At 41.0% G+C, this 72,089-nt stretch overlaps 2 long non-coding RNA genes across 3 annotated transcripts; one reads left to right on the forward strand and one right to left on the reverse strand.

Moving 5' to 3' along the window:
* The first annotated feature begins 5,345 nt into the window (after positions 1-5,345).
* Positions 5,346-26,718, forward strand: LOC103004920 (uncharacterized). 2 transcript variants are annotated; one of them, XR_449770.2, is made up of 4 exons: positions 5,346-5,452; positions 17,407-17,500; positions 22,698-22,800; positions 25,681-26,718. It is a non-coding gene; the product is annotated as an uncharacterized LOC103004920 (long non-coding RNA). The 2 variants fall into 2 exon arrangements; XR_449771.2 differs by lacking the exon at positions 17,407-17,500.
* LOC130707481 (uncharacterized) lies at positions 24,737-35,420 on the reverse strand. Its single transcript, XR_009007364.1, has 3 exons — positions 35,058-35,420; positions 33,697-33,870; positions 24,737-25,383 (listed from the first exon to the last, which is right to left on the reverse strand). It is a non-coding gene; the product is annotated as an uncharacterized LOC130707481 (long non-coding RNA).
* Positions 35,421-72,089: the final 36,669 nt, after the last annotated feature.

Below are 72,089 nucleotides of genomic sequence, written 5' to 3' on the forward strand. Positions count from 1 at the left end.
GAAAATCCACATCGGCATAGATGTGTTTCACAAAGCACAGGAAAATTTAAATGACTGTTATCAGCTTCTGCTGCCTGGAGATGAAGAAGGCTAGAGAAACGCCACAAGACTCTCCATTAAAATTCTAGACCCTTACAACTTTTTAAAACCTACGGCAAATCAAGCAAACTGCCACGCGGTTCATCAGTACAGGACCAACTGCATGGCGTATTAGCAGCTTTAGAATCATCTTGCCTCCAACAGTTTCCAAATGTGCATTTTTTGTGGTTTAAAGCAAATGCATACTTCACTGGCTCACTGATTCAGCCAGTTTTTCATCCTCGGTGCCTTCCTCTGTGTCAGGCACTAGATTCCGACTGATGGAAATAATAAAGGACACGCTCTCTGAGGGGTCAGACTCCAGCCAGGGTGACAGGAAAGGCCACATGGACAACACCCTGTCAGAATAAGTGCCTGGAGAACTAAGTGCGGCAAAATCACGTGGACGTGGGGCCTGGAGGTGGGAAGGGGAGGGGCAGTCCTAGCCCTGGGCAGACATCTGAGCCTGGTCATCAAAGAATGACATGCGAGGCCAGGAAACGGATAATAGCTGGGAACCTTATGGGAGGACTGACCGCATTCATAGTTAGCGTTTATTAAAATACACTCTTATTGGGTAATTTGCCCAGCGTCACTTTTTTAACTCATTGAGCACACTCTGGAGTGTAATACCCTGAATTTGTGACGGTGATTGCAGTTCATTGTGAACCTAGCTACTTGGTTACCTTTTCTAGTTGGGAGACGGAAAAACAAAGCCATACACAGTCTTTCACCTCAGTTACGCCCAAAAGTAGGAAAAGCAGCAGAGAGAGAAAGATAGAGAGAGAATGAATGATAGGAAGGTAAGAAATGAGATAAAACACATAATAGAGAAATGAGTCAACAGTCCAGAGAGAGTGATTTGCATTGAAAGAGTTGAACAATAGCTAACAAACATCCCCCACTGGACACCATCCCAGGCCGTTTAATTTCACTTCCACTTGTCTTTAGAATGTCAGGGGGCAACAGCAAATTGTGTAACTTATATTTCCCTTTTAGAATTTTCTGTCCTAGTTGATAATTCTGAACATAGTTTCAATGGTGAACAAGAGCCTAAAGACCATTTTTCCTTTTAACAAAAATGCTATTTTTGTCTAATTCACTGCCATTGTAATAACTCCCTGCCAGTGAACAACTTCTCATTTAGTCTAGACCTGAATATGTGCAAATGACCTACAGCTGACTCTTCCCTACATTTTCAAATCATTTTATGGTAATTCCTTACACAAGTTGAATTTTTAGAGACAGTGAAGTCCCCATAGAAAGCCAGTGGGCCGAGGCTGGAGGCTGGGCACTTGCTTGGCCACTTTCAAGGAGAGGGTCAAGCAAAGAGTTGATTCCTGAGGTGGAAACACTTTCAGTTGCTGAGAGCACAATGAGATGAGATTCAGTGAAACCCAGTATTTTCCAGGCAAGAAAGGATTCTCACCAAAACCTTATTTCTCTTTGAAATATTGAGATAGAAATCAAAAAGAAGATTCAAATGGATGACCTGTTCTCTTCTGAAGGATAATTAGTTGGTATGAATTCAGTTTTCAGGAAGATGTATGCCAGCATTGATGAAGCTACCCCATTTCTATGATTCTATTCAAAACCATTGTCCTGAAATGAATCAGGTCACAAATTGGGAGGGGGGGCCACACAAATCACTTTTTCTCCTTCATTGCAAATGAATTTTGCAAAATAAATTTTTAAAATATTTGAAAGTCATCCATATATGTATATATTCTATTCTAGAGAAATCCTTTTAAAAGCCTTTAGAGGATTGCCATTCATGGAGTATTCCAGACAGTCGTCTTCACGGGGACGTGATAATCCCTGGAGAGAGCAGGAACTGGGCGAAAGCACACCTTTTGTTCACTACGGTAACAAAAATGACAATGTCAGTTAACGTATCAAGTGGCATCTCTGAAATGCCAAAAGGAAGTAGAAAAGCCTTCGCCACCAGCAATTGAGGAAAAACACAGCAGAGCAGAGAGCTGGGTAGGAAACCGTCCAGGAGGAGGCTGCAGAGCCCTCGGAATATGGGAGGTCCAAAGCTGCTGGATGATTTTAGCACATCATACCTGCTCCAACAGGCTGCATGGCGGACCAGGTGATGCTGGAGGGAGGTGATGCCAGAGGGAGGAACTAAGCTGGCAAGGGGCTTCAGGCTGGTGGCCTCACCGGCATCGGAGCCTTGGAACACAGGGCTGTTGACAGCAAAGTAACAGAGCTGCCTTCCCTTGGAAACCTTCAGCCTTTATGCAGAGGTAAGGATCTGGATGACCAAACAGGTCTCGAATAAACACAAACAGGGATTCCGCACAACAACAACTAGTTCTTCTGCTTTAAGCTGGCTCAAGAGAGCCAATAACAATGAAATCAGTTTATTTTCACTACCTGTTAGCAACCAAGTAGAGCAATCCAGAAAAAGACATGTAGACGGCAGCTTCTATTGCTCATTCCAAACCTGAAAACTGGAAGGTAACCATCTCACACCATCAGATAATGATTTGCCAGTCAAAATACACAGGATCACATACTGGAGACAGTGGGATGAGTGTCATAGAGGTAATATTAAAATTCAATCAGTCCTTTGAAAAATCATAAGAGTTTCCAAACCCAGAAACCACTCACAATAGTCCTTTTTCTCTTTGCCTTGTTTGTTTATTTATTTATTTATTTATTTATTTATTTATTTATTTTTGGCTGGGTTGGGTCTTCGTTGCTGCACGCAGGCTTTCTCTAGTTGTGGGGAGCAGGAGCTACTCTTCATTGCAGTGTGCAGGCTTCTCATTGTGGTGGCTTCTCTTGTTGCGGAGCACGGGCTATATGTGCACAAGCTTCAGTAGTTGTGGCACGCGGGCTCAGTAGTTGTGGTACACGGGCTTAGTTGCTCCATGGCATGTGGGATCTTCCTGGACCAGGGCTCAAACCCGTGTCCCCTGCATTGGCAGGTGGATTCTTAACCACTGCGCCACCAGGGAAGTCTCTCTTTGCCTTGTTTTAAAATTCACTGTCTTTGTCTTTTCCAGCTGTAAAGACATCCAGCTGGAAAACTCTAGTGCTCCTTTGACAATAATTAAAGATTTCAAACTGTAAAGCTCAGAACTTACCAAGGCAGCAGTATCTTCCTGTGAAGGTGGGAGATTGCAAGGCTGGAACCCTGGACTGCCTTGGGGTCCATCACTGACCAAACGTGTGGTCTTGGGCAGGCTCTTACCCCACGTAAATTTTCCATCTGTAAGGTAGAGATGATAAAATCTCCCCTTCAGAGTTGTCCTGAGATTTAAGTGAGGTCATACGCGTGAAAAGTGCATTGTAAAGCAGGAAGTCCCATGTAAGTGTCACCTGCCTGACTTTGAGAGAATGACTTCTGTAAACAGGAACCTCTGTTGGGTGAGAAGCAATACCAACTTGTTCTTGGGAGTAGATGGAGAGGAATCCCATGTGGCAGTGACAGGGACTAAGGGAAATCAATGCTATTAATAATACTCTATTAGCCATTCAATTGGATTACCTACCAAAACTCCCAAAGCTAAGATGTTATACATAAAATACTATGTGGAGTAGAGGTTGCAAATCCAAATATCTACACGGGCCAAGAAATCACATAGAGAGAAATGCAGGCTGGGATCAAGAAAGCACCATACTGATTGGCAGGAAGCACGTGGCCTCAGCAGAGTGCAACTGTAGGGAATGCTGGAGACTGTGGAAAAATGAAGAGAGCAGTTCCCCTAAAAAAGGCAGTGGATACTCATCTCTGGCCAATTTTGGCATCGGAGGATGTGGCTCTCATCTTGCTAGATTTCCATCATTTTCAGAAGATGGGAATCTAGGTGTGTAAATAAAATCTTCCCATTTTTTAATGTTGGCTCATATTCTCCCCCCTAAAAACACCATGTAGATCAAAACTGGGACGAGGGAACACAGGTGTCATTGGGTCTACTTGCCAGTTTGTACCCTCTGAAGGGAGAAGGCAAGAGGCAGAGAGTGGAGAGGTTGGAGGTTGAGTAGATAGCTTACTGATGTCAAGATTCACTGAAACTCACTATTACCTAATGTGGAATGTGGATGCTATCAAAAGCAGCAGTCATAAGAAAAGTGAAAGCTGAGTCATGGCCAGGTCATTTGTGGGAAATGACCGCTGAGATCACTGGCCTCAAGTGAAACTGACCTTTTTAATTTTTTTCCCTCCTGCCAAACATTCCAGAGACCAACATATGTGAAGATGAAACCAAAACATCCCCTCTGGCCAAAGAGCCCTTGATAACAGAAGAGGTGGGCCTGGCGGATGGCCCAGGGACCAGGTGGGTGGGTGGTGAAGCTCATCCCAGCCAGATCAGCTGAGCCCAGGAAATTGCACCTGGTCCTTCAGAACAGACTTCCAGAAAAACGTGAGGCCAAAAGGGTTCGACTCAGTGCCGAAGTTTTGACAGCACTATTTTCATGACATCTTAGATAACAAACCAAAAGGACAATGTGTACAAAAATAAATACCACCATTTAAAAAAAAAAAGCAACCTCCTGGAAACAAAGATGTGCTTTGATCTTGGAAAGAAATCTTCATTAGTCTGTCTATTTGATGAGAATCTTAATTCCTCAAGCTAGTAGCTTCCAAATAACCCGGCGATCTAGAGCTGAATAAAATCACAGAAGATGAATGTATCGACCTGTTTTAGTTTAAAAGTGAGCATAGGACCTGGGTGTGTGCTATGTGTGCATTGGCGGGGAGGGGAGGTGGTGCCAACAATTAATTAGGAGCTGTTATTTCCAGCTTTGTATTAGTTACAGACGTCTTGGGGTGTTTTTTGTATCATGATAAAAAGTATGTTTTGATTGGAACAAAATAACTGATTCAACTGAGATTACTAGTCATGTGGTGATTTTCTTCTTACACAGCTTTAATGAGATCAGCTATGGATGCAGCAGTAAAAAGGAAATTTGGATATTTATTCAAAAGAAACTCAGTATTTCAGATTCCAAATATACACTGCAATTGCAAAAATAAATGTAAAGATATAATTTGAGGGGAAATTTACATCTCTCTATATTTTTTTCCACCCACATTTTCCTATACCCCGTCCCTTTGTCCATCCATAAAATCACTGACCACTGCGCTGCTTGGTTTTTCAACATCCTAGCGCCCGCTAAGCAGATCTCATTAGCTTTGGTCCCGTATCAGGGTAACCATGCCAGGAGATAAGTGCCTGGAAAATAGCTCCCTATCTTGGTTCTCCAATTCATTACTTATTTAAGTCACACGTATTTACAGAGGTCAATGTGCCAGGCACGAGGATAAGCACAGAGGCTGCAAAGCTGGCCGGTCATGACCTTGCCCGCAGGGACCCATCCCCTCAACCCACCCCCCACCCAGCCTGGACCTCTGACTGTAAGTAGCTGCTTATTTTGTTAATTCCTTGAGGATTGGCCCTGAAGTCAAGGATGATGATTTTCATCTCCTTAGTGACCGTTCATGAAGCATATTTGATGCATAAATGAATTAGTAGCATCGGGAGCAGAATGGAGGAGGGCAGGGAAGCCTGGGGAGACACGTTTGTGTCTGGGGCAACCTGAGGCTTGGAGGGTCATCCAACCCAACCCCGGAACTGCCTTGATAGTAACTGACCCCAGACAGTGATGTGTGAGGCTCAATTTAGCCAGGGAATTCTCCTTCGGGGAAGGATGGATTTGTTCTCATTTACTACTTTCCCCACCTGCCTCGAATTCACAGGAGTCTCAGGAAATGTCTAGAAATTTGAGACAATGGGTAAAATAAAGTGGGAAACTCAGTAAACTCCTTTGAGCATGCTAATCGTCTGGTAAGAATGGCTACTCAGCCTGTAACAGGAGGTGTTTCAATAAATCAACCATACTCCAGTATAAAATAAAATTTTTTTAATTAAATTAAGTTTTTTTAAAAATGGATTTAAAGTGGGAAAAAAAAAAGGTGTTTCACACTCTGTCTGGCTCAACCAGGACAGGACGAGAAATCCCCCAGGATGAGGTAAGGCTTCATGGAATTTACTGATAAGCAGAGTGGGGTCAGTCCTCCCACCCCCGTAAGGATCATTATTCATTAACTTGTAAAATACGAGTCCTTTTATTCCCTAGTTCTGTGGCTCAAGGAGGAACTTTCATCATCTCTCCTTATTCCTCATCTGTTGCTGGAATTTGTCATTAACAGGAGCTCACCCTACTTACGGTTTTAATCACACTGTCTCTATCTTGGGTTTCAAGCTCTGCACAGTTCATGTGGCTTGGAGTTCCCTGTGACGTCAGTAATAACTGACCTATTTATCACTGCTCCCGGCTGCTGATCTGAAAGTAGGGGTTTGAAAGAAAGGACATCAGAAATCATTACCAAATGTAAAATAGATAGCTAGTGGGAAGCAGCCACATAGCACAGGGAGATCAGCTCTCTGCTTTGTGACCACCTAGAGGGGTGGGATAGGGAGGGTGGGAGGGAGACGCAAGAGGGAGGAGTTATGGGGATATATGTATATTATAGCTGATTCACTTTGTTATAAAGCAGAAACTAACACACCATTGTAAAGTAATTATACTCCAATAAAGATGTTAAAAATAAAATGAACACAGAATCCAAAAAAAAAGAAAAAAAGAAATCATTACCTTCCTGCGTGCACAATTAGTAATAGGAAAACCCAGAGAAAGTGTGAGAGAGAGAGAGAGAGAGAGAGAGAGAGAGGGAGAGAGATGAGGGAAAGTCTTCTGTGAACCCTAAGGATGTGGAGAAATCCCTAGGACAGTTAGAAAATGCTTCCTTGAAGGCCAGATCAGTACCTCTGCTTGTTATCAGGAATCCTCTTCAGCTGACGTAGACTTTGGTTAAAAACCTCCCCAGTCAGCTAGTTAGGGTAACAAAGTTCTGTTCCTTCCACGTAGAAGTTAACCAAAACACTTCCTCATCTGAAAAGAACTCCCATTAACCATTTAGACCCCAAGGTCCAATCCTTTTTCTGGGTCTCTGGAAGTTTCTTGCTTTCAGAACAATTCTGAATGTGACCCCCTCAGTCTCCTGAGGGCAGATAGCTTAAGGGGGCACCTTCTTGATCAATAAGAGAAAGGAACCTCAGCTCATGGAAATTTCTGCAAAGTGAGAGGAACTATCATTTTAGAAAAATACCAGCACTGAATTATGTGAGATAAATATGAAAGAAAAAAAATCAGCAAGTATTTCAGGAAAGAAAAAAAAAAAAAGCCTAAGAAGACTTTTCCTCAAAGAGTTGATGTTTAAAAGAATGAAAACAGTTCAGCATCCATCTCTAAAACAAGCTGCCTGGGGATTCCTCGGGTGGTGGGTGAGGCTTCCAGGTAACCCAGAAGCACAATCTCCTACCTGGTCACCATCTTTTCCTTCTTTCCATGCAGTAAAGCAGCGCTCACACTTCCAACTTACAGAGAAAAATTAATGCTAGACAAGTAAGGTTCAATGTCAGCCAGGGAGAAAAAATCAGGCTCTGCTCTTGGTGGTGGGGCGGGGGGTGAAAATCCCCAACAGGGCTCCCGAGGGGATTGCTGCCCCAAAAGGAATCAGTCCTGTAGGTAACACAGAACACGAATGTGTGGGCGCCCTGACTCAGGCAGTGTGGGCAAGATGGGTTTAGGAAAGGAAGCAGAAAGCGACTGACAATGCAACCCATGTGGATAGCCTCACTGTAGGACTTGGTTTCTCAGTGGCGTTGGGACAAGGCAGAGGCAAGTGAAGACAGGAACAGTCAGGAGTAAGGACTGACTCTGAGCTGCATTTGACCCCAATGGAAGCAAGTTATTCTGACTTCCCATCATCAGCCGGCTTGGTCCAGCTCATAGATGTTCCAGAGAATGAAATGTACAGCTCCTGCGGGCAGCAGGACCCAGCCTCAGAGCAGGGCGTTTCCTTTCATAGAATCACAAGGGCCGGTGTCACGCTGAGTCTGCATGGGAGGAAGTGTTTACTAACCCTTAAAAACCTAAAAGACTTGTATAGTCCAGAAAGCTCGACTGCAAATATCCTTAATAAAGATAAGTGGTGGGGGTGGTGGGATGAATTGGGAGATTGGGATTGACATATATACACTAATATGTATAAAATGGAAAACTAATAAGAACCTGCTGGATAAAAAATAAATAAAATAAAATTCAAAAAAAAATAAAAAATAAAGATAACTCGGTAAGTCGGGCCGTGTGAACTTGAAAGAGAACTAAATAGTAAGAAATCCTTCTTTTTAAGACCTTTTGGATCATCCATATGAAATTATCATCATGGTTTTTTTTTGGTTTTTTTAAAAATTTAATTTAATTTAATTTTTTATACAGCAGGTTCTTATTAGTTATCTATTTTATACATATTATTGTATATGTGTCAATCCCAATCTCCCAATTCATCCCACCACCCCCACCACCAGCACCGCCCCCCTTTCCCCCCTTGGTGTCCATACGTTTTTTTCTCTATTTCTGCCTTGTGCACACAGGTTCATCTGTACCATTTTTCTAGATTCCACATATATTGATATCATGTTTCTAAGTCAAGGGGATTCAAGGTACTTCCCGTGAAAACCTAATACACATGTGACGTGTTGAGTTTTCAAGACTATAACCACAGGGGATTGGTGTTTCCTTGTGATATTTTTTACTCACTAACTCAGTACTGTAACTTTGTCAATCTGTATTTACACGTCTTTAAGCATGATTCATTGTCTTCTCCTGCCTTCTTTCCTTTAAATTAGAACCAGTGTTATCTTGGAGCCTGAGGACTTCACGGTACCTGCTGTGTACCCCCACTACTACCTTACCTGTCTCCTCCCTAAAGCTGAGCAGTTTGCTTTTGTCATTGTTATAAATGCTCAATCACTCCCATTTCCAGCACAATGCGATCCCACAGTTTCTGCTCCAAGTGGCCTTGGAAACCACCTTATCAATGGTCATGAGCAACATCCCAACCCCTCCCAGAGTTTAAGACATATTTACTATCCAAGCTAGGCACACCTTGCTTTATTGCACTTCACTTTACTGTGCTTTGTGGATACACTTTTTTTTTTTTTTTAATACATGGAAGGTGTGTGACAACCCTGCATGGAGCAAGTCTATTGGTACCACTTTTCCAACAGCAATTGCTTACTTTGTGTTTCTGTGTCACATTTTGGTAATTCTCGAAATACTGCAATCTTTTTCATTATTATTACACTTGGTATGGTGATCCGTGATCATTCATCTTTGATGTTACTATTGTAATTGTTTTGGCATTTTTAGCAATAGAGTATTTTTAAGGTATGTACATTTTTTTTAAGACATAAGGTTACTGCACACTTAATCGACTATGGTATAGTATAAACATAATTTTTATATGCACTGCGAAACCAAAAAACTGTGGCTTGCTTCATTGTGATATTCATTTTATTTCAGTGGTTTGGAAATGAATCCAAAATATCTTCGAGGTGTGCCTATATCTGGAATTTCCCCACATTAGAATACCCTCTGATCTTTACCTGATTTGCATGCATATTAGAACTACATTTCAAAATTTCAGCAATTTTTATTAAGAAATATCAGTAATTTCTTTGCAAGACAATCATAAAATCAAAGTCCACTTGAGGACACAGCAAGAGGACAGCCATCCACAAGCCAGGAAGTGGGTCCTCACCAGATACTGAATCTGCCGGCACCTTAATCTTGGACTTGCAGCCTCCAGAACTGTGAGAAAATAAATTTGTTGTTCAAGCCACCTACTCTGTGGTATTTTGTTATGGCAGCCAGAGCTGACAAAAACAATTGGTTAAATGGTTACTACTGGAATTATGTTGACATAGTTAAACCCAGAGTTTAAGAATTATTTAATATCCAAGCCATGTGGATTTTATCTAAAATTCCTGATCTTCACAGCCCTTTCTGCTGGTACCTGACCGATTACTAAATTCTCTCTAGAATCTGAGACCTTAACCTGACTTAGAAGCTTCAGAGTGGCTACACATTTGCCAAGATTACAGAATTCAAAGCGTAATAAGTTTGTAATCAGCTTTAGTCCAATGGGAAGCAACTCATAAAAATATACTATATGACTAATGATCTCCATGGCAGTTACAGGAAACATTATTCATTTTCTAATCACCACTAACATTTCTTGGTCACTATGCCTAAGGCACTGCTCTAATGGCTCTGTGTATGTGATTGTTCTCCTTCTTACAATGGCCTTTGTGATCAGGTATTGAGATCCCTATTACCAAGGGGAGCACAGAATCTGAGGCACAGAGAGGTGAGGGAGCTTCTCAAAGTCAAGCAGTTCAGGAAGGGTTGAGCCAGAGTTTGAGCCCAGGGTGTCTGACTGGAGTCCGTGGGCTAAATCATTTTCCTGGGATGCTGCATCTGGCGGCTGCTCTATCCAGTGAGTCACCCCAGCTTATTCTGCCACTGCTTTTGGGCATCTTCGGCAAACCTGATATCCACTGTGATGTGGTTTTATATAGGGAAAATCCTATGAGCTTCACCTTGCATAAATAAACTGCAGAAAAGCCCCTCAAAATCATGTAGAATTTCCTTGTGCATCCCCCTTCATGTTGGCACAAAACAAACATAAAAGAATGGCTTCATGGTCTCGGCAAGTGAAAACTATCCATCCGACTGAATGTTTGGCCTTGGTGATTTGGAATGGTAGATTGACTTCATTAAACCAACTATTTGCTAAGTTTCCCTTTTTCTTTGTTCTGTGCAAACACCACTTCAGTGTTAGTGCTTTACAGTGCAACCAGTGATGCAACAGGACAAGATGAATTTTTAATCAATACAACCAGAAGAAAAACATACATGCATTTCTCATGGAAATATATATGTTCATGTGTGTTTCATAGGCTCGGGGCTTTTCCCCCATTGAGATACTCTGCTCTTTTATTTGGAAAATAGTTTCTTTCTAAATCATAATCCTCTACATGACATTCTATGAACAGAGAACCCTGAGAATGGTCATCTGTTTGGATTGAACATTCAAATTATAGTCATTATAGACTGTCAGAGAATATTTGCATTATTTCTTTCTGGACTGTGTCAGATTTTTCTACAAACATTTGAAACCATCATTTATAAAAGGGTCCCCTCAAATATATACATATATACACATATCACTTAATTCATGAATAGAAAGCTAGGGAGAGGTTATGATACTGCAGTCTAACTTGCTACAAAAAATGAGATGAGAGTCAGGAATAATATCAATACATAATATTTATTGAACCCTTGGCATGTGCCAGGTATTGTTCTAAGAGCTTAATTTTCATGAGCTCATGTGCTCCTTACCGTGTAAGGATGATACTATTTTCATCCACATTTTTTATATACTTATGTGAATTTATCATTGACAGTTGGGGAATTTTCCATGGCAAGCAAGCACTATTGGAAAACTGGCTGCCTCATTTTCCAGAGGGATTTGATTTTGTTACAATTTTATTGTTATTTTTGAGGAGGGTAAATAGACTCATCATGATTCATTATGAGGTCCATGCCAGTTGAGTGAATATATTTAGCATATGAATAAAAATGAAAATAATTGTGTTTGCATATACTTTTTAGAAACCACTATCCCTTTGATTCTTAGAAGCTTATACAATCCTCGACAATGAGATCATAAGTAAAGAAAACCCAAGTGACAAAATCCCCTAGAATGCCCTGGAATTTTTTTTTTTTAGACCATTCAAATACAATTTCTTTTTGAAATAGCTTAGAAAAGAGCAAGTCGCCATTCAAAGGTTTCCATGAAAGAAACATTGCTATTAAGATATAACAATTAAAATGCCAACAAGGTTCAGAAGTACAAGAGAACAGAAAACCAAACACAGTTTTGTCTGAGAAAACCTAACTGGATTTGTTATACTGTCTCCATAACAAAAGGAAATGAGAACACATTTTCTTAGGGAATTCTGAAACACTAAGCATATTGTATTTTTTGATGATTACGTGATACAGCCAGCTTCTAATCTTGTTCGTAGATGAATCTCTGAATTTCTGATTGGGATATTAAACTATTTCTGATCATCAGTTCAAATACTGTTATACATTTTTCCTAGTACAACTGAACCATTCTAATCCTTAGACCCAGAGGAGAGTCAAATCAGCTGATTTGAATAGAGGCAATTCTGCATCTTTCCTGATTTGTCTGGTGTCCAAAAGAAGAAGGAGTACCGCATTTGATCTTTGAAAAGGACCCAAGAGATTTCAGCCAGCCCAATCTCTCCAGCTCACAAGGAAGCCAAGTTCAATGAGACTGGATGGTCTGGATCTTGTACTAGAACAAGAACCCCAAATACACCCAGGCCAAAGAGTTTGGGGACACAATGTTACAGGAACTGGCTCTTAATTGGAGTCTTAATAAATTTGAGAAAAATCTCTGATTTGGGGAGTTTAGATCCGTCGCAAACAAGATGAGGTCCCTGGACCAGCGCCTTTGGTATTGCCTGAGAACTTGTCAGCCGCGCAGAAACGTGGTCCCGACCTAGACCTGCTGAACCCAAATCTGCATTTCAGCGAGGTCCTGGGATGACTGCTCTGCATACGACAGGTTGAGAAACACCGGTGAAGCTTCACTGCAGGGATGGAGGTGAGGAAAGGACCTCTTCTCAGGGGCTTTCCACATCATGAGGCTGCTGCCCATTGAGGAAACCCACATGAAGAGGCAGCTTTGGGAAGTCTGAATGCTTGCCTCCCCTGAACTGAAACATAAAAGCTGCCTGCTGCAAGGGGGCGGGAGACAGGCCAGTGATGGTGGGAAAGCTGAAGAATCTCGGCCCGTGCAGAGTCTCCATGGACACACCTCTTTGAAGCACTACAGAGGAATCAGGCTCTTTCTGACCCCAAACTTCAAATTATCAAAGAAAAGAAGGAACAATCAGTAAATCACAACAATGACTACCTCTTAGCAAGTGTTACCCTGCTGCTTATTTGTGTCTCTAATCTCCAACAATGCTTGCTGCACATTGGGTGCTATTTTCCTAATCTTATAGATGAGGAAACTGAGGCTCAGTGGGGTTGAAATCCCAGGCTCCAAATCCCACAGCTCAGACACCGGAGCTGGGATGGGCTGGCCTGGTGTCTGGCTGGCCCCAGCTCCCCAGCCGGGGCATGGTGAGTCCAAAGTTTGACATCAGCTTCCGTCATTATTGACTCTTTTCCCCACAAGAGAGCAAACCAATTCACCTTTGCAAATTAGTATATTATACCCCTGTCTCAATGCTCTTCCTGCTAAAATTGAGATGGGAAACTCATTTAAATGTATTCTTCAAGGAAGACATATTCAAAAGGAGAATGAAAGAGCAGGTTTCTGAAAAGCCACGTTACATGAGGCAGCGCGCAGAGCACAGAGGTCCAGATGCGCACAGCCCAGCCAGCCTTTTACAAACATCTGACAGGATATGGTAATGCTATGGACTGTTAATACAGCTCCTGTCGCTTCGGTTAAATAAAAGTAATATTCCCATTTCCTTTACCCTCCATGTTGGCCATCTTCTCCCCCATGTGCCCTGAGGCCCTCCTGGAGGAGGCGAATGTAAACTATCCAATTAAGGCAAACTGGATAGCCAGACGTCTGGGAGCTAGGGGTAGGCCAAGTCCCATTTCTGAAAGAGGCCAAAAGATTTGCTCCTTAGAGAAGAAATTAAGGGTAATGATGAGCAAATGTTAAGACAAAGACACAAAAACCTACTAATTTTTCTCTTTGTTTCAATCAAAGAAAACGGAAACCATAAATTTCCCTTGAAGTCTGTTTCATAGTTGTTCCTGTGGGGCTGTAAAATAAAAGGCAAAACAGGTAGAAATTACTTAAAATGCAAAAATGGCAAAGGGAAATATTGCTGTGGGTAGCTTATAAATGACTTTAGAGACTTGGGGAAGCAAATTATCCAGGCCAGCTGAAAAACAGTCATTTTAATCTGAAGATGGTAAACTTCTCCCTGTATGTTGTTCGTATATTGAAACACTCTCTTATTAAATTATAGTGTTTTATAACTAGTGAATAAAATTGGTATCATGTTTACTGTACAAAATTCCCACTATTTTTCAAAGGGATACATATTTTAATATGAAATTGAAATTTAATATCGAAAGCACCAAACAATAAAACCAACCCACCTAGCTTCAAACTCTGCTTAAATTATTTTTTGAATTTTTGTATCTAATAACATAGTACAATAACATTGAAACAAGATTAACACTGTGATACTATTTGTTTAGGAAACCAAGAGTGTTGCTATGGAAACGGGCTTTCTGCATAACTATGGAAACACTGACAGTGTTGTAAATAATGATACTGAAAGGCAACCATGTAAACTTAACGTAAGAATTCTAAGAAAAAGAATAGAGAATGAGGAGGTGGAGGGAGGAGGAATTATATTTTTTTGAAAAAGAAGCATAGTTATATCTATTTTTGTGTCCTGCTAGGACTTTTAAGCTAAGTTTTCAAAAGCTTGATTTGACATCTCTCATCCGTTAGTTTCTCTCTTATTAACTGACACAATCTTAGCCTATTTATTTTTTTAATTTTATTTTTTGTAACCTATTTACACTTCATAAGAAAATTCACTAAAAACTGTTTCTGATTCAACTTTACTTTGATAGCACTTTAGAGGCCAAGTTATTTTTCCTAAAAATACTAAAATGGAAAGAATATCACAGAAAGCATATATTTAATTTATTACATTTTGAGATTCTAAAATAATGTTTTTTTAAAGCCTTGCACATAATATTTACCAAATACAATTTTTAATTGGGCTATGAAAAGAAAATTGCTTTTTTTAAGCATATAACCGTTTGAAACCACAGTTGGAAAATACATTATTCTTTGTTGATTTGCAACTCTGATTCCCTGGCTATATCATGTCCCACTAGAAGGAAATGCTTATGTCTTACCCATCTTTGCAATTCCCCACATCAACTAGACAGCTATGTGACCAGGAAATATTCACACATTGTGGAATGAATGAATGCATAAAGTTATAGAAGCAATAGAATATAGTAAAACAATATAATGCCTTAAAACAACAAAAGGCAGTGTGATGCCAACTCCCTGGGAATGATTCCATGAGTTTGCCCAGTTATGAAGATGAGAAGCTGGCCTGATTCACTGAAAAGGCAAGTGATGGTGGTAACTCAAAGGCTGTAAAACAAGTGAAGCAACTTCAAGAAAGGGAAGGAAGTTGGGGCTTGGCCATAAAAAGCAGGTGAAAGGTACAGGGCCTATTTTCACCCAGCAAAACCCAAGAATCACAAGGTGTCCTGAGATTTCATTATCTCGTGTGTTTTCCACCACCATTAAAGGTCAGACAGAGATGGACACAGCTGCCCCTTTGGAGCTGAGAGCCACGTTTACTGCTAAACGGTTGGTCCTCAATTCTTACGAGAATTTGTTAAGTTCATGTTCAAACACTCCTATGTACCCTGGCATTTTTTAAAAACTCTAAAATAATGCTTTTTTAAAAAAAAAATTAGAATTCTGTGATTTTTGAAGATCCCTAGAGGGCAACCCATAAATAAATATTTTAAATGAGGAGGTGGGATGAGATCATTGGTTTTCAAATTATGTTTCAGGGAGGGTGTCGGGCTGACAACCCCGCCCCAATCAAAGCAGCGCTAGGCCCCCACTTAACAAACCTCCTTCTTCAAAAGTTTTCCTTGAAGGACTGGCTCCACTGCCTACAAAAAATTAAAAAACAAAAACAACCCTGAACACTACCAGACAGGAAATTCCTTCCAGCTTTATATTTCTGTGATTCTCTGGTTGTTTTTCAGTAAACAGAGGATTATAAAATAACCACTAAAAAAATGTTCCTAATCAGAGGACCCATGGAACCTCCTTAACATAGATCTGAGAGTCGGTTACATATCACAAAACATCAAACCAACAGGAGACTCTGTTGAGTATCTATAGCCATGGGATGGATACTGGTGAGCGAGGCCCACGTGTTCACACCAAGAACACCCCAGAAAGTCAGGGCTGGTCCTGTGGGCACATGGCCTGTGAAATCTCAAAGGGTCCACGCTCAGGAGGGCCCAGCTTGGTTTAATGTTCTGCTGTTGCCATCTTGAATTCTTAGATATCTTATCATTGAACTTGTGCTTTAAATCTGATGGGCTATTGAAGCACATACATGAGCAGATGCAGGTGGGGCATTCAGAGGGAGCTTTATGAAAGAGATACTGGATCAGTCACCTCCGTTGCTGTAACAGAATACCCCAGACTGGGGTCTTAAACAGCCAACATTAATTCCTCACAGTTCTGGAGGCTGGAAGTCCCAGATCGAGGGGCCAGCAGATTCTGTGTCCGGGGAGAGCTCTCTTCTTGGCTTGCAGATGGCCACTTTCCCACTGTGTGCTCACATGAGAGAGAGACAGAGACAGAGACAGAGAGAAGAGAAAAAGCTCTCTGCTACCCCTCTTGAGGATTCTAATCCTATCAGATCAGGGCTCTACTCTTATAACCCCATTTAACCTAAATTACTTCCTTACTCCAAATACAGACACAATGTTGGTTAGGACTTCAATCTATGAATTCGGGGGATGGGGCAAGAATGAGCCTGTAGCAATATTAACCCTGCTTTGTTTTTTATGGTTAAAAAAAAAAATGGAAACAGCAATAAAAAAGTAATTGTTAGTTAAGCACTGGTATAATCACTTTTTTTTTTTTTTTTTTTTTTGGCCGTCCCTCATGGCTTGTGGGATCTTAGTTCCCTGACCAGGGATTGAACCTGGGTCCTCTGCAGTTAGCGTGCAGAGTCCTAACCACTGGACCGCCAGAGAATTCCCTGGTATAACCACTTAATGGAAGGTTGCATACTCATTCAATATTATATTTTTCAAGGTTCTTCCATAACACAGAAAAGGCCTTGGATATATGATAAGCGAAAAAAGTCACATATAATACTCTTCCCAGAAAAAAAGGTAGCTGGTATATTTGACTATATTTTTTCTCCCTGCTCTTCTGTATTTTCCAATATTCCTTCATGCATATTAGTTAATTTTTAAATAAAAAAGCAGCTTGTGTTATCTTATTAAATTCAACACCGTAATTTTTTAAGGATAAAATAAACATAAAACCAAATGCTTTCCAAACTACTAAGTGGGTGAGTTAACCTTTTCTCTGTGCTTATAAATTCAAATTGGGCCAAATTATTGAAATTCAAACTTGCAAATCATAGATTGAAGTTATTTTCCTAACATCAGTTCTCAAATGTATCTTGAACATGTTGAAATACATCGGTAGCAACAAAAATATCCATTACAAATGAAGTAAGAGAGTGTTTGCAAGCTTGTTTTAGCAAATAATCTTTTTCAAAATGGAATCTTATATGGTATCCAATATACTAACCGTAGGAGTGAAGTTCCTCTGGTAGATGCAGAGTTGGTTCCATGCACCACAAATGCTCTTGGACGGGTCACAGGACCAGTGCCAGTCTCAGCTCTGCAGGTAAATGTTTGAACAATTTTGGGGGAGGTGGAACATGATGTTCATGGAGTCCCTGATTTCTAGGGTCTTCTCCAATTCTGTGAATCTTCACCTCTGTTTGCCTTGGGTATACCACACTAGTATGTGTTTTTTACATTATCAAATACAAATCAGAAATATTGCAGTGGAGTTAAGAAAAATCATCCCCTTTAATTCAGAAATTTCTCCAAAAGAGGAACTCTTAATGATAAGTATAGGCTACACTTTGGTGCCCCTCAGCCCAATGCTTTTTTTTGTTGTTTAATTTTCAGCTCTTGAAATTAAAGAAAGCAGCCATCACTCCACTGTGATTGCTAACGTTATGTGTCAACTCGGCTGGGCCACGTTGGTGCCCAGATATGTGGTCAAACATTACTCTGGATGTGTCTGTGAGGGTGATTTGGATGAGATTAACATTTAAATTGGCAAGGTTTGAGTAAATCAGATTGTCCTCCCCCATGGAGGTGGGCCTCATCCAATCAGTTGAAGGCCTGAATAGGACAAAAGATTCACTTCCCCAGAGCAAGAGGGAATTCTTCAGCAGATGGCCTTCAAGTTTCATCTGCAACATTGGCTCTTCCTGGTTCTCCAGTCCGACCACTTTTGGCCTCAAACTGCAACTTTACTGAGTCTCCAGCCTGCCAACCTTCCCCATCAGATTTTGGACTCACCAAGCCTCCACAGTCAGTTGAGCCAACTCCTTATATATTCTATTTGTTTCTCTGGAGGACCCTGCCCAATACAACCACCTTTACCATGAACTTTTGTGTGCATGTGTATAATATTATATAAGTTACAGGTGTATGATACAGTGGATAGGGACAAATAAACCGTATCTACCATAACTGTCCATATGATGTGACAAAACCAATAGGGGTGGCCCAGGGCTCTGGGATTCTTCATGAGCATTCTGACATGAGCAAAATTATACAGCGATAAAAGTAAAAAAAAAAAAAAAGCAACAAAGAAAGAAGAAAAGAAAAAAACCCTGAAAATTTAGCTATAGAATCAGAAAGACTTCTCTCATCTTTTACTAAGTGTGACCAAGGCCAAGTTGTAAAACCTCTCTGATCCTTAAGTGGCTTACAATGTAAGGTGAAAACCATGAGGATATTGATTCCTAGCTACCTGGATAATTTTGATGATTACACAAGAAACATAATAATAGCATTTGTTATGGCCCAAACATTAGGTAAAGGCTTTGGAGTCATGATGTCTTTGAACATATTTCAGCATCTATAAGTGTGCCTGGCACATGGGAGGTAAGCCATAAACCTCCATGCCCATCTTCTCCCAGCCTAGCAGATTTATGTGTGATCAGGGGTCCATGATCTCAGTCTTTGTGCCCTAGGATAGAGCCCATCACCTCCCCTCTCTATGATTATGGCAAACATCTTGTAGCTGTGCTTTACCCAGAAGAAAGTAATTCGTCATTTGTGATTACAAAGCAATAAACACTAAGATGAATCATGCTAATGAATATTTAAAAGTTACTGTCATCCATCTTGGTTTTACTCTGGTGATAGGAAACGTCCTCACCTAGCCAGGGTCACAAAGAGGGGAAAGACCACTCCATTCCCTACTTGAGCACTTCACTGCCGCCCTCTGGTCTCACTTAGCTCAGGCCGGGGGGGGTCTCAAAAGTGGGGTGCACACCTCCCAAAGGCTGCATGAAATGATGAACTGGTACACGAGGAATAACTATTAGAACTTCTACTGACATGCATTCTTTTTCTTTTTTTAAAGTAAATCATCACCTTTTTTTTTTTTTTGACCAGGATTCTTTATTTATTTGTTTATTTATTTATTTATTTATGGCTGTGTTGGGTCTTCGTTTCTGTGCGAGGGCTTTCTCTAGTTGCGGCAAGTGGGGGCCACTCTTCATTGCGGTGCGCAGGCCTCTCATTATCGCGGCCTCTCGTGTTGCAGAGCACAGGCTCCAGACGCTCAGGCTCAGTAGTTGTGGCTCACGGGCTAGCTGCTCCGCGGCATGTAGGATCTTCCCAGACCAGGGCTCAAACCCATGTCCCCTGCATTGGCAGGCAGATTCTCAACCACTGCGCCACCAGGGAAGCCCGACATGTATTCTTATCTGATTCAGTTTTTCTAATTTACATTTCTGTGTATCTTTTATAATGCTCAAGATATAACAGAAGACTTCCATATCTATAATTAACAAATCAACGCATATTGATGTCTTTGGATATCATGACTGAAAACTTTTTACTGAGGAGGTGTGATGCCCAAAATGTTTAGAAACATCTGCTTAGGTTGTCTTTAAAATTACAGTGGCAATGGACACCTGTTATTTATGTGAACTGAGGCTAATTGTGTTACCAAATTTATAACAAACTTGTTTCACAAAAACACAAGTAAGAAAGTGGCTGGATATGAAGACTATTTCTGAATCAGAGGAAAGGGCACTGCTTGCTTCCTTTCAGAGAAGATAATTCTATGTAAATCATCATGAGGTGTGAGGGGCAGGGAGCCATAACCAAGTGAAAACTGTTCCTGAACCAAAGGAAATACTCAGAGCATTATTTGCTCTATGGTTTGGAATGTTTCCTATCTTTGCTATTCATTGAGAAGGGTTCTCTGACAGAGCTCTGGAAAAGCCAAGGGTTGCTTATCCTTAGTCTTTAAAATATGTCTTGATCTGACACCAGAAGCACAGGCAACAAAAGCAAAATCAAACAAGTGGAAGTACATCAAACTAAAAAGCTTTTGCCCAGCAAAGGAAACAATCAACACAGTGAAAAGGCAACCTATGGAATGGGAGAAAATATTTGCAAATTATACATTTGATAAAGCATTACTATCCAAAGCATACAAGGAACTCTTATAACTCAATAACCAAAAACAAACAAACAAACTCTATGTAAAAATAGGCAAAGGACCTGAATAAACATTTTTTCCAAAGAAGACCTACAACGGGTAATGGCCAATGGATACATGAAAAAGTGCTCAACATCAGTAATCATTAAGGAAATGCAAATCAAAACTACAATATAATACCACCTCATACCTGTTATGATGGCTATTATCAAAAAGACAAGAGACAACAAGTACTGGCAAGGGGGTGAAACAAAGGGAATACTCTGTTTATGGGCATAAAAACTGGTTCAGCCATTTCTGAAAACAGTATGGAATTTCCTCAAAAAATTAAAAATAGAACTACCATATGATCCAGCAATCCCCTTTCTGGGTATATATCCAAAAGAAATAAAATCGCTATCTGGAAAAGATATATGTACTCCCATGTTTATTGTAGCATTATTCACAATAGTCAAGACTTGGAAGCAACCTAAGTACTCACTGAGGGATGAACGTTTAAAGAAGGTGTGGCATGTACATACAATGGAATATTACTCGGCATAAAAAAGAAAGAAATCTTGCTCTTTGTGACAACATGGATGAACCTAGAGGGCATCATGCTAAATGAAATAAGCCAAACAGAGAAAGACAAATATTGCATGATTCCACTTACATGTAGAATCTAAAAGTCAAACTCAGAGAAGTAGAGAGTAGGATGGTGGGTATCAGGGTGGGGGAAATGGCGAGATGTTGGTCAAAGGGAATAAACTTTCAGTTTTAAGATGAATAAGTTCTGGGGATCTAATCTACAGCATGGTGACTATAGTTAAAAACGCTGTATTGTGTACTTGAATTTTTCTAAGAGCATAGATGTTGTGTTCTCACCACACACACACACACACACACACAAATAATAACTATGTGAGGATGGATGTGTTCATCAGCTTGATTGTTGTGATCATTTCACAATGTATATGTAAATCAAACCAACACATTGTACACCTTAAATACATAGTTTTTAATTTGTCAATTATACTTCAATAAAGCTGAAAAAAGTGTCACTTATTTCTGAGACAAATGGTGAGCGGCACCACAGTATGCACCATGAGAAATGGTGTCCCTCCTCCATTTGTTCCAAGACCCATATTTCTACTGAGCTGCAGACAAGTATTGAGAGGTTGAGTGTATATTACCTAAATGGTGAGCTACGTTTTGGGGAAAAACAATGATAATTTGCTGCTGGCCTTCCAAACAGTACAGGATGTATGTTGTACGTTGGTTTTTATTAATTTGAAGAGCTACATGCAAATTAAGCAGATTGTTATTTTATCAGCTCTCTATCCAATTACTCCAATGCTCATTTTTATATGTGAAGGTTTATATATATCAACCAAAGGTTTCTATATATCAACCTTTCTATCTATATATTAATTACTGCAATCACATCATAGAATTACTTTTAATTTTTAATTCAATGAGTGAACGTATAAAATGGATATTCTTAATAAGCACACACGGCCTAGATAAATCTCCTCTGTTCTTATTGGTGCAGAGAAAGATGTGTAAGGGAGTGTTGCAAGGTGGTTAATGCCAACGCAGGTATCAACTGTTCACGGCAAACCAAGGAGTTGAAAGAAGGTTGAATTATTCGCAGTGCATTTCACAATTACAGAATATCCAAGAAGAAATCTTGCCAAGCGGTAGGGATGACTAATTATTTTTAGTAGTGCATTGCAATTTTGAAGTTCAGAGTGAGTCAGATTTCCATTGTGGTTTTCCATTATTGCCTTTGTCTCACTGTCTCTAATATTTGAACTTACATATTGGGAATTTCCTCAGAGGAAAATAAAATTATGGTGGTGTTGTATTCTGCACTGTAAAAGCAGAGTTTGCAGAAGCTGCTGAGAGGATGGTACCAACCATGACATGTCACAGCAAATATGAGCAAGGGGTTATGCCCACTAATAGAAAATTAAAGAAAAAGCTCACAAAAACAGGCCAAAGCTATATATAAAGGCAACCTAAGTCAATTATTAAACAAAGTATTTTTCACATTTACTTGTGATTGAAAACTGAAAATGAAGTTTTCAACAAGCTCTACAAATGGCAAGAAATGTTTCCATCTTTAAGAATCAAATCCAATTTTCTTTAATGATTTTAAATGATAAAGTCGTTCCCTAGCATAAGGACCTTCCCATGGGTATGTCCTAAATGTTACTTTGACATTTTTACACTAATTCTAAGGTTATATGGAAGTAGCAAAATAAAATTTTGCAGTTTTGCTTTTCTATTGTTGCTTGAATTGGTACATAAACATACATCCTCCTGGAAATTTTGAGCCTAATGGATGACTTTCTCCTCCCAGACAACACCTGAGCCCCTTACATGGAGGGGGTCATTTCTGCCCTTGCGACTGAGTCTCTTTCGATGGCCAGTGAGAACACAGGACGTGCTTTGCCAGAGAAGAGGTAAGGTCTTGCCTTTTGTTCCCAACTTCCATCCCCAAAACCATGGGCTTTGCTTTCTTCCTCTGGACTCATATGCACCCTTCCTTTGCCCTTTCACGCTAGGCTGTGGGAACCTTTGGAGGTTTCTGTCTCTATTTCTCTCCTGTCCTCTGAATTCTAATAGCATTTACTGTTTGAATTACTCTAGTGGCCTTCTGTCTATGATTTGCCTATGATTGCTCCGTGTTTCATGGAGATCACTCCATGATTCATTGTAATTTATTTGTCAGCTTTTTCAGAATCACTCTATGATTCATTGTGGATTCATTGTAAGCTCCTGATGGGCCTGGATTACATTGGACATGGTTTTGACTCCCTGGATGTCTAGTGTATTCGCTTGTTGGGACTGCCTTAACAAAGAAACACAAATTGGGTGGCATAAACAGCCAACATCTATTGTCTCACAGTTCTGGAGCCAGAAGTCTGAGATCAAGGTGTTGGCAGAGTGATTCCTTCTGAAGGTTGTGAGGGAGGGTCTATTCTAGGCCTCTCTCCTGCTACTGGTGCTTTCCTGGCAACATTTGGTGCTCCTTGGCTTATACACACATCCCCCAATCTCTGACTGCATCGCCACGCGGCCTTCTTCCTCTGTGTGTGCCTGAGTCCTAAACTCCCCTTTTTAGAAGGACACCTGTCTTATTGGATTAGGACCGCCCCTCCCTCCAATGACCTCATTAACTTAATTCCCGCTGTGGAGACCCTGTCTCCAAATCAGGTCACATTCTCAGGTAGTGGGATTATGACTTCAACATATGAATTTGACACAGTTCAACCCATTACACCTAGTGAAGCCTGCAAATGACTGAAGTCACCCCCACAGAGCCCTCAGCATGACCAAAACACTGACATTTTAGACAGAAGAGCAGGATAGGAAACTTGTTCTGATAAGGCTTATGGTTTGAAAATCCTGGCTTGTTTGTATGTTTTGTTTGTAAGGTTTGGTAACCCTCTTTCTTGTTTCCCCTCAACCCACTCTCTCCAGATGACAAAAGCAGAAATCACCACCTTTGCTTTCACATTCATCTACTTGACTCAGAGATAAGAGGGATGTTTCTTTCTCTGTTTTCATTTTTAAATGAAACAGCCTATCTTAACTGGTCATCCTAGCAAACCCAACACTAGATTTGAAGTCAGGAGAATTCACTTCTACTTCTTATTCTTCCTCAGTCATCACAGGAGGCAGAATAAAATCAAGTCTTTTCTTTTAATTCCAATTTCTTTTATCTAAGAGTTAATGAGTTCACCTGGGTTTAAGGAGATTTGTAATGGATTTTCAAATCCTTGCTATTATTATTTTTATTATAATGTTGGATTATTAACACCAAGCTAAAAATGTCATTCAATATGCAAAATGAAGTGATAAGTACCATTTGGCTTTTAAGAAGTACATTATAGAAGCTGTCCATTAGGAAAATAATCTCAGGTTATAGTGAGCTCTCAAAAGGCCTGGGAAATAAGGTTTTAAAATCAAGGCACTTCATGAAGAACCTAGTGGCAAGACGGGAATAAAGACACAGACCTACTAGAGAATGGACTTGAGGATATGGGGAGGGGCTGGGGTGAGATGTGACAGGGTAAGAGAGTGTCATGGACATATATACACTACCAAATGTAAAATAGATAACTAGTGGGAAGCAGCCGCATAGCACAGGGAGATCAGCTCGGTGCTTTGTGACCACCTAGAGGGGTGGGATGGGGAGGGTGGGAGGGAAGGAGATGCAAGAGGGAAGAGAAATGGGAACATATTGTATATGTATAACTGATTCACTTTGTTATAAAGCAGAAGCTAACACACCATTGTAAGGCAATTATACTTCAATAAAGATGTTAAAAAAAATAATTAAAAAAAAATAAAATAAAATAAAATAAAATAAAATCAAGGCACTTGCAGGCCATTATGACAACTAAATTGGTAAAACATACTAAAATCCCAGCATAATAAGTGCTCCTTAGAGAATAGTGACAAATTGTATTAATAGTGCATTTCCCAAAAAGTGAAAAACTGAAAGACTCGGCGGAGGCTGAAATGACTCCTGTCCAATGACATTAATGCAGATGGACACAGCATCTGTGCACGCTGCTCTAAATTGTCAGGCTGGAGGGGATGCTTGGTCCTAAAGCGAGGGTCACCACTCGCTGAAATTCTGAACACGGGGCAGAAGTGCCAAATTGTCACCCAGGGCTCTCCTCACAGCATCAGGAACATGACAGCAGACCCTCTCCTGTCTGCAAGAAGGCAGGCGCCAGTTGACAGCAGTGGTCAGTGAGACTGGGGGAGGGCGTGGGGATGGGAGAAGGGCGGGAAGAAATCCCCGCCTGGGAGCCTGGGGGCAGAATGGGAGCAGAATGCCCGCCGCCAGGCCAGCAGGGAGAGGCGAAGGGCAAGCCTGTGCGCAGGGGCGGCTGCAGCCGGATTTCCTCCGGGAAACGCAGTGGTTCCGCTCAGACAGATGCTGACAGCTGAGGAAGAGCAGCTCTTTGTCAAGCCGCAGACGTGGGAGCTGCTAGTGTGGGCGAGCGCGTTGACAAGAAAGTCCGAGAGTGCTGCAAAAGTCAAAAAAAATAAAGTAAAATGAGCGTGACTTTTGCATTCACAAGTGTTTCTTCCTGCACGAATATGAAGTCCCCTGTGTGTGCGTGTGTGGTCCATCTATACAGAATCCCAAAATGTGCTCCTTTCATTTTTACCTTCGTTTTTTTCATTAAGTCACACAGTTTAAAATTCAAAAGATAGAATGAAAAGGAATTAGGAAATTCCTCTTTGGGAAATGTTTTGGGATGGATGGTCGGGCCCATGACTTAAGGATCACACTTCAACTTCTGTTTGTTTGTTTTTACCAGAAATCAACATTCCCCCGATGAATCACCAGCTACTACTAAGAAACATCGAAAGACTGGGCCTCAAACGAAGGTCATTAATTCACAGTCCTGAAGGTAGTGAACCTTGTGGAAGGTTTACAACATCCACAAGAGAGTCCCAAACCGTTTTGAGCAAGGAACACATCCTTAGCCCAGGATTCAAATTTTCTGGGATTTTCTCAACAAGTTTGAAGATTCAGGCAAAATCTGTCATGAGATATACAAATTTAGCCTTTGGCAAAATCTATCATGCTATTAATTCAATTAACTGTAACTAGTATTTGTATTACCCATTGAATTACTGATTTTTTGGATGACTGTTTTGATTGTTCAGACAAAAGTGAAAAAAAATACTCTTTGGCTTTTATATACTCAGGGGAAGTAAAGCGCCAAGAAAAGTCATCAGACAGTTCATGTCAAAATAGGATTTTAACCTGAATTGTTTGCTTTCCCATGGCTTACAACAGTGGAAACTGCAGCAAATACCCACTTGAATTAATCTGTGGAACTTTGCTCTCATCAATGTGTAATGTGGCAAATAGAGTGTTTCCTTTCGTGATATACTCAGTCTTTCCTCTTCTCTGTATTCAGTGAAATCTCAGCAAGGGAAAAATAATCATTCTTAAGGATCATTTGGAAATGGATTTTAACCTAAGAGCAAGAGAACCAGAAATATATAGTGTAAACATTTCTAAACACAAAATCAGGTGTTTATCCTAAGTGGTTTCTAGAAAGCCTACATACAAATGTATGAGTATTTAATGCCTTAAAAAAGACTCAGTTACATGCACTTAAATACTGTTATTTTTAATAAATTCAATTTTATTTCTGCTATAAATTCTTGGCTAAACTAAGGGGAATTTTGCAGAGGACATTATGTTCCTACTACATGGACTACATTATATTTTGAACTTTTTCAAAGAATAGAAGACTCTAAGTAACTTGAAAGGCTATCTTGATTTTTCCAAATTTATGCTCCAGGTACTTTGGCATGATTCAGAACTGATGTCAAATCCAGGCTTTCGGTATAACATTAAAAATGTTTCTGAACCTCTCTGAGCATCATTTTATTCATCAGTAAAATGAGATTAATTGTACCTACCTCAGTGTGAAGAGTGGGTTAAATTAGACAATAGGATTAAATGGGATACTGGGATTAAATGGAAATTAGAACAAGTCCTACTTTAGTGGAAAGAGTAAATTAGATAATGAATGTGAAGTTCTTAGCCTTTGCCTGGCTGCAGTAGTTGCTGAAAAAGAGATAAATCACCAAGTGTTACTGAAGGGAACTTGGATGAGTTGCAACACGATGCAGCTGGAGGTTTCATGTCTATGACTTGCACTGGGACCAGCCAGGTTGCGCTTGGTTCTGCTCCAGTAACAAAGAACCCCCAAATCTCAGTGGCAAGCACCACAAAGTTCTGCTCTTCACTTCCTCCGTACCCAGCACTGGACGCTGAGTCACATCCAGACACCAAAGGAAGGAGGAGGAGACAGCAGATCACACACCGGCTCCTAAGGCTTCTGCTGGAAGAGACACGTTTCACGGATAAAGCAAATCACGACTGCTCCCGACTTGCAGGATGGGAAGAAAAGTGGCCCTACTATGTGCATGAAAGAAGAGAACTGGCAGTATTCAGTAGTGGCACCCAGGCAGGGCCGCACTCTAGTCCCCGAGGTTCTGCAGACCCACAAGCACCGCCTGACCCAGACATGCGGACACAGATATGCTCACCAAACTGAGCAAGTCAACCAAGAATAAGGACTTCCTGAAATCTCAGAAATAGAGATAAAACACAAGAGCAAGGTAAAGGGAATTCCCATAGTGATGGTGAAAGAAAATTCCAGAAGCAGCTTCTGCAGGAGGCCTGGGAGGCATCTCTTGCCGAACGGAGCAGAGAGAAGGTTCTGGCTGGGAGAGGAGTCTGGGGAGGTGGGTGAACAGGGATAGAACAGTTACCGTGTGAATATGGTGAGGGAGGACTTACCAGCTAGAGGAGAGTTTGGGGGCTAATTCGTGATAAATACATAAAACCCTAAGCAAAATAGAAACAAATATAAAACCATTAACTACAGAGAAAACAAGGAGCTGAGCAGAGGAAGAAAATCAGATTAAAAGTGTAATTATGGAAGGATGAGGGAGAGGGGATGATCAGGGGTCATTTCTCATTGTCCGTGGTGGGGATTCAACAGATTATTCCTAGAACTGGAAAATCAAGAAATAGCAATATCAGCGTGGTTTTTGAGCTATGCTAGAAATCCCAAGAGCGAAAAGATTTGAAAAAAGTTTCCTCTGGGAAGGAGGACATATCAGAGAGGGGGGCTGCAAATAGCTGTTGTTTCATAAGAAGCCTGGTAGAACAATTTCTTTCTTCAAACTACATTCATGTAGAACTTTTATTAAATACAATTAATGTTAAAAAGACCCCCCAAAAAGTGAGTCTGCCATTAGATTAGAATGCCTTGCTTCCAACCCCAGCTTCCTTGCTAACAAAATCCACGCTCACTAATTCTCTGGAGCTCAGGGTCCTAGTCTTTGATGGGATGACACTTTGCGTGGCACGAGCTGAAATGTGCAGAAGAGATTGTCACTCTGTACACGTTCGTCCACCTCTTGGTTCTGTCGAGGTTTGAGTTCCCGTGTGGAAGAGCTCACACAGCGCTTAGCAGAGGACTTGGGCTCAGTGGGCAGAACACAGCTTGACATCCTGGTTTCCATCCCTGACCCACCATTTTTTCAGTCAGGTGACTTGGAGATTGATTTAATATCTCTGTATCTGGTTTAAAGTGGGGAAAGTAAAAGAATGTACCCTCCTCCTGTTGGAAGGAATCAAGTAAGTACCAAATGCAAAGAACACTGGGACAAGTGCCTGGCACAGAGTAAGCCCTAGATACGTGTTAGCTGGTTTTATTCTTCTGCTCTAGAACAGTATGTTATGTCTTTTAATCATTAAAAGAACTTTCTGTTAATACATTTACTTAGGACCTTTTAGAACGTAGGTAACGGTAGGCTTGTGACCACAATAACAATTAACTGTCCCGTCAACGTCAGAATGAGTTTTCTTAGGGTATAAATACAGTTAATTTCTCGGCCAGCCTCTGTGCAAAGAAGAAGAGCATTTGCTCTGGAATCAGGAAACCCTGGCATCAAATCTCAGCTCTACTGCTGATCAGAGGGGAAATATTGGACAGATCAGGGAATTCCTTAATTCTTCCTCATTCTGGGTCCTCATAAGTAAACAAAAATAGGATAAAACTGGCTCATAAGTTTATGGTAAGGATTAAATCTGAAATTGCATGTAAATGCTTATTGTCATGCCTGGAACACAAGGAGCTCTCAACAAATGCCAAATATTAATAGTATTATTAAATATTTCCCTACACTCAAGACCAAGAAATACATTTTCCTGTGAAGCTTCCTCCAAAAACCTGTACTGATTCCTTGAATGTTTACTCATTACGTTCATAGAGTTGGGTCTCCTATCGTGTATTTATAACCTGTGGTAATAAATGCACTGTTTCTTTATCTTAAATGTATCAGCCAGGATATAAGCTTCTTAAAGAAAAGCCCCATAGCACAGGACAATGCCAAACAGATTGCAGGTGCTAAGAAAGTATCTGCAGATTTTTTTTTTTCTAATTGGCAAGTCTTTTTCATGTATCTATGTTGTACAATGGAAAATAACAATAACGACAACAATAATAATAACTAGTATTTTCCAGTGCTTGCTTTGTGCCTCACAACCCTTGTAATTCATCCCAGCAGCAACACTGGAAAGTTGGTGTGTGTACCAGTTATTTTTTCTGCCCCAAAACTTAGTGGCTTAAACCAACAATGCCCGACTTTTTTAACATACCCATGGGTGTTTTGCTTAGACCTTGCACAGGTCTGGCCTGGGCTTCTGCAGGCAGCTGCAGTCAGCTCCCAGGTGACCAGGGGCTGGGCTTGGCTGGGACAGCTAGAAGCTGGGCCCCTCTTCCTGGAAGGTCTTTCCTCTCTGCCACCCCCTCCCCACACCTTGCCCCTCAGACCAGCTGACCTCATGCTCACTGTGTTCTGTTTGCTTGTTTTGTGTGTTTTGATGTCCCACTGGCTAAAGAAGGTCTGAGCTAAGCCTAGATTCAGTGTGAAGAGGAATTCATACGAAAGGAGTGACACATCAGAGCTGTTCCTGTCGAAATCTACCAAGGGCGGAAGCTCGTTTTTAGAGATGAGGAAACTCAGGGTTATAGGCTTGAAGTATCTTGCCCGGGTCATACAGCTGGTGAGTGACAGCAGTAGAGTTCGAACCTGCTGTGGATCATTTCGTGTCACTCTTAGTTCCAGTGAACTGGTCAAAATCAACTGGGATTTTTTTTTAAATTGAAGTATAGTTGATTTACAGTGTTGTGTTAATTTCTGCTGTACAGCAGAGCAATTCAGTTATACATATACATACATTCTTTTTTATGTTCTTTTCCATTATGGTTTATCACAGGATATTGAATATAGTTCTCCATGCAATATTGTAGGACCTTGTTTAATTGGGATTTTTTTTTTATTGGAATTTTGTTTGGGGAGAGTCAACAAAGTGAGGAGATAAACCCACAACGTGACTGTCCGTTATGCCTCTTACACCGCATCCATGAAAGACAGGATGGCAGAGGGGGTGGGTTTGCCACCCAAAAGCCTTTCAATCCCTGTCTTTTGTTTCCCCCGCTCACTGTGGAGGCTGGAAAGCTAATTCCAGCCCCTCTGCAGCTGGGCATGGACATGTGGCCAAGTTCTGGACTGTGAGAGGTAAGCAGAATTTCCTGGGAGGACCATACTTCTCAAATATGTAAAAAACAAACAAAAAAGGATTCTTCAGGAGAAAGACTCCTTGGACTCTTCCCTTTTTTCTTTTTCTTTTTAGCAGCTTTATTAAAGCATAATTGATTTACAAAGATCTACACATACTTAATGTGTACAATTTGATGGGTTTGGACGAGTGCAAACACCTATGAAACTGTCACCAAAATCAACGTAATAGACTTATCCATCACCTCCAAAAGTTTCCTGCTGTCCCCAACCCCTTCCCTCCCTTCTCCCCTTCCTTCCTCTCTCTTTCTTTCTCTCTTTCTCTCTCTCTTTCTTTCCTTCCTTCTCCCTCTCTCTTTCTTGCTTGCTTTCTTTCTTGTGATAAGAACACTTACTACGAGATCTACCCTCTTAACAAATTTGTGATTGTACAATACAGCATTGTTGACCATAAGCCCAGTATTGTACAGCGGATTCTAGAACTCATTTCTCTTGCATAATTGAAACTTTATACCTGTTGAACAACCATCTTCCCCTTTAAAAAAAAAAACCTGAACATGGAGCTGCCTCAAAGGGCAGCAGGCATCCTAGAACCATGAGAATAAACCCTGTAGGGCAGGGAGGAGGGTCAGAAATGAGAGGAGGACACTGGATCCTTGAAGATGTTACTATGAAGCTGCTTTAGCCCCAAACCCTCCTCCTCAGTATGTATTTTTATGTGAGTTAAATATAACCTCAGTGTGAAATACCTCTCTTAATTGTACTCTCTGTAACTTGCAGCTGAATGTAATCCTAAATGTATTAAGACACAGAGTCATTTCAGAAGAACGAAGTCGACGTGGCAGAAGTTTTTTAAGCAATTATCTAAATAAATTCAACAGCCTGAGCAAAACTTTTACAGCATCAACTGTCTCTCTCATTTCGCCTGTGCCACCTTTGTGTTGCTGAGGAAGAAGACAGTGGCCAAAATCACTGAGATAATTGTCATTGCTTCCCTCACCTTTGCTTCTGGGATGGAGCCAATGGCATCAGTCAGGTGGGGCTCAGGCGAGTCACAGGGCCACTAGCTTGTGATGCAGCCTTTTCACTCAGATGTCATAATTTAATGACATGGTGGCAGAGCAGTTTTTTAAAAAAATTTGGCAAAGTTCAGATAGAACAGATAACATCACGGATAACACATTTCTGAACATTAGTGTTGATTAAACAAAATGTCCCTGATTTTTGCAATTTAATAGAAAGGTAACTGATAATTCCATAACGTACATCAAGCACGTTAAATTAAGCATGGGGCCATTTTAGGTTAGAAATGCAAATGAAAAATCCTTTTTGGATTATTTTTTGACATACATAGTCTTTCTGTAAAAACAATGAAAAAGTGTTTACCCCTTGTGGCTTCAGTTCTTGTGGCTTGATTTTCTGATCAAGTCCAAGGTATTGCCATTAATTGAAAATCCTGCATCACATTAAATCGTGTGGCCTGGAGTGGAGAGTTCAGCTCCTTTCTGTTAAGTTTATTTCACCCAGAGTGAAAAAAGGAATACTTTTAGAGTAGAAAGAAATCATTTCTGGTTCAAGGGATTTTTCCTCTTTTCTACTAAAAAGAGATTAAATAATTACAAAGAAAGAGAACAGTATGAAGCACCCTGGTCTAGGATCAGATAATTTAATGGGATTTTAATATTATTGATAAAACGACTACCATTCAAAGAAAATTACAGTGAGTTTTGTAGAATTTGGAGTCCTGGGCCCCATTTTATGTTTATATGCAAGATAAAGGTCAGTGCTGAGGTAACTCTCTGAATATGGATCATTCCAGGAGAAAATAAACAACACACTCATATCACCAAGTAGCCAGAAATTTTGTGCATAAGTGTCCCCATATTTCTTTGCCAATTCTGAAACCAAAGTAAAAACAAACTATTTCGAGATATAGGTACAACTTGGCTAATCATCTCTCAGACTAGTTAATCAATCAGCAAATATTACACTTTATAGTGTGAGAAATGTATCTGGATAGTGCCCAAGGGGTGCAAATAATGATATGGCCTGTTACTGGAGTCCTAAAGATGAAGCTTCTAATCGAGATGGGAGGCAGGAACGCACAGGCTGTGAGAAAACCCAGAGCACCACCAAGCAGAGGGCAGGTGGGGAAAGCAGGACTGGCCCCTCAGAAGGAGAGGCCCCTCTGGGTACAGGTCAGCTCGGGCTGTCATAACCAAGTCCTACAGACCAGGCAGCTAAAACAACAGGGCTTTATTTCTCATGGTTCTGGAGGCTGGAGTCATGGCCAAGCGCTGGTGAGGGCTCTCTTCCGGACTTGCAGACGGCTGCCTTCTCACTGTGTCCTCACAGGGAGGAGAGAGAGACAGACAGAGACAGACAGAGAGAAAATGCAGGGAGCGGGGGTGGGGGTGAAGCTCTCTGCTGTCTCCTCCTGAGGGCTCTAACCCTATTGGATGAGGGATCCTCTCTGATGACCTCATTTAACCTTTACCACCTCCTTAGAGGCCCCATCCCCCAGTACAGGCACCGAGGCATCTGGGCTCCAGGACGATGCTCTCTGTCACCATCCATTCAAGGCTGTCTGCGGATAAGCCCCTGAGAATCCAGAGGAGGCCCACCTGGACGGGCAGCTCACACACATTACTTGAGCCCCAACCCTACTTCTCTTCTGAGTGACCACACGTGGCGGCACCAACCTCTTTCTGGGCTCAGCTTTGACAACTTTTATCTCCTCGTGCTCTGATGACCTCTTACACGAAAGCAGATCAAAGCAGAGTTGTCCAATTTGTAAAACAGATAAAAGAGGGGTTGGGAGGTCGGGAGGTGCAGCATTCCACCTGCCGTGCTAACTGTCATCCTCCCTGAGGACCAATGAGCTGCTTCTGCAGATTCTCAGATTCCAAACGCGGAACAATAGCATTGTGATTTGTCGGCAAGGAAGGAGAGAAATAACAGTGACAAATCTATTCTGGGTCCTGAAGTATTTGAAATTATCGCCCTCCCACACACACACTCACATCACCACCCTGCAATGTAAAATTTAGATCGAAGTTCACTGGGAGAACTCATAGCAAAGCATATAAAGCATCTACTGAAAAAAAAGAGTCCCACGCATTTCCAGAGACTTAAAAATTCCAATGGCCCTTTATCAGGAAACTAAACGGAGGAAAGAAGCACTCTTGAAAATTCTTGCCATGAGAGCCCGTACTGACCTCCTGCAACCAGACCTCTGTCCCATGGGCAGGTATTTGGAGTCGCTCTGCCAGGAGTGGTGGCAGGCCTTGCTATGACCCAATGGTACCCTGTTGCAAAGTGCTTGGCTAACGTTCTGGAATGTAGTCTGTGGCTGTTCAATGAATTCTTTCCTCCGGGCAAACAAGCTGGATCTAGAAGTAATCACACATGGTCATTTATTCCCATTAGCAACCCCAAACAAGCAAGTGGCCTTACCCAAACAGCAGAAAAGCCTCGGTTATTTTTAAATGTGCTCAGTTTAACGTTTCATAATTTGTGATTTCCCAACAACAAAAAGAATTAATGGCACAACTGTTAAAGTTCCATGAGAATTCAGAAGAAGGCATACCAAGTAGGGAAAGAGGCAACAGAGGGCAAGGCACACATTATAAATGAGTGAAAGTAATGAAATCCTAGTTAGAGGAAACTATTTCCACTCCTGTAGAATCCTCATGGGATTAACAGACACACACTAGTAAATATAAAATAGATAAATAACAAGGACCCACTGTATAGCGCAGGGAACTATATTCCGTATCTTGTAATAACTTATAATAGAAAAGAATCTGAAAAAAGTAGATAGATAGATAGATAGATGTATAACTGAATCACTTTGCAGTACACCCGAAACATTGCAAATCAACTATACTTCAATGAAAAAAAAATACTCGTAAATAAAATCTAGTCTAAGAAGAAATGAGTTACGACTTTGGGTGGTATTCAGAGGATTGCATTGATCTAATGTTTTTCTCCCAACAGGCTTCTTGTACTTTAAAAAATAAATATGCTCCAAATTGGCTTTGAGAAATGTGTTTGTAAAGGCAGCCTGACTGTAAAGCCCAGGAGATTACAGCAAGTCAGGAAGGAGGAGGTCTCCTGGTTTCCCAAGATGGCAGCACCTGCTGAGTCAGTTCAAGTCAACCTGACTTGGCTGGAAATCCCACAGCCCAGTGGAATGGGGCTGTATGGAGGGGGTATCCAGCACTCCCCCACAGACATCTCCCAGAGATGTCCAGGGTAACAGCTGCAGCGTCACCACAAAATGTGCGTGGTGGAAAATAAAAAGGAAAGTTGACACTGATACCACATTTTAACTAATGGGAAAATTTCAAGCATCTGTACACCTGATTGTGCAACGGGAATTCTTTCTTGTGAGTAGCATCTGAAATCAGCAATGCATCCATGGTTAAGGATAAAAATGGACCTGGCTTTTAATGTCTGACATTATTTCGTAAAGAAATTTGCTTTTTCATAGACCTCATCACTGACAAGGCAGTGTTACAGTCAGCCTTGCTTTGAAAAGACTCACCACGTATTACCTGAAGGAACCATGACTTACCTGGGAGATTATTTCTTGGACAATCTCCTTCATCTATAAACGAGGAAATGAGTCAGCTTTACTAAGTGCTACCTCATTACTGGTGTTCTGTCATTCAGCAGGGATGGGAACGCATTTTGTTACTCACAGAAGCCTGGATCACCAAGTATACAGGTCACCGTTGATATCTACTCTTCAAACAATGACAGGTTCTGTTGTCAGAGATCTTAACAGTCTCTCTGATTGGAAAAGTGCCCGGCTGGTCACAAGACAGCATGACTCATTACCGCTGCTCAACTTCAGCTGAACAGAAGGCTAAAAGAACAAAATCAGCTCTGTGATGTCATCTCTTTTCCATGTATCTTTAACATAGTTTAGATACAGAAGTTGTTGAGTAAGATGCAAAGCTTTCAAATGGAAGAATGCGTCTGAAATACTTAGGGAAAGAAAACACCAGACACCGTCCAGGAATTCGGGGTGTGTGGTCTTTGCTGATACAGTTTTCCACAAGGTTTTAAGACCTATAAACTAGTCACCTGGGTTGGTCAAAGTTTAACTCGACTGAAATATTTTAGGCTTAAGTAACCATTTAAGAATGTCGAGTTTCCAGAACAGATTGAGGAGCTTTCTCATTTCCAGTTATTGGAAACCTACAAAAATAATGTACAAAGACTTCCTAAACATGTTTCAAAATCAAGGAAAATATAAACAGTGTTTGTTTGCTAAGTGGTAGGGATTATCAGTAACTTCTTATCTTTCTTCTAATCTTTTCCACTTCTTTAATGAGCAGGTATTGCTTTTATAGTGACAATAAGTAAGCAGAAAAATAAAGTTTCATGTTTCCTCAGAGGTAGCTCCTTGAGAGGAAAAGCACAAAAGCCAAAACAAACTGAAGAAGTAAATTGACAGCTACCTCGCATCTTTCATTTCAATGTCAGTAAAACTGCAATGACGAAAAATGAGATCGCTGCTTACCTAACTACACTACAGGTCCCCAAAGAGCAAGTGTGAGAGGGGGTCCCAAGTTCATCAGCTGTTGTAACACGAGCAGCAATCTCTTCTAAGAACTTAAATCACTCATTTCTGTAAAAGCCAGCCAAGAAGAAGAAAGTGTACTGTAGCAAAGATGAAGGAAGTATTTTTAATTAAGCTGATTGACACCACTTCCTCAGGGTGGCTTTATTTGGAAAATGGGAGAACAGCAGAGAAAGGGGTGTTGCATTAGGAACGGTATCATGTGAAAAAGTTATGTATCTTTCAAATTTAGCCAATCATTGTTTAACTTCCTTTTTTTTTTTTTTTTTTCAGTGTTGCCTGTTTGTTTCTGGGAGGTCTTAAGAAAATATAGAAGCTTTGTCAGATGCTAAAGAGGAAGTCCAGAATTGTAATGAGATGGCGTAGCCCAATCCTTAGCTCTCAACACATAGAGCTTGTTTTTGAAGAAACATACGCATTGTCCAACTTGTTTCATGAAAGCTGTAGGGTGAAAATCATGCATTTCTGTCACTGAATTGTCTTTAATTCAACAGCACTTAGGTGAGGACTCTTCAGCTCTCAGTTCCCCAGTGTCAGAGGGAGTCCTGAGCCATTTTGACACTTCGTCCCTGCAACTTAAGGGTTGGTCTCCTGAACTCCTATGTCTGTGACTACATCTGTCCTCCTTGCCTCTCTGCTTTGTGTGCTGATGCGTTATCTATTCTCAACTCTCACCTGCCATCCTTACGTGCACAGAGTAGTATAATCATTTTAACTTTGAGTAATTACTAGAAGATATATCCTTGCAACCAAAGATTGGCATCAGGAGAGGCCAGGACTGTTTTTTACAGACTGTGTTAAAAATAATATATGGACCCCAAAATAGTGATTAAATATATCAATTGTTTCCTGTGAATATCCTTCCAGAGAGATTCCAATAGTTAACAATGACCAGCTAAATATGTTTTTCAATAAAGACATAATTTAGATTACTCTGAAAAACTAGAAAAGTGGTACCATAGCACTTTTATATAAACATCTTAAACTTGGAAGAACTTAAATTTTAAGGGGTGAAAATGACAAATATAGAGTAACTTCATTTTTTCTTACATCTTGTTTAAAATTTGTCTATTATTCAAGACTAACATAACAAGATTTTCCCCATAATTTAATGATTAAGTGTCATTTTATACAAGCTGCGAAGTCCTCCGTAGGATCAGAGATGGTCCTCTCCGCTGGGCGCTGAGTTAGTGTTGGGTACCTCAACCGCATCTCCCTGCCGCCCCTCTTCCATTACGTTGATGGTGTGTCCTGTCCTTACTCCTCCAAGTCCAGCTGTGTACACAGAGTGTCTTTACCTTCAGTAAAACAGAGGATAAACTCACTCAGACTAGAGTGGTTGTGACCATCCCCTCTCCCAAGTGCATTAACATTTTAAACAGAAAATACAAATGAAAAACAAATGAACGTTATGCACAGAAGCAGGAGGCTCCTCCCACACCCCCAGAAGTGTCAACACACACTTAGCCAGTTTCTTCTGTTCCTTGAACAATCACATATACATTTTCCGAATCAAAACATAATTAACAATCTAACAAATAAGTTTTTTCAGATTAGTTAATTTTACATAGATAAGAAAATTTTTACAGTTACAAAATTTAAATTACATGTACTATGCATTCAGTAACTTTCCTCCACCAAATGGAGTAAGCTCATTGGAAATCATGGAAAACATAAAACTCCTAGTGGCCACACGGACCAGTAAAACAGTATGGTTAAGAAAAGGGATGGGAGAGATCATCATCATTAGCAAAAGCATTTTTCTGCCTTTATTGCCCTGCAGTAAAACTATCCTGGTTTCACCACAAATTTCAATCCCTTCCTCCATGACCAATCCCACCAGTCTTTTCTTTCATAAGTGCTAATATTTTTTTTAAAAATTTAATAAAAGCATATATCTACAAGATATTGCAAATCTTATTCAATTTTTATTTATTGAATAAATAAAAGCGGGATATTGAAAATTTACATATATTTGTATACATGCTTTTAGTTGACACTTGGCGTCCACATTCTCGAAGCATTTAGCATGTCAGTTATAGGAATGAGTGAGAAATGTTAAAAAGAAAAAAGAAAGGGAGGAAGGAAGAAATTCAATGCCCCCCACACAAACAAGTAAGAAGAGAGAGAGGTTAACCACTACAGTGAACGCCAGTTAATAAATTTCAGTAAGTTAAACTACCAATGTATTTCGTAAAAGCTACTGATATGATTTAGTTCATTTCTACTCATCGGGAAGTAGTTTGAATCTATCAATTTGAAACAAAATTACCTAGAATGTCCATGACAACTTTTGTAGGTTCAGGCTGCTTTATACTTTTTATAGTCATTATTTCATTTATTATGGAAAAAAGAAGAGAAATGTATGTGTGTGTGTGTGTGTGTGTGTGTGTATAGTTTTACATTTTTATACACATGCTCACACATAGAAAGACAGAGAGACAGACAGACAGAGAGAGAGTTGTAGGGTTCTTTCTTATCTTGATTTAAAGATAGTAGTATCAGTGTCATTCTTTATTTCAAGAAAGACCATTCTCTCATGTTATGACACCAGTTAAATATTGTGTAATTATTTTAATTTTATTTATTTATTTATTTATTTATGGCTGTGTTGGGTCTTCGTTTCTGTGCAAGGGCTTTCTCTAGTTGCGGCAAGTGGGCCACTCTTCATCGCAGTGCGCGGGCCTCTCACTATCGCGGCCTCTCTTGTTGCGGAGCACAAGCTCCAGACGCGCAGGCTCAGCAATTGTGGCTCACGGGCCTAGTTGCTCCGCGGCATGTGGGATCTTCCCAGACCAGGGCTCGAACCCGTGTCCCCTGCATTGGCAGGCAGATTCTCAACCACTGCACCACCAGGGAAGCCCCCTGTGTAATTATTTTTTCAGTGGATTTGATACATCTGATAATTATTGATCTCCTTCCAAAAATCTTAACCTCAAGAGCAAACCAAGCTGCAGAGGCAATGATCCAATTTCAGAGTCTCCTATGAGTCTGACTCCTATCTAGTTATTTCTAGACTAAATCACAGCAGTTGACCCCAGGCAGAACTGTAAGGTTTTTGCCTTTCAGTCTCTATTGATGTTTTCAAAGGCAGGTTAGCAGAGAGAAAAACAGGCTTAATGATCATATACAATGTTGGACACATTGTCTCAAATATAGTTCTATTTCAGGAGTTAGAAGTTCCTACTAATTTCCAATGGACAATAACATCCAGTAATCCAACATTTTGTAAACCAGAAATCACAGTAATTGGTTATTTGGCGTATTTAAGATAATCCCCCAAATCCCAGCAATTTGACATCCATGGCTAGCACAGTAGCAGAGTGGGGTTATTCTAATGAGTATTTTGTTTAGCCAGATATGTCACAAGAAATGAAAGAGAAAGAAGAAAAAGAAAAGAAACACTATTCTTCCTTTGATTTTTCAACCATTAAAAAATGTAAAAATCCTTCTTCCATCACAGTGACACAAAAGCAGGCAGCAGGCTGGGATTACCCCAAGGGTAACAGTTTTGGACCCTGAGTTCCAGTAAGGAGGCTTTAAAGGCAGGGACTGTGGTCTTGGCAGTATCCGTCGTGATGCTCAGGGTACCCGGAGCAGAGGTACAGTGGTACTCCACAGTTGTTCACTGAAAGGGCCCATAAATTGAGTGGTTGCCGTGAGAAATATTGCTGATTTCTGAAAAATAAATTTGAGGACTGTTGCCTCATAAAACGTGTTCTATCCAGGACCAAGGTTTAGGCTCGACCTCTTTAATCATAGATCTCGGGAAGTGACGCTTCGCTTTCCACTGCTGAGTCTCCTCTGCTCCTAATCATGTTGGCACAGTCTGGAACTCTGCTCCCTACAGAGAGGAACTGGCAGAGTGGAGGAGGAGATCCGGAGCTTTTGGTCATTGTCCTGGCCGCTCAGGCACAAATCCAGGGGACTGACCCCGTGGCAATCTGATCTGGTGCAAAAACAAATGATGACCTGAGGTCCGTTGTGCTGTTATCAGACTTACAAAGGGGAGCGGATACCTAAAAGGAGCCCTCAGTGAAACACTGTCCCCAGCTGCACGGCCCCTGAGACAGTTCATGATGCCCCGGCCAACGAGGAACTAGAGTACATGGCTGGTCATCCAGAGGGTCCACTCAGGACTCCACTCAGGAGGGTGCAGGATTCCAGGGCAACGTTAATCTCACTGTTAGACTAGGTGGAACATATAACAGAGCTATCTCTGCATTATTATTCACTTCAAGATACTCAAAGATTCCCGGCCATGTGCCAGGCATTGAGGTATGATTGACATGTAACACTGTATTAGTTACCGGTGTACAATATAATGACTCCATATTTGTATATATTGTGAAATGATGACCACAATAAGTCTATTTAACATCTATCACCACACATAGTTACAAAAAATTTTTCTTATGATGAGAACTTTAAGATCTACTCTCTTAGCAACTTTCAAATATACAATACAGAATTATTAACTACTGTCACCATGCTGTACCTTCCATCCCCAGGACTTATTTATTTATAACTGGAAGTTTGATGTTTGTGCCTTTGACCACCCACTCATTTTGCTCACCCCCAACTCTCCACCTCTGACAACCACCAATCCGTTCTCTGTATCTATGAGTTCAGCTTTATTTTTTTTTTGAGTCCACGTATATGGGAAAGGAAATAGTCAATCAAGCCCAGGAAGCACAGAGAGTCTCATACAGGATAAATCCAAGGAGAAACACGCCAAGACACACATTGATCAAACTATCAAAAGTTAAATACAAAGGTATTTGTCTTTGTCTGATTTATTTCACTTAGCATAATGCCCTCAAGGTCCATTCATGTTGTTGCAAATGGCAAGATTTCCTTCTTTTTTATGGCTGAATGATATTCCATTATATTAATATTATATATATATATATATATATATATATATATATATATACATACATACACATATATACCATGTTTTCTTCATCCATTCATCTGTTGACGGACACTTAGGTTAAGTTTCCATATTTTAGTTATTGTAAATAATGCTGCAATGAACATGGGGGTGCAGATATCTTTTCAAATTAATGTTTTCTTCTTCTTTGTATAAATACCAAGAAGTGAAATAGATAGGTCATATGGTAGTTATATTTTTAATTTTTTGAGAAAGCTCCATACTGTTTTCCATAGTGGCTGCACCAATTTACCTTCCCATCAACAGTTTTCGAGGGTTCCCTTTTCTCCACATCTTGCCAACATTTCATATTACTTGTCTTTTTGATGATAACCATTCTGACAGGTGTGAGCTGATATCTCCTTGTGGTTTTGATTTTTCATCCACTCATTTTTTTTTTTCGTCAGAAGCAGACCCAGAGGGGGCCTGATCTATAATTATTTTTTCTTCTTTTTCCATTCAAATACTCAATGGCCTTCTATTTAAGCATATGTTCTAGTCACTTTCTTAATTTTCATGTGAAAACATCAATTTTGTCTGACATTTTGATTCATATAAAAGTAAATAGAGTTCTTATTTGCAAAAGAGAATTTGGGCATACTGATTATTGCCAGATAAAATAATCATAGTTCTCTGTTGGTTGTTATTAAAAGGCACTGGAAATTCCAGAAGGATATGGGGTCATTTTAATCGTCTAGAGATTATGTCATATTCTGGATAAAGAAGATTAGAAAACTACACACTTGAGCAATAACATGTGAATCTATCTTTACTAAGTTACACTTGATATTATTTGTTTGCCTACACTGATGCATGAGAAACAGCCTGTAGTTCATTGACAGCTGAATGGAAAATAAAATGTGGTATATTAATACACCAAAATAGCTTTTGCACAGCAGTGCAAATGAATGGACTACAAAACACTCAGCAATATGGATACATATCAAAAACATAATGTTGAAGAGATAAAGCAATGAATGTGATGTGCAGAAGGTTCATGGGAACCACAGTCTCTGACTCATGAGGTCTTCAGATGCTCAGAACCAGAGGAATTCAGAGAAAAAGATAAGGAAACTGAAACACAGCAGGGATACGTGGTTTGTCCACTATCACAAAAACCGTATGGCTGACAGGGTCTTGGTGCTCCAGCTGGCTGTCAGGACTGTGTCTCTGAGGTGGGAGAGCCGAGTTCAGGACATTGGTCTACCAGAGACCTCCCGGCTCCAAATAATATCAAATGGCGAAAGCTCTCCCAGAGATCTCCATCTCAACGCTAAGACCCAGCACCACTCAAAAAGCAGCAAGCTACAGTGCTGGACACCCTATGCCAAACAACTAGCAAGACAGGAACACAACCCCACCCATTAGCAGAGAGGCTGCCTAAAATCATAATAAGGTCACAGGCATGCCAAAACACACCACCAGACGCGGTCCTACCCACCAGAAAGACAAGATCCAGCCTAATCCACCAGAACATAGACACCAGTCCCCTCCACAAGGAAGCCTACACAACCCACTGAACCAACCTTAGCCACGGGGGCAGACACCAAAAACAATGAAAATGACGAACCTGCAGCCTGCAAAAAGGAGACCCCAAACACAGTAAGTTAAGCAAAATGAGAAGACAGAGAAACACACAGCAGATGAAGAAGCAAGTTAAAACCCACCAGGCCAGACAAATGAAGAGGAAATAGGCAGTCTACCTGAAAAAGAATTCAGAGTAATGATAGTAAAGATGATCCAAAATCTTGGAAGTAGAATGGAGAAAATACAAGAAACATTTGACAAGGACCTAGAAGAACTAAAGAGAAAACAAACAATGATGAACAACACAATAAATGCAATTAAAAATTCTCTAGAAGGGATCAATAGCAGAATAACTGAAGCAGAAGAACAGATAAGTGACCTGGAAGATAAAATAGTGGAAATAACTACTGCAGAGCAGAATAAAGAAAAAAGAATGAAAAGAATGGAGGACAATCTCAGAGACCTCTGGGACAATGTTAAATGCACCAACATTCGAATTATAAGGGTCCCAGAATAAGAAGAGAAAAAGAAAGGGACTGAGAGAATATTTGAAGAGATTATAGTTGAAAACTTCCTTCATATGGGAAAGGAAATAGTCAATCAAGCCCAGGAAGCACAGAGAGTCTCATACAGGATAAATCCAAGGAGAAACACGCCAAGACACACATTGATCAAACTATCAAAAGTTAAATACAAAGAAAAAATATTAAAAGCAGCTAGGGAAAACTAACAAATGACATACAAGGGAATCCCCATAATGTTAACAGCTCATCTTTCAGCAGAAACTCGGCAAACCAGAAGAAAGTGGCAGGACATATTTAAAGTGATGAAAGGGAAAAACCTACAACCAAGATTACCCAGCAAGGATCTCATTCATATTCAACGGAGAAATTAAAACCTTTACAGACAAGCAAAAGCTAAGAGAATTCAGCACCACCAAACCAGCTTTACAACAAATGCTAAAGGGACTTCTCTAGGCAGGAAAAACAAGAGAAGGAAAAGACCTACAATAACAAATGCAAAACAATTAAGAAAATGGTAATAGGAACATACATATCGATAACTACCTCAAATGTAAATGGATTAAATGCTCCAACCAAAAGACATAAACTGGCTGAATGGATACGAAAACAAGATCCATATATATGCTGTCTACAGGAGACCCACTTCAGACCTAGGGACACATACAGACTGAAAGTGAGGGGATGGAAAAAGATATTCCATGCAAATGGAAATCAAAAGAAAGCTGGAGTAGCAATTCTCACATCAGACAAAATAGACTTTAAAATAAAGACTATTACAAGAGAAAAAGAAGGACACTGCATAATGATCAAGGGATCAATCCAAGAAGAAGATATAACAATTGTAAATATTTAAGCACCCAGCATAGGAGCACCTCAATACATAAGGCAAACGCTAACAGCCATAAAAGGGGAAATTGACAGTAACACAATCATAGTAGGGGACTTTAACACCCCACTTTCACCAATGGACAGATCATCCAAAATGAAAATAAATAAGGACACACAAGCTTTAAATGACACATTAAACAAGATGGACTTAATTGATATTTACAGGACATTCCATCCAAAAAATAAAACAGAGTACACTTTCTTCTCAAGTGCTCACGGAACACTCTCCAGGATAGATCATATCTTGGGTGACAAATCAAGCTTTGGTAAATTTAAGAAAATTGAAATTGTATCAAGTACCTTTTCCAACCACAATGCTATGAGACTAGATATCAATTACAGGAAAAAATCTGTAAAAAATACAAACACATGGAGGCCAAACAATACACTACTAAATAACCAAGAGATCACTGAAGAAATCAGAGAGGAAATCAAAAATATCTAGAAACAAATGACAATGAAAACACGACGACCCAAAACCTACGGGATGCAGCAAAAGCAGTTATAAGAGTGAAGTTTATAGCAATACAATCATACCTTAAGAAACAAGAAACATCACAAATAAACAACCTAACCTTACACCTAAAGCAATTAGCGAAAGAAGAAGAAAAAAACCCCAAAGTTAGCAAAAGGAAAGAAATCATAAAGATCAGATCAGAAATAAATGAAAAAGAAATGAAGGAAACAATAGCAAAGATCAATAAAACTAAAAGCTGGTTCTTTGAGAAGATAAACAAAATTGATAAACCATTAGCCAGACTCATCAAAAAAAAAGGGAGAAGACTCAAATCAATAGAATTAGAAATGAAAAAGGAGAAGTAACAACTGACACTGCAGAAATACAAAGGATCATGAGAGATTACTACAAGCAACTATATGGCAATAAAATGGACAACCTGGAAAAAATGGACAAATTCTTAGAAAAGCACAACCTTCTGAGACTGAACCAGGGAGAAAAAGAAAATATAAACAGACCAATCACAAGCACTGAAATTGAGTCTGTGATTAAAAATCTTCCAAGAAACAAAAGCCCAGGACCAGATGGCTTCACAGGCGAATTCTATCAAACATTTAGAGAAGAGCTAACACCTATCCTTCTCAAACTCTTCCAAAATATAGCAGAGGGAGGAATACACCCAAACTCATTTCTACGAGTCCACCATCACCCTGATACCAAAGCCAGACAAAGATGTCACAAAGAAATAAAACTACAGGCCAATATCACTGATGAACATAGATGCCAAAATCCTCAACAAAATACTAGCAAACAGAATCCAACAGCACATTAAAAGGATCATACACCATGATCAAGTGGGGTTTATCCCAGGAATGCAAGGATTCTTCAACATATGCAAATCAATCAATGTGATACACCATATTAACAAATTGAAGGAGAAAAACCGTATGATCATCTCAATAGATGCAGAGAAAGCTTTTGACAAAATTCAGCACTCATTTATGATAAAAGCCCTCCAGAAAGTAGGCATAGAGGGAACTTACTCAACATAATAAAGACCATATATGACAAACCCACAGCCAACATCATTCTCAATGGTGAAAAACTGAAAGCATTTCCTCTAGGATCAGGAACAAGACAAGGATGTCCACTCTCACCACTATTATTCAACATAGTTTTGGAAGTTTTAGCCACAGTAATCAGAGCAGAAAAATTAATAAAAGGAATCCAAATTGGAAAAGAAGTAAACCTGTCACTGTTTGCAGATGACATGATACTATACATGTCATGTATAGAGAATCCTAAAGATGCTACCAGAAAACTACTAGAGCTAATCAATGAATTTGGTAAAGTAGCAGGACACAAAATTAATGCACAGGAATCTCTTGCATTCCTAAACACTAATGATGAAAAATCTGAAAGAGAAATTAAGGAAACACTCCCATTTACCACTGCAACAAAAAGAATAAAATACCTAGGAATAAACCTACCTAAAGAGACAAAAGACCTGTATGCAGAAAACTATAAGACACTGATGAAAGAAATTAAAGATGATACAAACAGATGGTGAGATATGCCATGTTCTTGGATTGGAAGAATCAACATTGTGAAAATGAATATATTACCCAAAGCAATATACAGATTCAATGCAATCCCTATCAAACTACCAATGGCATTTTTCACAGAACTAGAACAAAAAATTCCACAATCTGTATGGAAACACAAAAGACCTCGAATAGCCAAGGCAATCTTGAGAAAGAAAAATGGAGGTGGAGGAATCAGGCACCCGGACTTCAGACTTTACTACAAAGCTACAGTAATCAAGACAGTATGGTATTGGCACAAACACAGAAATATAGATCAATGGAACAGGATAGAAAGCCCAGAGATAAACCCACATACATATGGTCACCTTATTTTTGATAAAGGAGGCAGGAATATACAGTGGAGAAAAGACAGCCTCTTCAGTAAGTGGTGCTGGGAAAACTGGACAGCTACATGTAAAAGAATGAAATTAGAACACTCCCTAACACCATACACAAAAATAAACTCAAACTGGATTGAAGACCTAAATGTAAGGCCAGACACTATAAAACTCTTAGAGGAAAACATAGGCAGAACACTCCATGACATACATCACAGCAAGATCCTTTTTGACCCAGCTCCTAGAGAAATGGAAGTAAAAACAAAAATAAACAAATGGGACCTAATGAAACTTAAAAGCTTTTGCACAGCAAGGGAAACCATAAACAAGACTAAAAGACAACCCTCAGAATGGGGGAAACTATTTGCAAATGAAGCAACTGACAAAGGATTAATCTGCAAAATATACAAGCAGCTCAATATCAAAAAAACAAACAACCCAATCCAAAAATGGGCAGGAGACCTAAATAGACATTTCTCCAAAGAAGATATACAGATTGCCAACCAGTACATGAAAGGATGCTCAACATCACTAATCATTAGAGAAATGCAAATCAAATCTGCAGTGATGTATCACCTCACACCAGTCAGAATGGCCATCATCAAAAAATCTACAAACAATAATTGCTGGAGAGGGTGTGGAGAAAAGGGAACCCTCTTGCACTGTTGGTGGGAATGTAAATTGATACAGCCACTATGGAGAACAGTATGGCGGTTCCTTAAAAAACTAAAAATCGAACTACCATATGACCCAGCAATCCCACTACTGGGCATATACCCTGAGAAAACCATAATTCAAAAAGAGTCATGTACCACAATGTTCATTGCAGCTCTATTTACAATAGCCAGGACATGGAAGCAACCTAAGTGTCCATTGACAGATGAATGGATAAAGAAGATGTGGCACATATATACAATGGAATATTACTCAGCCATAAAAAGAAACAAAATTGAGTTATTTGTAGTGAGGTGGATGGACTTAGAGTCTGTCATACAGAGTGAAGTAAGTCAGAAAGAGAAAAACAAATACTGTATGCTAACACATATATATAGAATCTAAAAAAAATTGGGTCTGAAGAACCTAGGGGCAGGACAGGAATAAAGACGCAGATGTAGAGAATGGACTTGAGGACACAGGGAGGTGGAAGGGTAAGCTGGGATGAAGTGAGAGAGTGGCATGGACATATATACACTACCAAATGTAAAATAGATAGCTAGTGGGAAGCAGCCGCACAGCACAGGGAGATCAGCTTGGTGCTTTGTGACCACCTAGAGGGGTGGGATAGGGAGGGTGGGAGGGAGACATAGGAGGGAGGAGATATGGGGATACATGTATATGTATAGCTGATTCACTTTGTTATAAAGCAGAAACTAACACACTCTTGTAAAGCAATTATACTCGAATAAAGATGTTAAAAAAATAAAAATAAATAAATAAACTTAGTAAAAAAAATAAAATAAGATATACAGAATTTAAAAAAAGAGAGATAAAGCAATGAGCAGAAGAACACAAATACAACCCATTCCATTTAGATGAAGTTCAGAAACTCACAAAATAAATAACATGTTGTTTACAGATGTGTGTAATAGGAAAATATAAATCAAATCAAGCAAATAATAAGCACAAATTTTTAGCAAGTATAACAGGGCATGCTGTCAGAGCAGGGTAAGATGGTCTCAGAATTATTGGTAATGTTGTCATTTGATGTATAGAGAGATTCTATATTAGTATCTTCATGCCTTTCATGTGTCATGTCTATATCTACATGTATAAAATTTGTATGTATATTAACTTATTATACTAAACAAAAGGACAGAGGTGGCTTCGCGAAATCTGCTCCCGCGTCGACCATGGGGGTGTGCTGGGGACACTGCTTTCAGAGAACTTGTTGGAAATGGTCCTCACAGGTCTTAGAACCAGGAAAAGCTAGAGATCTGACTGAGCAACTGTTTTGTTTTAAACTTCTGAACTCTTGTAAGAGGCTCATTTCTTCTGTGTTCTAATCAAAAGGAAGTTCAGAATCCTACCATGTAAGGTCCATCTTGATGAACTGAGCAGGGTCGCGTTCTGTGCCCTGTCCTGCTGACCTAACTCCCCTCGCACGTCTCCCTTCTCCCTCCCCCATCTCAGCAATCCTGATGTGTCTGATGCCCTCAAATATTCTGTCTTCTGGAAACAACCTCAGAGGGCTCCCCTTCCCCACTGCTCCTCCCCCTCCCCCTCCCTGTCCTCCTTGTCTTCAAGGGCAAATTGTGTCAGGTTCTGTTAGAAGCTCTAGGCTGACCAGGTGTGGCTGGGGGGTACCACCAGATTCTGCTGATCGCTGTAGGTGTGGCCTCAGCTGAGTTTAACTCAGATGAGATAAGCAATAAGCTTTCAGAGTTTCTCTAATGCCCACTGAACTGCTTTGTTGCTGGCATTTTAATTTTTGCTGTATTTTTCTAAAATACCAGTCTAGTTATGCCGTCTCTTTGTTTGTAATCCTGCAGAGTTCCCCCCCACCATGACCCATCCCCTCCAAGACTTAGCTGGGCCTTTCTCAGTGGATCAACCTCCTGCTACTTTTCCCATCTCATCTTGGGCACCTTCCTTCTTCCTGGCCTCAGAGTTGAGTGCCAGCAATAAAGCACGCAGTTCTGACCTCGCGGATGCCTCCCCACTGCCCCTGACAGCTCCACTCTCTCCCGTGGACACTCTACCCTGGGGCCTCCCCACCTCAGAGAAGGAAGTTACTCTCAGCCCTGCCCACCCCCAGGCCAGCAAAGCACCCCTATTCTAGCTTCATCTCTCGTGTTAACACTTAGTTTACATTTCACCTCCCCAGACAAATCTTATTTTGTTTGTATTTCAAATAGCCAGGCCAGTTTAAGCACACACATCCACACTGAAAGAAGAAATGCATTACAATGTCCATATCTGCAGCATTTTAATTCTCTCAGTCCATTAGGGTAAATTCTGCCAAAATTGTAATAATGCAGTTTAAGCACTCTGAATTACTAGAAGCCCAGTGTACTCTTATTAGACTAATGTCACCATTACTTTCTGTCTAATGGATATCATCTGGCCTCTCACTTCTCTGAGCGACCTAAGAGTCAGCATGGGGCATTTGTGGTGCATTCTATTCAGAAAGAATAATTTTCAAAGCAGGGTAAAAGGCAGGAATGGCTCTGCTCCAGAAGGACAGAGGAATCATTCTGGAAGAGAGAGTCGTCCCAGAATTGGGCCCTAAGTTCCGTTTGCCCAGCCTGAGAGAAAGAGTGGATGACTTTGGGAGCTCCTGAAACGATCTGTGTGGTCTGCTGTCTGTGTGCTAGAGGCCCACAGAAAATGCCCGCAGAACTGCTGAGGTGTAAGAAATGTCAAGAAACCCCCCCGGCCGTATTAAATGAGTAAGAGTATGTGAAACCACTCACATGAGTTAGAAAGATACCTTCAGTCACGAAATCTTTCGCCATTAAAAATGGAAGCAGATGTGTTACATAATATTTGTTCAAGTGATATGATTTAAATTTAAATTTTTGGATAATTTTGACATGGTGAGTAGTTTTATTATTACTGTCATTATGATTATGATTATGATTATTTGGGAGATGAATAGCCAACACAAATACAAGACTTACTGCATGCCAGGCACTGTTCAAATTGTTTTCAATATATTAACTCACTTTATCCTTGCAAGAACCCTCTGATATAGGTACCATGTCTTGGATAAATCATCTGAGGCACACAGAGATTAAGTAAAACCTGGTGAGGCAGGAAAAGAAACTAACTTCTTGGCTTAAGGGTCTTTGCCTTCTCTGTGGAAGGACAGCACTCAGGCAACAGTAGAAATAGTTGAGACTGGCAGCTTACTCCTGCCTTTAATTCCATGTGACTAAAGCGGGATTGATGATCTGTCAATCACCTGGTGAATCTGGTCTGATTTGTGCCTATGTGTCTGTACATGCATTATTTTGTTGGGGGAGGAAAAAATACCAAATTATTTATATTGACCATTAAAAAATACAAACAGTAACAACAAATGACTCAGCTGTAGCCCTTTTACATTGTTAGAATTGAACTAAAACTTCTGCAGGCTCTGGGAAAATGGTCCTAGCCATGTACAGCCAGCCAGATTCTGTTCCAGAGATAAACGAACCTCCATAAGTATGTATGTAGGAAAACATTCGAACCAGAGTTTAATTTCCATGTAAGTGTACATAATGTGGAAAGGCTACATCACGAAGGCCTTACTTGGTTCTGGTAACATTGAGGAGTTCTTTGAGAGGGGCATTCTATAATCTATAAACTATTACTCCCAGTTGTAACTGATAAACTATTATTCCCAATTGTGAGAACATAGGAAAACTTGACAACTTGAGTGGCTCCAATTTTCAATTTCATACAGTTGGATGAAATCCAGAAAATATAGAAATATTATTTTTCCTAAAGCTGAGATGGAAGACATTCCTACATAGACACAGTGAAAACACAATAAAAATATGGGATAATTTCAGTGTTAATCTATTCCTAGATATGAATGCTTTACAATAAAATATAACTATGGGTACAAATAGATCAATATAACTTTAGATGCCTTAAAATATAGATATGAGTTTACTTTTTTTCAGTCTTTTTTCTGCCATTGTATTTTTAAAATTTTGTATTGAAGTATAGTTGATGTACAATATTTTATAAGTTACAGGTGTACAATACAGTGATCACAAATTTTAAAGACTATACTCCATTTGTAGTTATTATAAAATATTTGCTAGATTCCCTGTGCTATACAATATATACTTGTAGCTAATTTTATATATAATAGTTTGTACCTTTTAATCACCTGCCCCTATATTGATATGAGTTTTCTACAGAGTGTCTGGGTATAGTCGAAACACAAAACAAAAATGAATGCCATGCTATAGTCCACGTAAATGGGTAAGAAAAAGTTAATGTCATATTATAATCTACATACATTGATGAGCTTATTGCTGAGGTAGATGTAAAAGTCTGTAAGTCACATACCTTTTAAGGACCTAGTGGGGTCGCCATATGCACTAAACCCATTAGGATGCTTAAGAAACAATAGTAGTAACTCCTACATCAGTAACTTGCCCCAGTGGCTGCCCAGTCACCGTTCTGTTGTAATCAACATCACCAATTCTTTTAAGAGGTATGAAGCAGTAACAGTAAAACTGAGCCAGACTGCAGGAAGGCAGGTCCTACAAAGACAGCAGTGAGCCTCTGAGTGGATCTACTGCAAACAGCTTACCTCTGCCCTGTTGTCTTCAGCCCATTTGCTGAGGGCAGCCGTCTACAAAACCGGTTCCTGCTGCGAAGGGTCCATATAACTTCAGCCTGCCTTTGACAAGCATCTAACGAATAAGTGACTCGCTTCACTGGAATTAAAAACTATGATTCAGGGCTTCCCTGATGACGCAGTGGTTAAGAATCCACCTGCCAATGCAGGGGACAAGGGTTCGAGCCCTGGTCCGGGAAGATCCCACATGCCTCGGAGCAACTAAGCCCGTGCGCCACAACTACTGAGCCTGTGCTTTAGAGGCTGTGAGCCACAACTACTGAGCCCACGTGCCACAACTACTGAAGCCCATGCACCTAGAGCCCGTGCTCCGCAACAAGAGAAGCCACTGCAATGAAAAGCCTGCGCACCACAAAGAAGAGTAGCTCCCGCTCGCCGCAACTAGAGAAAGCCGGCGTGCAGCAACAAAGACCCCATGCAGACAAAAATAAGATAAATAAATTGATTTAAAAAAAACAAAAACAAAAAACTATGATTCAATAACTAAACAATCTCCAAAAAATGATTTGAAAAGTCAAAAAGCAGCTTGGTTAAAAAAAAACTCCACAGGGACCTCCTGTATAGCACAGGGAACTCTGCTCAATATTCTGTAATAACCTAAATAGGAAAAGAATTTGAAAAAGAATAGATACATGTATAGGTATAACTGAATCACTTTGCTGTACACCTGAAACTAACACGACATTGTAAATGAACTACAGTCCAATTTAAAATAAAAATTAAAAAAAAAAACTCCATATATTGTATGTACTGGAGGAAGGAGGTGGGAATTTAAACTTTAAACTTGGTTCTCGTCAGAGCTTAAAGGGTCACAACTCAGTCAATGTTATTTTCAAATCCCTCAGAGAAAATAACCTGACAAATAGCTTAATATTACTCAGTAGGTGAGTGTATTTAGAGGGCTATAAACGTGTATTAATGGAGTTAATAAAAGTATGCATTTATTAAGAGATTTAATGAATAATCGGAAACTTAATTATTAATTTGAACAAATTTTTAAATTCACTTTTACTGATGTATCACATATTAGAAAAACTAACAGATTCAATTACGCATGTACACATTTTCATATGATAAAATTTTATTAAGTAGATAAAACATTCACAAAAGGAAAATCCATAAGAAGCGTAATGTCATGGGCAACTTTCAACTAAAAATCATAGATATTTAAGACAGGTTCAGCTCATTAAAGTTTCATTCATTAGAATAAAAAATAATGCATTTAACTGTAAGTGCTGTAATTAATTCAACAAACTCAGTACAGAATTAGAGCAATTTTTACTGTGCTGTTCACATATTGCTGAAAACTTTTGACAAAATATACCAATTGTTTTGTCATTCTATGCCTCAGTCAGGTCCTCTTAAACTTTTGGTCTTCATTCTCTTCAAAGACCATCAATTCTGATTCTTTTCAATAGGTCAAATTTAATCTCACAGCAGGAAGGTTTTTCAAGGGTCCACGTGGAAAAGCACTATGTGGAACACACACTTCGATGAAACAAAGATGAATAAACCCAATCACTTCCCTCCAAGAGACTGCAATCTAGTCTGCAGAAATCAATAGTTCTAACATAAAATAGATTTGACGATTGTCCCTACGGGGATCTCACTCTTTGGCTAATGTATACCTTTATTTCTAAACAAATATTTTTGGACCTCGTCAAGGAATGATAAAATCTGGCTTTAGAAATTGTCTTTATAGTGATGAGAACTTGTTCAACATCTATTAAATGAATATTGTAGAGCCTGTAGCTAAGCCAGACGTTGTCCTTGGTACACAGATATGATGGGAACAAACTTGGTCCTTCCACGTGGGGTTGAGAGTATGATGGAATTGAAAGATGAGGGAACGGAACCAACGTCACAACGCTTCTCTGCCCCAAACCAAAAAACAATAGCCCAGCTTTCTGCTTGGGATTTCATGTGTGTATTTCACACAGAAGGGATCCGGTGCTACAGAGGAGTGGTAAGTGGAATTCAAAAACATGTACCTTCAGCCATTCTCAAAACCTCCCTCCACGGTGTTCCCACAGCACGAAGGTCCCCTGCCAACTTCAAGTGTTCCTACTTCACTTCAATGACTATCTGAAAACTATCTTCCTGTCTCCAAAACCAAGGGATCCATCTAGCCCGGGTCCCCTCTCACCACACTAAAGCAGAGGCATGCCCTCAGACGAGACATTTATTTTCTTTGGATTGAGGATGCTTTAACACTTAGCTCCTTCAATTAAAGTGATGATTTACTAATACAATGGTATCAATAAACAGAAGCAGCTAAGAGTGAGCCCATATTAATCACATGGATTATCTCCTTTTGTCTTCACAATAACCCTGGGAGGGAGTTAACCCTATCCTCCTCATTTTAAGTTGGAAACTGGAGTTTGGATGGATTAAATCATGAGCCCTTGATTGCACTACTGCTACACGACAGAAATTCCACCTCTGCCAAGGCAGCCTGTTTCCAGATCTCGGGATCTTGGCGTTATTCTCAATTAGACGCTGCAGCTAAAACCCTGGAAGGGTACGTGACACACAGAAGTGCTCAGGAAAGTCCTCTGATCCCACCCTCTTTGCACGAGGGGTGGCTGGGTGTCATTCGGGACAAATTTGAGCCAGGGCAGGGGTATCTGAGGGACACCCCACCCCGCCTTGGCCCCTGCCCCTGGCAGGCTGTGCTCACCCCACAGAAGGCAGGCATCTGCCCTATAGGGATATGAGAGCACGAAGGGTGGAGTTTCTCCCACAGGCCTTTCCGTGGTCAGCTCTCCAGGACGGTCCTCTCTGTCAGGACAGGGCGTGAATATCTTCCTAACTGTCCCACTCACCTCTGCTCCTCTGTCTACAAGCCTTTCTGCTTTAGCCTCTATAGAGATTCACCTTCTCTCTTCCTCAGGGCCAGCCAGCCACTAACTTCAGAAAAAAAAAATCTTTTTTTCCATCATATGATGCTTTATACTTTGATAAGCAGCTTTTTAAGAAAACGTAAACTAGACCCTAGGCTCTACAATAATTGTTGGTGTCTAGAGAAGAAAGATCCCAGCAGAAAGAGTTTTACATTTTAGTGATGGACAGCAACCTATGACCTGTCCTTAAGCTGCATTTTCATCCACTTGGCCACTGGTAAAATAATTTCTGTCTCTTTCGTTTCATGAGATATGAATATTTAATCTAGTAAAAGCATTGAACAAGAAGGCACGATACTTGGGTTTTTGTCTTCATCCTGAAGACTTTGTCCAACCATAGGACACTACAATCTAAGCATCCCCATCCTTCATTCATGAAATGGGAGTCAGAATACATTAACACCATCGCAAAGTGATGGTGTGGGAAATGATTACTTTATGTGAAAGTTGTGAAAATGTAAATACTACCACCACACTGTTATACATAAAGGTCCTTCCTTCCCTTAGTTTCTGAGGAAATTGGCTGTATGGTCATTTTATTTTAATTAAAAATTCATTCCCCAGACTTGTGGTTGCCAAGGGGGAGGGGGTTCGGGGAGGGGCAGAGTGGAGGTTGTGGTTAGCAGATGTAGGCTATTACATAGAGAATGGATAAACAAACAACAGGTCCTAGCACAGAGAACTATATTCAATATCCTGTGATAAACCAGAATGGAAAAGGATATGAAAAAAGAATGTATGTATATGTATAACTGAATCATTTTGCCGTAGAGCAGAAATTAATACAACATTGTAAATCAACTATACCTCAATAAAAAAAAAGAAAGAAAAATTTAAAAGTCTGGAAAGGGGAAAAAAAATTCATTCCCTGTCCCCATTGCCTTGGCAGTTACTAAGCAAGTCCGCAGTAAGCTGAGGGTCTGGTGATAAGCGTCTGGGTTCTGTAGCCTGTGTGACTTTTTAGACGCACACCAGAAACCTGAGGCTGTCCCAATCACAATTCAGGTGAAATTGCAGATAAGAGCAAACAGGAGCCGTAATTTTTCATATTCGGAATTCCTTCTGCAGGTACATTAATTCAGGGCAGTATCATTAGGCCCCAATAAGAGTAAATTGCACTTCCTGACATGGAAGCGTGCAGACCTCAGTCACAAGGATGATAGGATTGCCAGTGTCCCTATTATTTCATGAATCCAAAGAAATGGCTCTTTTGTAGCCAAAGTAATTCTCCATATAAAAACCGTACATTGAAGGCATTTCATTAATGTAATGCTCAGTGCTATTCAGAAAAGTTTAAGGTTTCACTAGAAAAGGAGGAATTCTCTTCTTTCCACCGTCCAGATCTGATGCTTTAATCACAGCCTCTTGGTTTCCATGTGTGTCCATGTTAGAGCTAAATCATGTTGGTGTAGACATAATAGAAGTATAATTGATTTAACTTCCCCAAAGAATGCTGATCTCAAACAGAATGATCACTTTTGCAGTATAGAGCTGATCTTTCCAAATAAATGGAAGAAAATAAAGCTGTCCTCTCCTATCACCAAAGCCCAGGAATAGCATTAAAATCAGCTCAAATTCCAGGTACAGAATACTATGAATACCCAATCTTCAAACTCTTATTTAGAATGCAAATAAAACCTCAATGGATACAATATTAAATAGGAATTGCTTATATGTTTTGTTTGCATTTTATGGAAAAAAAATTTCCTTTTGTGGGGAGAGAGTTATTTCTATTGCACAAGTTCGAATACACCTCAGTCTTTTTGAAAACAGATTAAAATCTAATCTCCCCAGTGAAAAAATTGATGACCTGATTTGCACATTCTGCCATCTTTATGTTTGACTCACAAACTGTTACCATTCTCTTTCTTTGAACTCTGCCGCTGGAGTCTTCTGAGCTCCATCCAAAGTATGGAATTCCTAATGAATGTGCTGTTTACTTTCCAAGTGTGTTGGGACCTGTTTTCTGGAATCCTCTGTTAGTTGGCTTAGGTGTTTATTTGAATCAATGAAAGAAAACCAAATAATTGGCATATTAGTATTTTTCAAAACAGCTGAAATTAGAATCCTGATCTAGACAGTGGGGATTTATGGATCCTGTTTGGACAGCCTGTCTGGATGCCTTCATACAATTGGTTTAAGAAAACAAAAAACAAAAAACATTTGCCTCTTTTATCATATAAGTTTCAGCATTTTCTGAAGCCCTATTCTGCCCTGGCGTTCATTGTATTGAACGGTTACTGTGTTTTAGGCTTTGTGATAGAATATTCCATGTGTTGTTTCTAACACTGGATTACATCCACGTTTTACTTAAAGGAAACAGGCTTAGAGAAGTTATGTGTCACACCGAAGGTCACCCAGCATCTGAGGGGCTGCAGACCCAGAACTCAAACCACATCTCAGTTCAAAGCCCTCATATATGACATCATATCATTTCCTGTCATTTCCATGGGAGCTAATTCCAGGGGGTATTAGGAGATGCTTTTTTTTTTAAGTATCTATGATCAACTAAACCTGAGAAACACTAACTACAACAACGCTTAGCAGACTTTTTCAATAGGAGGAATTCTTAAGCCCTCAAATCTGTTCAACGCTATTGCAAATTTCCTGGGAGGGACACAGGATGCGGTTTCCCAAACGTTTTTCCCCCGACAGAAGGGGTTAACTTTGAGCTCCAGGAGGACCTTCTTTGTGGAGACACAACACCCTTGAAAGCTGGCCCCTAAAGAGCACTTCAAGATGGTCACGACCTCACAGCCAAACCCCCGAGACTTGATTAATTTGACACCCGTTAATTCATGAATTTATTCACTTGGCTTTCAAACTTTCACTGGAAGGGGTCTGTTGAGTCTGGCCTGGTTTAAACTCTGGAGACCAGAGCTAGGAGACCAGGTCTCAGCCCCAAGTGGCAAGTCCAATGTTGTGGTGAGCTGCGGTTCTATGGGGGCAGCAGGTGGGATTAGGGGGCCCCCATCCCGAAACACACAGGGAGCACTGAGGAGGGAGACTGAGGCCCTGCTGGGAGCAGAGAGCAGAGACCATGGGCACGGCAAAGCAGACCTTCCAGAAACTTCCACCTGGGCATTGCCCACGCGAAAGGCCACATGGAAAGTAGCCTGATTTTCTTTGCTTTGTCTTTTAAAAAGAGCCTGTAGTTTGTGCGCTCAGCCAAAAGCACTGGAATTAAACTGCTTTCTCCGGATGACGTGTGAGGAGATGTGACATGAGTCTGCTGGGTCCTGAGGCCACCGTGGCCCCCTTCCTACATACACTTACCCTCTCCAGGCTTCTAGTAAATACGAGATCTGCCCCTTTAAAAACCTATATAAATTTACTCTTGGATTTTATGTAGAAACTAAAGAAACAGAAATAACCTTCGATGCCAGGTTTTGCAAACATAAACTCTTCTTGATGTTACCATCTTGTTTCTTGACAACAGTCTTCAGACTTGGATCATGTCTCTGAAGGGCTTATGGGGCTAACATTGAAGTCCTTCCATTTTTCCTCATTTCAGTTTCTATTCTGATTGTGATTTAAAAGGAATGGAAAACTAATACATAAAAAGTACATGTCATTAAACCCAAGGCCAAAGGACTCAGTAGTAATAAAAGAAATAAATGGAGGACGGTGTGGGAAGCATCCTGATGTCAGAGCCCTTTGAGGAGTGTCTGTCCTGTAACATTTTGCTGCAGCATAAACAGTGTCACCTCCAGCTGTGCCTATGAATTGTTTTAGAAGTTATTTCAAAATAGGTTTTTGTGAATGTTCACGAATTCATTCTTTAGTCAAAGTTGTAGGTCTTTATGCCATTGGAAGATCTGTGTCTGTAGCTCCTGAGTGGGCCCACTTCACGTGTTCGTATGCAGGGCAGTCACCTGAGGGGTCAGAGAGCTGAGTGCCCAGCAGCAGAGTGTGTTTGTTTGCTGGGAACACACCAGTGCTCAAGCAGCACATTGCATGACATCATTCCCGCCTGCACCTCCTCCCCTGCCACCCATGTGCGTGCACACACACACACACATACACTTGCACACAGACATGTAGACACATACACATAGATAGACGTAGACACACACACATGCACACACAGATACATATACATATGTGCATAAACACACATATGCACGAACACACTCACATGCAGACACACACATGCATGCACACACATGCACACACAGAAAGAGATGCATACATGTGGGCACACACATGCACACAGACACGAATATACATTACACACATATACACATGCATACACACATATACTCACATGCACACACAGATACATACTACACATATGTGCATAGACACACATATGCACAAATACACTCACATGCACACACTCACAGACACATGCATGCACACACACACACATAGACACACATATACTCACATGTACACGCACATATGTATACATATAGGCACATGTATACACACATGCACACACAGACATGCAGATTTTTTTCTGGGTGGGGGCAGAGGAAGTAGCCTCACCTGTCTTCTGTGTCCACTGCAACACTCCAGCCAAAGCCTATCCGGGCCCTCGTGCAGGTGGGATGACCACTAGCCAAGGTCCCCATGGCCAGCGTGTTGGAACAGCAGCGAGACATCCCTGGGCAAGAACGAGGAGCAAGGCATCAGGCATCAGATAAAGGTGCTCGCCAGCCCGGCCCCCTGAGGGCTCCTCTCACTGGGACTCATGGAAATCTGCCCCTGATTCTATGGGAGTCTGTCTGGGGTAAAAAAGCAAAGGCAGGTGAATTAGGAGGCTGTGACCTGATGCCTGACTGGGGCCACCCAGACCCGGCTGGAGCTCTCCTCCCACCGGGAGAGAAGGCTGCGTCCCCCAGGGGTACACCGAGCTCCTCGTTTGCAAGAGGGGGGACAGTAGCTCCTGCCCATACCGCTTCCAGGCCGGCGCCCCTTGTGCCCCCTGGAAAGTGTCCAGTGAACCCAGCTTCTCCAGTTCAGTCCCTGGCCGCCCCCCGCCAGCCTGCTCCCTTTGCCACCTCTCCTGTGACACCGTTTCTGTCCCATTGCTCTCCCATCCACCGAGCCGGGATTGAGTGTGTGTGTGCATGTTGGGGCGCGCAGCAGGGGAGAGGGAGGCAACTCCCACCCAGCTTCGTTTTCCTAAGAAAAGACACTTCTTCTCTAAGAGGGAGGGGCGCGCACTTGCTCCTCCTGCAGACACGTCAGGCCACGGCCAGTGTGAAAACGGCCTGCCTGTAAATGTCCTGCATTAGGCACGTGCTGCTGAGGGAGCCCCCTTTCTCCTCTTCCCTGTTATCATCCTCAAAATCGCAGCCAGTTCCAAGCATTTTTTCCTTTATTTTTCAGGATCCTGTTAGGGCAGGAGCTGCCGTCCTGGGCCCTGTGGGGTTTTGCCTGATTTTCCAAAAGATCTGTGATACCGGAGGCTCCAGGGCAGGCTGATGTTTAGCTACAGTTTGGGACCTCAGCCCCCTCTGAAACTCCCGACTCATTTACAACGCCATTTACATCAATCTACGTACTTCAGATGTCATTGACTCAGTGTAATTTTCCTATCATTCAATTATTCTGTTCTATGCTTTTAAGTGCTTTAAGTGCCCCCGCTCCCAAATCAAGTGCACTCTTCTCCTTGGAGGCACAGTGGAAGCAAGGGCAGTTTCTTCATCCCATTCCAGACGGCTGTTCCAGTTTACAGGTTTCCTCTGATATCCACTGTGCATGATTCACTTTACTGAAAGTAAACTGAGTTGTCCTGATGTAGCCTGAGGTTAAAAGTCTGCTGAAGTTCCAGTCGCTCGGGCTAAATTCCAAGGTTTTTCATCAGCTCGTTCCACATGCTCTGCAATCTTATCTCTCCTCCAAGTAACCGGTTTCTTATTTTTAGAGCAGAGGTTTCCCTGTTACCTTCGGCCCTGGGGCTCAGGACACACCATTCCAGCCTCGGGCAGAACCTCTGCGGGCCCTTTCCCATCGACCCTAAATAAAGGTGTACTTACAGTCAGATTTCCCTTATCCAGTTATGATTGATTGCTTGGGGTTCCAATGCCAACGTGGTAATAGCATGCAGCTATAATGACATACGATAATGCAGTGTATTTACGATATTTTATAGCAAATCCATATATCTATGTTGCAGATGTATGTCATTCACCTAATATTTTTTCTCAACTAAAGCTTTTTTCCTTAAAGAAGACTCACCCTCCATGTCTACCAGACTGCTGTCATCCAGACGAAAGGCTCAACTTGGACCTAAACAAAACAAGAATCATAAACAAAAATGATTGCATTTTTAGCCAAAATGTCTTCCGAGAGGTTGAGTTATCTACTGAAAATAGGCTTGTGGGCAGGGCATGAGAATGGCAGAGCTGTATTTCAGGCCCTTCTGGAGATTTTTTCACCTCAGCTGAACAGTTAGGTTTTATTTGGTAATGGTGCTCAGAATTGTTGTAAAATTGATGGAAAAAATCTAAATATACTAGATGATTACTCTGGATATTGTTCTTATATAGAATATTTAAATATACAAAATCAGACTTGGATCCCTGGAGCACTAGGCAGATTTATAAATTCATTGCGAACCACCATATGAGATAATCATATTAAGCATATATTTCAAAAAGTTCCTTTCCTAACAACCTAAAGTGAAAAGGAAACTGCCTTTTCTTCTGATAGTGCGTAGTAACAAGTAGAATATATGGTTTAAAAATATTTGTACTCTGTGCCACTCAGAGAAGAATTAGCATACAGACTATATCTAACCCCCAAATCTGCACTTCACTAGCCAAGAGTCCCAAGGAAGTCACTAAATTTCACCAAGTTCTGGATCTTCTTCTGTCTTATAGAGACTTTGATATCTCTTCAAGGTCCACACTGGTCTTGGGAATGTCAGTGAGATAAAGGGCTTGAAAGCACAATGTTAGAATACATTTATAAAGGGCATGATAAATGTATTCTCACATTTCACATTCATTCCCACAAACCTTCATGCCATACCTAGAACAAGGGAATCAATATAGACAAGATGAACCACAGGTATTTCCTCTGAGACGTCAAGACTATTCTAACATAAGTTAGTATCGATGGAAATCAGGTGGGTTACAGATGAAGGTAATTCTCAGTATCTGTTAGGACTCTCCATTATGACCTAATTTCTCCTTCAGTTACATGGCAGCATTTTATCACCAGGCTATGTTCCTTTTCATCTAGATTTTCTTTCTCTTTGAAGATCGTAGGGCACAGCTGGAGCTTGGTCTTAGGCACTTTTGACCAACTGTCTAATCAGTGTGGTTGATAACACTTACCCATCTCTTTGATAAACAGGTGGGAAGAATAGCTGAATTTCCCAGAAAACAGTCTGATTAAAATAAAAGTGCTTAGCATTCCTCCTCCTTAAACAAAAGACCGAACAAAAGAAACGGTGTCCCTAGGGAGAGTTGTCACATCATGCTCCAAGTGCTTCCTACAACACAATGTCATTCTTGACTGAAATATTATTCTTTTCCATGTTTCTGTCTTAACGATGCCACGATGAAGGTTTTGTAGATTTTAATTCACACCGAATACTGTGTTTATTTTAATTGACCAAATGTAGATCAGGGAACAGAGTTACTATTTGAGAGCGAGAACGAGATGAACAGGAATTCAGATAACTTCACGCCATAGGCAGAGACAACCTAATGTATTCAGAAAAAAACTGTGCTTTTTTTTTTTTTGGTGGGAGTGAAAGTGGCTTGTGTATTTTCATTTAATTTTAACAGCTGACATCTCCACCACCACCGACTGCAAGTCCTAGAAACAGAGGCCGTTTCTAGATAACATCCATAGATTCTTCAGAAAAGGGTGCCATCCTTAGATACTTTTAGTAGAATTCATGAAATAAATACATTTTTTGGTAAAGTGCAATAGATGCTGAAGATACCTCAAAATTGCAGAATTGCCGTCTTTCTAAATATTATAAATTAATATCATGCTTTAGAATAAAAAGCACTGCAGTGATTTATCTGCATGTGAGTGTTAATTCATTTGTCCTGTGACTAAAGCACCTCCGAGTGGGTATATCCTGACTCTGTGTATTCCTTCGAAAAGGAAGCTGATGTACAAAAACATCGTGTCAGCAACCACACATTACAATATCTGAACATGTTCTTGGGGAATGTCCAAAGATTCGTCATGAGGAAAGCATCTTTATCTTATTTATTGAAAGTTTATTGTAAAATTTTGTTTACCAAAGCTCCTATTGTGGCATTTCAGATAACGCATTTCAAAGGGAACGATCACATGGGTTCACGAGAAATGAGTTCTTTTTTTTTCTTTTATTCTTTTTCAAATTCTTTTCCCATTTAGATTAGTACAGAATGTTGAGCAGAGTTCCCCGTGCTATACAAGTAGGTCCTTGTTGGTTATCTATTCTAAATATAGCAGTGTGTACATGTCATTCCCAAACTCCCAGTCTATCCCTCCCCCCCACCCTTCCCCCCGCCGGTAACCCTAAGTTCAGTCTCTAATTCTGTGAGTCTGTTTGTTTTGTAAATAAGTTCATTGTATCATTTTTTTTTTTAGATTCCACATATAAGTGATATCATACAAATTTGTCTTTCTCTGTCTGACTTACTTCACTTAGTATGATAATCTCTTGAATGGATAAAGAAGATATGGAACATATGTACAATGGAATATTACTCGGCAATTAAAAAGAATGAAATAATGCCATTTTCAGCATCAAGGATGAATTCTTGTTTTGATGTAGGATCTACAGAGAGCATGAACCCGCTGGATTCTCATCCATGGTGAAGAGCAGAATAATCTGTTCCTCAGCCAGGAATCCAGTTCCTTCTGGTGAGCCAGTTGTTGGTCCTTCTCTTAAAAAACAAAACAATACAAAGCAAAACGTTCTGCCATGAGACAAATTTGTAGGCATAGCTTAAGGATTCATGGTTATTTTCTGTGGGAATACTAAGTGCCAACATCTATGAATAATATAAATTGAAATGGCGAATTTCAACTTATTAAATATGTAATATTATTCAGCCATAAAAAGAAGGAAATCCTGCGATTTGCAACAACTTGGATGGATCCCATGACATTGTGCTAAGTGAGGTAAGCCAGACACAGAAAGACAAATACTGTATGATCTCACTTATGCGTAGAATCTAACAGTAACTGTGTGAGGATAGGTGTGTTCATTAGCTTAATTGTGGTGATTGTTTCACAATGTATAAAGCATCACACTGCATACCTTCAATATATATAATTTTTGCCAATTATACCTCACTAAAGCTGGAAAAAATTGAAATAGCCTATCCTGGAAATCTATTTTTCCAAAGATAAAAAGTTATTAGAAGCTTTATGCTTAGCACTCAAGGAAAGAAGGTAACTGTCACTTTGCTGAGACAGAAACTAGAAAGCTTTGAAATTGATGACATCATTGATTCATTCAGCAAGCACATGCACAGTCTACCAGATACACCCTGCACAGGGGGCACAGGAATAGCGGCGGGGACCCCACAAGGCTCTAACCTGGGGAGTCCCACTCTCCTCGCCCCAAGTTTCCAATGACATCCTCCAACCTAGAGGGTAGCAGAATGAGTCCTGCAGGTTATGCATTTTAACAGAAGGATTTGGACCATCTGAACCTGGGCAGCAGGAGTAGGATTGGATACGTGAGGCTGGGAACTTCACCCGGCGTGTTCTGACCCTCCTGAAGGAGAAGGAACTTCTCAGCAGAGCTGCCCACATCCTCCACCTCCCCCCACTGCCCCACCCCCATTAGACCAAGACCCGCAGCCGGACAGTCATTGCCTTTCCCACCTACCCCTCCAAGGCCAACTTGCCCGAGGGTAGTTGTGTGTAAGTGAGCAAAAGAGCAACAACACCAAAAAACGTGTCCCAGGCTCTGCCCTCTGTGAGCTCTGTGTGCACCTCGCCTCAGTTAACCCCACAGCAAACAGAGGACACAGGAGTTGTTTTCCAGTCAATTTTATTGAAGTGTAATTTGCATACACCCAAGTGCACCCTTTTTAAGGGTCCAGCTCGATGAATTTTGGCAACTGCACAAACCTGTGTAACCAAACCCACATCAATACAGAACAGTTCTATTAACGTACAGCTTCTTCACGCTTCCATCAATCCCACCAAAACTTCCTTCGTCTGTTCTGGGACTTCATGGGACGGAATCGTATGGGATGTCTCTGTCCTGTCTGGTTTCTTCTGCTCAGCAACATCAGAAATCACCATATAAATGTTAACCATCCAGTATTTGTTGAAAAACATGTTTCTGATTATATACAACTTGGTACCCTTTTTGTTAAGTCCGTAGAAAACCTAAAATTAAAACATATGCTTTTTAGAATTCATACAGAATGAAATGGTATCAAAATCAGAGGGAGGAAATAACCATCACAGGATCCAGCAAGGCCTCACCCCGGGTGGAAGGAGGTTTGTGGACGACACTCCATGTCACAGAGGGAATGGAATCGCTGATAATAAGGGTCAGAGGGAGATCGTCAAATAAACATCAACAGACAGTCAAAAAAATTCTTACTTAGACACCCAGGGTGCTCACGTGTGTGCTTGTAGGTGTATATACACCTCTGTGTATGTGTGCACAGGCATGCAAACACACACACACACACACACACAGACACCCCTATATGGAAAAGGGCATTGACTCGTATTCTTTTACTGAGCAGTGGAACCTGTTACCTTGTGATCTGTTTACAGATGGGTCCGCCAATTTCCATGGGGAGCAGTTACTGTTTATGTCCCGAAACTTTGAGATCACAGACTAATGGGGATGGTAAACAATGAGGTCCCCTGTGTGTTCAGGTACAGGTTTCTATTGGGTTGGTTTGGACTCATTCCTGCACTGGGATGGGGAGGGGCCTCCAGAACGGAAAATGATGTCACATGGCCTCATCCAGCTCGTCCACCTTCCTGTTAGGGAGCTTGGCTTGGGGGTGGGACCATGCTTAATACAAACATAAATGAACCCTTCTGGTGGGTCAGGAGGCTGCCCCAAACACATTTTCCCCTCGGCCTACTTTAGCTCTGTTATTTTTCTCATGTGCTTCCTGGAAAAAGGGATTCTCCAGACAGAGTCGCAGGCACGTGCTTCTCAAGATGAAGCCTCCGAGAGAAGCGCTGTGGGCTGGTGGAACCAAGACGCCCCAGCTCCTTCCTTCCCTGGCGTCGGAGAAGGACAGAGAGCAGGCGATCAGCTGCCTTCTGCTTCACGCCCTCTTTAAAACTCAAGTCTAGAACTGGACAAATAAGTGAGCCTCGGGGCCAGAGCACTCTTAAACAGATGCTACAGAAGATGTGTAGGGCTGGCAGATCCCACTTCCATGCTTATATCCCAAGAGAAAAACGGGTCTAGGGCGTCATTAGAACCTTCTCCAGAGCTAATCTATTTATATGAGCAGTCAGAAATCTGCTACACAAAATTTAATTGTGATTAGCAAATACCGACCCCCAATCTGACACGCCGGACACATCAAGATAAAGTGTTGTTCTTCTTTGAACAAAATGCCTCCATGTTGTACTGTGTCATGTCTAAGCAGAGCAGTGAGAGTACAAAGGACCCAATGCCAGCTTGGTCCCAAACAGGCATTATTGAAGTTGCGAGGTGACAAACACAGTTGAAAAATGGCGCCACAACCTTTGACCCTTCTTCCAGTGTGGGGTGGGGTCTATGTCCTTTCTGGTTGTATGTGTGATGGCTTCAACCACAGCTCTGATGGACATGAAGCTACAGGACTTCTGAAGGGCACAGAGAAGGCTGTGCACCCCCCGATGTGGTTTGCTCAGGACGCTGGCTCTGGGGGGTGCTGGTTGCATGGTGACATCCAGCTCTGCAGAGTCTGCCATCATGGGGGGTCACCTGCTGGTGCTCCAGGCAGCTGTCCCGGCCAGGCTCATAGCAAATGGGCAGCACCGAGCCACCCGAACCTCCAGCCCAAGGGGCCTTTGGGGGACAGCAGCCCTGGTCAACATCCGGCTGCAATTGCATGAGGGACCCCAAGTGAGAACTGCACTCTTGAGTCCGTCCCAAATTCCTGGCCCACAAGTCCCCAGAAAAAGTTGCTAAAGGTGGGAGCAACCTGTTGCACAGCAGCAGTGATGCACGATCTACCGTCAAACAGACGCGCACCCAGGAGCACAGCAAGGGTGCTCCCTTAACTAAGGGGATTCCAGAGCCCCTGGGGAGGGTGCTGGTAACATGCAACTCCCTGGATGTCTTTTAAAGAAACATGGGAATTTGGGGAAAAATAAAAATAAAGGTAGCAGATTAGGAAAGTGTCAGCACGAGCCGGGTTTAATTCTGCAGCCACAGGCCATGCAGCATCAGGGTCAGAGTGATCTGCAGCAGGGGTGGGTTGATCCCAACAGGGACGGTTTGGGGCTGCAGCCTTCTGAAGGTGTAATAAACTAAGTCACTGAAGCCTTCCGAGCACGCTCACTGGCAGATGTTCACGAAACTTGCACAGATGTGTCTTTTTCACCATGTGACTCACACTGCACCCAAGTGAGAAACATAGATTAAAAACCAGATTCATAGATACTTTAAAAATAGTCCCTTTATTTCTCTCTGTGTGTTTGCAGAGCCAGAACGGAAAACAAAGGAAACATTTCTGTTCATTTGTTATACACAAGACTCTGTGGTAGCAAAAGAGAAGACTTCACTGTGAAGAATGTACAGTATCATAGGACTCCCAGGGTGCCTAAAACACTGTACCTAAAGTCACGTCGAGAAAGAGCGCCTGTGGATTTCGCTGCTCTGGAGCACTGGAGAGCGTTCTCATTCAGAAGCCTCTAAAGCGCCACGCATTAAAAGTAAATATAGTGATAGTGTTTTCAGTGCTCCCGTGAATCTGGCTAATGGGACCAAATTAAGCAGGTGGAGTCTGCGCAACCGTGAAGAACAGGTGGTCCTGGTCCCCAGGCGGGAGCAGCAGGTAGTTCCTGATGTGTCCTGGGGGCCAGAAAATGTCAGGGACAAGACATAACAGGGGTCAGTTAGGCTCCCAGGCTGGGAGTCAACCCACCTCAGCCCTGAATTCTGGCTTTGAAACTTACCAGCTCTGTGATTGGGAGATTTACCTAATTTCTATTAAGTCCTTGGTTTCCCTCACATATAAAGGAACCATACCAGACAAGAGGGGAATGTCTTTTAATTCCAACAGAGGATGTTTCTACCCAACACGAGGGAAGCGGTGACTTGGCTGACCGCTGTGGTGTGTGCCTTGCAATTGTTTAAAACCTGGAGTGAAGACTTCATCATCAGATGCAGGCAGAATTGCAACATCGATGCCTCTCGTCCACTCCCCTCACGGGGGATGAGGAGGACAGAGGTGGCGGGCTCTGGAAGGAGACGTCAGAGCCACAAACCAGAAAGGAAGCTCCTGCCCCATAAAGGGCTCCTGGTCAGAGCTATTCTCTTTAGCTGCCTACACACAGAGCCGGTATTATTTCCAGGTGGTTCCCTGTGAATTATAAAAGGTAGCAGCAGGAGGTAGATGCCTTTGGGGGCATTATCTTTATACGTGCTGTAATCCCAGAAGGATTATGAGTGTTTACAGAATGTACACCATCCACAAGGAGTATGTTGACAGCCGGAGCGCTCAGTATAAGTAGGGGGAGGAAAGAGCTAAGTCATGGGCGCAAACAACATCAAAGCTCTAGAACAGGCGTCCTGGTGAGTCCATCTCTGAGTTTTGTATCAACCTCAGGCCCATTCTGTAAATGAAGAGCTCAAACATCTAGGATTTATAGAAATGGAAAGAATTGCTAGTTCTTATAGGTATAAGTTTCAGATTTAGGAGAAAAGTCTTTTGTTTTTTTTTAATGTCCACAAATATATTTACCATAAAGCACAGCAATACATGTGTTTGAGGAATATGAAGTAATATATCCTACAGAGTAGAGTCTCAGCCATGACAAAATTTCAAGTTGCTTTCTCACATCACAGCTGTGCCCCCATGCGAATTCTGTTCAGCCCTCTTCAAGTTCCATATTATCTTGGGGGAGAATTATTGCAGGAATGAGCAGTGTTACTATGGTGATATGGGGCGTATGTCAATAAATCGAACACAAACCACTGATCTAGAGGAAGATGGTATTTGGAATCCCCTGATAACCATCTGCACAATGGCCAAGTGACCAGCACAGGAGAATTTGAGTGTTTATCAGCAGAACCACGAGCCAGCGGGATCACGTGTACTCTGGGATCCTTTGGGATCTATAATTTTTACTAGCTCAAAAATGCCCAGGACATATTTGCTGATGAGTCAATGTGATAGATTTTTGTCATTCCTCTCCAAGTGGGAAAAACTGGGGAGCTTATACTGTACTCTGCTAATTACCGTTAACATTAATAAGTGAACTTTGCTTTTGAAAGTATAGAATACATACCTACTAAGAAGGTCCAAATTAATTGCCTTTGTGACCCAAATTTCAAAACCAATTATTTCTACATTAAGGAGACAAATTCCTTAAAGTATTAGACACGTAATGTACAGCATGGTGACAATTAACACCATGGTGATTAACATTATGGTGGTAGTTAACAACACTGTATTGTGTATTTAATGGTTGCTTAGACAGTAGATCTTAAAAGTTCTCATATCATGAAAAAAGATGTGTAACTATGGATGGTGACAGATGTTAACTAGACTTAATTGCACCAATCATTTCACGGTATACACATACATGGAATCGTAATATTGTACACCTGAAACTAATATATAATAGAATATTATATCCATTATATCTCAATTTTTAAAAGATTTTTAAAAATAAATTTATTTATTTTATTTATTTTTGGCTGCATTGGGTCTTCATTGCTGCACGTGGGCTTTCTCTAGTTGCGGCGAGCAGGTGCTACTCTTTGTGGCGGTGCGTGGGCTTCTCATTGTGGTGGCTTCTCTTGCTGGGGAGCACGGGCTCTAAGCACGCAGGTTTCAGTAGTTGTGGTGCAAGGGCTTAGTTGCTCCGCGGCATGTGGGATCTTCCCGGACCAGGGATCGAACCCGTGTCCCCTGCATTGGCAGGCGGATTCTTAGCCACTGCACCACCAGGGAAGTCCCTATATCTCAATTTTTAAAACATTTTTAAAGAGGAAAAAACTCCAATTCTCAGGAACCTTTTTAAAAGTTCTGCCTCTTTGTAGAAATCAAGGAGTACAAGGGAAATTTCTCTTCTGTTAACAAGGAAGTTTTTGTTCTGTAAGTGGTACACTTCACTCAGCACAGACCTCACCAGCCACTTGAAGTGCCATCTTGGATGCTCCGAGCAGGAGACGTGGTTTAAGTTGAACATGTGTGGGGTCCCAGGAGGGAACGTCGTCTTTAGAGGTAAAGCTGTCCTGGCAGCCACAGTCGACACAACTGGGGACAGTGTCAGCAGAGAGCAGATGAGCGGAAGACCCTCTGGGGAGAAGAGCTTGGGTAACGAGGAAGCCGCAGGCCAGATGGCCTAAGGCACTTCTCCTGACCCCAGATGAAGAGAGGAGCTGTGGGTGGAGGACACTGGTTGGAGATTAAAGTCCTCAAAACATCCTCGGGCCTCCTGACGTTCTCAGTGCTGTGGCCCTGGAGGCATTTCCAGAGGACAGGGGGTTGATCTTCTAAGGGAAAGGTTGCTGAGCTGAGTTAAGGAAACTCCTAACTACCCAAAGTCCACCCCTCTCTCCTCCACACGGGTGTCTCCAAAGAGATGACTTTGGGCATTTCTACAAAATTGATGGCAGAGAGACAACAGCTGGGTGCTGAATGGTGTAGCCCTACCGTACACCTGAATCCCGTAATCCATCTCTCCCTGAAATGTGCCTACACGGCATCCTCGGGGCAACACATGCCAGGAAATGCCATATTTTAGAACCTCAATGCCCACTCCCAGATCTGTGAGGAAGGCAGCGTGCGGTCCAACAGAAATGCCACGGAGAGACACTTAGTGACAAGCACTGATGAATCCCTATCGAAATGAGATCATTTCCATGCATTCCTCGACATATTTGTGTTTATACTGAAAGAGCAAAAACACATTATATTAGTAGGAATTTAATTTTACTCTTTGAGCAAAGTAAGTTATGTAACTAGCTAAAAGGAATGCAAAAGCAATTTGCAAACATGCAATTGCTTTAAGGAATAAACGCACAATGATGTTATTAAGATTATCATCAAAATTCAATTAAATATTCACTAGTTTTTAGTTATGAGAAGGAGCACATAAACAGAAGTGAAATGCTGGCCAACTGTTAAATAATAATTAGTGGAAGCAATGTTCCTGATTCCACCCTGAAAGTTAGTGAAGCATTTCAAATAAATTTTATAAAAGCAAATTTAAAAACTACCTGGAGTTTCATTCAACACGCCTTGGGAATTTAAACTCTCTTTCACAGACGAGAGTTTAAGCATTTTTCTGCTGTGTGCAAAAAGTTTTCCTTTTTTTTTTTTACTTCCTGTCGAAATGGTTACTTTCACCCATATATGGCTCCAAACACATAAACCATTTCAGAGTGCCTGTCGAAATTATTCACTCTTGTCCTAGAGCTAATTTTGGATTTTCACTCCTAACAATATCTTCCGGGAACACTATAAGTGAAAATAGGATTGTAAGGCACATGTATATACCATGTAGCATTCTTGAACAGAAACCATACATGTTTTTGTATTTTGTTTATTTGTTTTTGGAACATCTGTGTATAAGAAGCTGCCCATGACTATTGGGAAACACGTTTTTCAGCCGTGTGTGTGCTGGAGGACTTTGAACGCACTTGCAGATTTCAAAGCAAGGCAATATCTTTTTGGTGACATCAACTTCCATTCCCTTGTACTGGGAACTCACAGTCCTCGGAACAGAAAGTTAGGAGTGGATGCCAAAGGTTGTTTCACCTGTGAGTGTTTTTCCTGTAAGCCCAGTTAACCATGCATGGGGAGCTGACAGATTTGATAGTGAAGCAAGCATCTCCGGTTCTTACATGCCTCAGCGTCAAGGCTAATTCCTCAGTTATCTTAAAAGCATGGCCAATTCCACGCAGAATCCCCATACCTACCAGCATGCCCCTGTCCTCTTCGGCTGCCTGGTCATCCAGCAGTCAGAATAAAGCCGAATGGTCGATGCAAAATGCTCTGACCCTTGTGAGCATAACATGTGCTGACTAGTGTGTGTCACATACTCACAGCCAAAGCTTGCTGTGCCAGCCCCTCCAGAACTGTACAATCACGTGCTAAAGTTCTTAGGGACACACATATTGACAGACTGCTTTAATGGGTCTAAGGAGAGACTCTTTCCTGGGATTCCAAGAAGCAGGTCATTCAGAAAACAGAAAAGTAGATGAGAAATTTCTCTCTCTCTCTCTCTCTCTCTCTCACACACACACACACACACACACTGCAATATATATGTTTCTACAGACACTGTAGAATGTTCCTTACAGTCTGTCCCTTCCCCCCGTAATTCACATCACTGGGTAAATCTGATTTCCTCAACTTCACGTATAAAAATGTTCTAAGATATCCCTTTTGCTTAAAAGTATTTAAAAACAATTCTGAATGGAAGATTGTGTTTTTAA

The sequence above is a fragment of the Balaenoptera acutorostrata genome, chromosome 3 (assembly GCF_949987535.1).
Source record: "Balaenoptera acutorostrata chromosome 3, mBalAcu1.1, whole genome shotgun sequence".
Classification (NCBI taxonomy): domain Eukaryota; kingdom Metazoa; phylum Chordata; class Mammalia; order Artiodactyla; family Balaenopteridae; genus Balaenoptera; species Balaenoptera acutorostrata.